Consider the following 50591-nt stretch of genomic DNA (forward strand, 5'->3'; position numbering starts at 1 on the left):
AATTTTCATTAGTAAATATAAATACTTTTGAGGGGAATCATCGAAAGCATATCAAATATGATTGAAAGTAGATTGCAGTTTATATAGTATTACATGCTCGCACATAGGAAAAAATATGTCAAGTCCAAGTCAGTATCTTTTACTAACATTACCTCTATTATCGGTACCAGTTTAATAGTTCACAAAGCATACTCAAAATTTATAGCAACATCTGTAATATCATCCAGAGCACGAAACAGTGAGGAAAGTGAAGCTATAGCAATTCTCAATGGCCTTATTTGGGTAGAAGAACATAACCACAGGAGGATTATCATAGAAAGTGATAACATCAACCTCATCCAACACCTAAAAAATCGATGTCATCAAATCCATTTGCAATCGTTGATTCATGTTAGCAAGACAAATGCAATCTGGATAGCGTCATATTCAACCACACAAAGATAACCCTCAATTCGCAAGCTGACAAGTTAGCAAAATGGATTCGAACGGAGAATATATCTTAATCTTGGTGTAATGTTCCTTATTTCTTAGTTCATATGTATTGTAATGGTACCTTGGTTCTGTAATGATAAGTATTGTTCATCAAAAAAAACAAAAGGAAAAAAATAGACATGGGCGGGGATGATTTGTTTGAGAGGTTCAAACTTTTGTTGGGGCCCACTCGTTTGACGTCAGCTAGGGTTTTTCCCTCTCTCCTTTTCATCTCTTCCCCAACCATACCAGCGGCGCATTTACTGTTCACAGTCTTCCTCCATTAACCAGTTGGGAAGTTAATCATTTCGGCTGTCTAATCATTCTCTCGGGAAGCAGCAGAGTCTCTCGGCCTTGGCAAAATCCTTGTCTCGGTAACCCTTGGGATAGTGGTGAGACGAACAGTCGGGAAGGGATCCTTCCCAAAGATCTCGTCGCTCCTCTTTCCCGAGAGCTGACTCACTAGGGATTGGCCTCCTTTCTCCTCGAAGTGCAGACAGATCAGCAGCCATCATCGCCTGGGATACTCAACCGTCTAATCCATCTACTCTTCACACCAGGTACGTAATCTTTTCTCCTTCTTTACTCCACTTAATTCCTCTCTGCTTCTCTCTCTTCTCCCTCTTCTCTTTTGTGTCTCCCTCTCCTCCTCCTCTATTTCTCTCTCTAGAATGCGGTCAGTCATCACCGGCGCCCGAGAGTAGTCTGCGCTGGTGGTGACCTCCCCCCAATCCCCGTGCATGCAACTTCATCATGAAACTTTGGTGGTTTCCGGTTATCCTTCTTATTGGCTTGTCCTGTTTCTTCTTCTTCCCCCTATTAAAACCCCACCGTTCTAATCTCCAGCCATCTCCTGTACCCATAACTCCCCTCTCTGTCTACTGTTTTCAGTCCTCTTTCATGGCCTTACAATCTACCCTCTCCTCCCGTGGTCGATTGTCGATCAGGTTCGACAAGCCCTCTACCAAACCTGAGTTACAGCCAATTAAACAGGGGTTTGTCGCTCGCTGGTGCCATCCCTATGAATCTTCACTCAACTTCATCAAGAACCTGTTATTTCCTCAGTCTCGTTTCTTTCGGGATTGCGACTATGCCCTTACCCATGGTCCCATTAATACCTTCCTGATTAAGCCCAAAAGCTTATTCGTTCTAAATGCTCTCAATTTTGGAAGGCCCTGGATCCTTAGGGGCATGTTACTAGTGATGAAGCAAGTCGATTTTCCTCTGTCCGTAGCCACTGATGATCTGTTCTATGAGCCTTTCTGGTGTACCCTGTATCGGATCCCTCAATCGATACAGAATAAGGGTGATCTAGAGGCGATTTTCGAATGCATGGGTAAGATCATCAAGATTCGCCCACGTAACCTTGGGTGTGTTAATAATCCTATCATAAGAATTCAGTTCCTTTATGATGTTAGATCTCCTTTGCTCGCGGTTATTAACCCAATCTTCAACGATACGGTGTCGGAAATCAAGATCAGCTACAAAAAATTTCCGGGTGCAATTTGTCAACATTGTCGGATTATCGAGCATCCTTTAAACCGCTGTCCCCATCCCCTTCAATACTACTTCTCGGGTGAAGATGAGGAGACAGACTCCGATCCATCGGAAGATCCTATGGATGTTACTATTCGGGACCCCCTTGAACCAGTTGAGCCTATGTTGATTGCCCCTCCACCCTCACCTGTTCATCAACCCACCCCACCCCATCTCTTATTCAATCCTTCGGGTAAACGCAACCGTGATCAGGTCAGCCATCAATCTATCAGTTCTTCGGAGTATTCTGTTGAAGAGAACCAGTTCCAGTCAATGTTTTCGGATAACCAGGAAACCCAGACCCTGCTTGATGAATCCCTGATTTTATCCCAGAGTCTCAATATATTGGTGCACGGGGAGGAAGGGGATGGTGTAAATCCATCAGCCCTTTCTAACTAGCTCGGAGTTGGTGTTTTCAGTCTAGTTTGTTGGTAGTTTGTTGCTGTTTTTTCTTTTTAGTTATTTCTTTCTAGTTACTTTTTGTTATTGTTGCTTTTCTCTGTTAGCCTCTCTGGCCGGTACTTGCAGCCATAGAACTGGTCTGTGTTCGGTTTATCAGGTCAGTGGTGGAGCTTCCAACTTGAGTTGTCTCTGACTCACGTCTTGGATCTCCTTTTTTGGGTTCCCTGGCAGCAAGTACCAGCTAGTAGAGGCCTTTTTGGGGGTTTGTAGTTGGCCCTTGTTTGTTATGTTTTGTTACTTCTTGTCTTAGTCTTTTATTATTATTGTAGTATCTTATTATCTTGTTGTCCTCTTTTAGTTTTTTCTGTTTTCCGGTCGGCTTTTGCTTAGCCTGATGCATCAACCGAACCCAGACCTCTCGGTCTTAGCCTGGAACATCCGTGGGTGCGGGCAGTACCTCAATAGAAAACACCTCTTTCGGCTTATTAAGAATCACAAACCCGACTTCATCTTCCTCTCTGAGACCAAGACCTCGACCAACCATCTTAACCAAATACTTAAACTCAATGCTAACTATAACCTTGTGGTGGTGGACCCTAAGAATAAAGCTGGTGGCCTGGCTTTATTTTGGACTAATGACTACGAGACTACCACTATTAAGTTAGATGACAATATGATTCATGTGGAATGTAAGCACAATGGACTTGGTAATAGTTTTGTCCTAACGGGCTTCTATGGTAGCCCTTATAGGAAGAATCGTATGTCTCCCTGGATCTCCCTTAGCCAACTACAGGTTGCACCCTCGGTTCCTTGGGTGGTTATTGGTGATCTCAATACCATTCTACACCCCTCGGAGAAAGAGGGTGGCCGTCAGGAAACCACTACCCATGTTACTAATATTAACCGGATGATTGCTACCCTCGGTCTCAGAGATGCGGGTTTTCGAGGCTCTACTTTTACCTGGACCAACAGACAATTCAATGGTAATCTCATAAGAGAAAGATTAGACCGTGCCCTCACTAACCATGCCTGGCTCATGGACTACCCTTCTTCTCTTGTCACTCACCTTGCTGGTATTAGTTCGGACCACATCCCTATCCTTCTGACTACCTCTGTTAATGCTAACCTCGGCAAACGTCCGTTCAAATTCATCCGTACCTGGATGTCCCATCCGGGGTGCGGTAATTTCATCAAAGAGCACTGGCCTCCCACGCTTCACTCCATTCAACCCAAACTCAACACCTTAGCTATTAACCTGGCAAGGTGGAATAAGGAGGTGTTTGGTAATCTTGATACCAAAATTCGTCTCCTTACAGAGGACATCCAACTGGCTACCAACAGTCAGGAGCTCCACGATTTGAATCTGCAGCTGGAAGAAGCGTACACTCAACTCGAGAGCCTGTGGAAGGAGAAGTCCAGAAATGACAACATCAAGTTGGGGGACCAAAATACCAAGTACTTTCATGCCAAAGCTATTAACCGTAATCGTAAGAACCGTATCACCGCTATCAAAGATCCTCATGGTAACTGGATTCAAGAGGACCTGGAAATTGCTAATATCTTTTCCATGAACCTCCGTGGTATCTCCACCTCCTCGGACCCGACCGTCTCCCAAGAATTACTGGACCTTTTCCCTTCTCAAATTTCTGACCTTGCCAATCTTGGTCTTATCAAGGTCCCCTCGGAACAGGAAATCAGGGCTTCGGTTAAATCTCTTAAAGCTGATTCGGCTCCCGGGCCGGATGGCTTCCCGCCCCTCTTCTATCAGGCCAACTGGGACACGGTGAATAAGGATATCATCAATCTTGTCTCGCACTTCTTTTCTCAGAATACCCTCCCGGAACAAGTCAACCACACGCATATCTGTCTCATCCCCAAAACCAAAACCCCTCAGACCACTTCGGACTACCGACCAATCAGCCTAATGAATTCCACCTACAAAATCATTACCAAAATCATGGCCGATCGTCTCAAACTTGTCCTCCCGGATATCATTTCTCCATTTCAAGCTGCCTACGTTCCCGGGAGGCAGATCACGGATAATGTTATCATCAGCCAGGAAATTGTTCACTCCTTCAAAGTCATTAAGGGATCGAAAAGCTACTTCGCGCTTAAGCTAGATATGTCTAAAGCCTTTGATCGTATCGAGTGGAGTTTCCTAGAGGAAATTATGCGTCGTATGGGTTTTCACTCTACGTGGATAAGCTTAGTGCATACTTGCATCTCGACCTCTACCATGGCTGTTCTGATTAACGGTCGTCCGGGTCCCTCCTTCAATGTCAGCCGGGGGATTCGGCAAGGCGATCCTCTTTCCCCCTTCCTTTTTGCCCTTGCCATGGAAGGTCTTAGCCGCCTTCTGGAGACAGATAGAGCTTCGGAACCGTTTCAAGGCTTCCCCATCCCCAAAACCAACTTCAACATCAAGCACCTTCTTTTTGCGGATGACTGCATTATTTTCGGTCGAAACTCTCTCGTGAACATTAATTCTCTGAAGCATATTCTGGATACCTTCTGTTCGGCCTCTGGGCAAATGATCAACTTCACCAAGTCTACCATCTTCTTCTCGAAAAATACCCATCCCAAGTTCAAACGTCTAATCATTCGTAACTTTAAAGTTCATCAGTCCTCTAATATGGACAAATATCTTGGCACTCACTTGTTTATAGGGGCTAACAAAAGAAAGCTGTTCTCGTCCCTCACCACTCAAATTCAACTCAAACTTTCCAAGTGGCAAGCTTCTCTGCTCTCTCCTGCTGGCCGCTCTATTGTTATCCAAACAATAGCAGCGGCTGTTCCCCGATACCAGATGCAATGCTTTGCTCTCCCAAAGAGCACAAGCGACCGCATTGAAGTTCTTCAGAGAACTTTCTGGTGGGGAAAATCTAAGGCTATTCATACCATTAATTGGTCGGCCATATGCCTTCCAAAGAAGTTGGGGGGTCTTGGATTTCGTTCTCCGATTCTCGACAACCATGCATTTCTCAGTAAGTTAGTTTGGCGCCTGCTAAAGGATCAGGGCTCCCCTTGGGCGAACATTATTAAAGCTAAGTACTTCACCAAGGACCAGACGCCTCAAAAGGCGAAGAATCACCACTCGTGGCTCTGGAAATCACTCTCGAAGCACGTGGATAAGGTAACCAACTTAATGTTTTGGGATGTTAACAAAGGAACTAATATCAACATATGGTCTGACTACTGGATTCCTAATCATCCCCCGCCTATCAGTAATATTAATCATAGTCCCCTTACTAAGGTATCCCAACTACTTACTAATAACCATTGGAATACTAATATATTAACCCAATGCTTTACCACTGATATATGTCTTTCAATTTTGAGTATAAACCTGCAGAAACATCTAGATGACACGGCACGATGGACGCTTACCAAATCAGGTAAATTTACTATTAAATCCATGTACTATCACTTACGCACTGAGCATCATAACTATGAGACAAAGGATTGGAACTTTATTTGGTATCTTTCTATTCAACCGAGAATCAAACTATTCCTCTGGAAATGTTGTACAAACAGTTTGCCGGTTCGAGGTAAAATTGGGCAGTTTATTGGCCAACAATTTGAATGCGGGTACTGCGGTGCTTATGAATCTTTAACTCATGCTCTTTTACACTGTGATATGGCTTCAGCTGTATGGCTTCACTTTTGTATACTTCCCGACCACATTACTAACATAGCTGACTGGATTGTTTCGTGGAAAAATATTGATGAGCAGATTAGTGGTCTTTTTGCTAATATTCTTTGGCAGATTTGGAAAGCTCGCTGTGAAAAATGCTTCTCTCATGTGACCATTCATCCGATGCTAGTGATTGACCGAGTAAAGAGCTCCCCGAACCTCTGCAAGAATCAGTCGCCCTCCTTTTCGAAGGCAAGAAACATCCTCTGGTCCCCCCCCCCAACATCCGTTCGTCAAAATCAACGTTGATGCCTCTTTTCTGGAAGGACCTATTATGGCGGGAATCGGATGTATCATGTACGATCACCAGGCCAACTTCCTAGCAGCGTCAGCTAGTAATTTTAGAGGTCAAAATGCTGAAGAGTGTGAATGTTGGGCGCTCGTATACGCCCTCCAGCGGGCGGCAACACAAAAAATCGAGTATCTTCATATCGAGAGTGACAACTTAAACATCGTGCAAACACTAAATGGAGCAAAGGCGGACCTTTGTTGGCAAGCTGCTAAATACATCGAAAGAATCCGCGATCTCGATGGAAAATTCTCCAAAGTCCTATACACTCACATCAACAGGGAAGGAAATGAGAAAGCGGACATCTTAGCAAAATGGAGTCGCATGCACCCGGGTACCTGGTTATGGCGAACTCTGTCGGACCTTCCAGATTCCCTTCGAGAGGCTCTGTCTTAATTTTATGTCGCTTTTTTCTTTGTTTTGCTTTTCTCAACAAAAAAAAAAAAAAAAAAAAAAAAAGACTAGGTTGAAATACTTTACTACGAGAAAATCATATAAGCGCCTACATAAATGTGGCCCCAAAATTTAGTAGGTCAAAGGGATATTTTGTTTGCTTTGGGTCAGGCAGTACTTGCGCCTGAACAATAAAAAGAAGTTACACAGTATTATTGGGTGAGTATGCCGTCTTTAAACTTAGTGAAAACTATTCACATTAATTCACCTAACTTAGGTGTTGTTTGTTTTTTTTTTCTTGCGTCTGAATCAGAAATGGCTGAATCAGAAATGGCTGAACTGAATAGGTTGAATCTGAATTGGTTAAATAGTTTAACAAGTTAGCATGTTTGTTTTTCAGTCTGAAATATTAGGGCTGAAATTGCTTTTTTGACACTTACACCTTTATTCAACTTTTTAAGGAGTGAAATTGGCTAATTTAAAGAGATAGACGCCCAAACCAACAACTCGGACAGGGATCGCCAGAATACTTCGTGGGAAAATAATTCTGTCATGAGAATGGGTGCAAGTAGAAAGAGGAATAACACAACTTTTGGATGGATAGTTGCTTATTTGATTGTATTTGCACTACTAGCAAAAGAGTGTTCATCGCAAGTCCTTTTTGAACTCGCCCATGTATACATTTTGAACGACATGAAGTATGCAGACTTAACTATTCACTGCCAATCTAGGGACGATGATTTTGGAGAAAAACAACTCCATTATGGGGTATATACTGAGTGGTGGTTTCACAATAAACTTTTTGGCGGAACGCTCTATTTGTGTTCTATGTATTGGTATATAACAAAACGAACAAGCAGGTTACAGCTTCATTTGAAGTGTACAATCAAAACACCTACTACGATATTTGTGACGATTGTCAATGGTATATCCGTAAAGACGGCATTTATCGATTCAATCCCGTTAAGAGTTTATTTATCCTTGGGGTAAGAAATAGTGAGGCCCTTATTAGTCCGATACCTTAATTTCTTTGGAGAATAAATTTTTTTAGTAAGTTTTATTTTCTTTATGTCCAGCCAGTACATTAAACCGGATAGGAAATTTTGGTTCTCGAGTGCTTGTTTACTTTCTAAATAAGGTGCCTATAGAACTAGTTTCAACTTTTGTTAAGTAAAATAAAATAAAATATTCTAATATCACTTTCTTGGGAGAACAAATTTTTTTAGTAAGCTTTATTTTCTTTATGTCCAGCCATTACATTAAACCGGATAGGAAATTTTGCCTACGCGTTCTCGAATGCTTGTTTACTTTCTGAATAAGGTGCCTTTAAATCTACTTTTAACTTTTGTTATAGTGAAACAATTCTTTAGACAGCATGAAGTTGGGAAATTCTGTAAACCCCCTTTACTGCTTCTGAAGGCACAACTTTCTCCGCCAATTTGGCAATTTCCCAAAAAAATGACAAGTGCCTAAATTGAAAGGCAAGTGTTAAAAGACATTGCGAGTTTCACTCGAGGGCGACATCACGACTAGGGGATATTCCTCTAACCTCCGTAAAAAAAAATGTTGTGCCCCTAAGACTTCCCAAATTGCAAATAGAAATATGGGCGCCTATTGAACTCTAAAAAGCAACATACATCTTTTGGATGTTTTCAGATGGTGAAAGCCCATTTCAGACTTGTTTTAAAATCCGAAATTATTAGGTCCTTATTCAGCCAATTCAGACATATAGTTATTCTGCCCAAGTTTCAGATTTTGTTAAAATAAAAAAACAAACATCTGAAATTTGAATTGTGGTTTAATTCAAATTTCAGTTGTGAAAATTTGAAAATACAAACGCACCTTAGTTAACACGGAATTCATAAACTTAAAACATAATCACCCAGGCTTTTTAATTACGAGTATTGTGCAAGTTTAAGTGAGTATGTTCTATGAATACGAATAGGTTTATTATTTTAAGTTTGAAAAGATTTCTAAAGCTTTCGGCCAATGATAAATCTAGTGTTATTTGTAGGTGAATAAAAAAATGATAGTGTGAGAACAACAAAAGCCTAAAGACATTCATGTTTGGGGCATGTCATGATCTTTTACTAATGCACCATAAGTCTTTGGACTGTAAAGTTAGTCAAAACAAGTTGCATTCCCGAAACTCATACAAATTAAGAACATTTACCTGTCCTTACCTCATCACTATTATTTATGTTTGCTATATCGTAAGATAGCTATTTATTTTTAGAAAACTAGTGCTAGAGGCGCCATAGTTAAAAGAAACTTCAGTACATAATAAGTTCAAAAAAATTTGTGTTTGGACATTTCTCTTTTTAAAGAATTTCCCGGATATATCGTAAATCTAACAAATATCTAACAAAACGCAATGTTTTGTGCTGACTGGGACAAGTCGAAAGACAAATCTGACCGTTTATTGTGTTTTCGGTAGCATCCTCGCCTTTCGATCTATTACCCACCCTAAAAAAATAAAATTTACTCACCTACTTAATTCAAGAGAGTAAATAACAACTTTAATCTGGACCGTCAGATATGGGAAGCCTTTGCGCGTTATTTCCTTCCTCCCTCTCCCGTCGCGCGTTACAGTATCTTCGTCTCGTACTCTCTTCGCGCGTTAGGATTTCTTCACAGATTCAGGCGTTACAAACTTCAGATCTCTTCCTTCAATATCATAACAACAATCTTCATTACCTCTTTACATCTCTTTATGTCTCTGAGTTTATTCTTCCCCAAACATTCATGGCAGGAGAAATTTCAAAGGTCATCACCCAAGAAACCTTCATGGACAAAAATTTCAAAACCAAGTTACGGTTTTGAGGAGGTTTGTTATTTGGACATCTAATTTCATTTTCAATTGGGTTAATTCAAATAATGTCCACTGAAGTTAAGATTAAAAGTATCAGATGTTGCCCTAGCATCAGGAATTCTACATGACCAACAGTTCTAACCCTATCTCCCTCATAACATTTGCTTAATATCTCCCATTATTTTCGGACTTGATCAGAATTGATTATAACCGTCTTTTCTGATTTGATTAATTTATCAATTTGTTGTTTGGAAAATAGGAATGTTGAAAAGGGGGCTTTTAAATCAAATTTGGGTTTGGGCCCAATATAAAAGTGTGGGATTGAGTAAATGGTTTTACCAAGAAGGGGTAAAAAAGTAAAAGTTTCATGAAATTAATTAAAAGGGTGTAGAGAGTTCTTTTCTTTGACTTGTTCAAGAACAATCTAGTGAGAGAAAGTAAAAGGAGAATAATATACAAGAAACTTGACGAAGACATAGATCTAGTATGAATATTGTGTTTAAGGTAAGAACTAACTTCAATATCTAGTTTAATATTGTGACAAAACTTTGTGTCTCTTGTTTATGAGATTGTGTAGATCTAAAGAAACTTTATTGGAGTATATGAAAGTATGTTGACGTGAATCTTTTGAGTTTATGTGAGTGTATTGAAGTATCTATACCTCTAATCTCCAACAATTGGTATCAGAGCCATATTAGTTTATAAATTCAAGCTTTTTCAACATTTTTGAGATCTAGGGTTTGTGAAATTTTTGGGGATCTTGTAAGAAAATGTCAAATATGATACAACCTCAAATACCTAGGTTAACTAAAGAGAACTATGAACATTGGTGTATTCAAATGAGTGTATTATTGGGATCTCAAGATTTGTGGGATATTGTTCAAAATGGTTATGTAGAACCAACTCAAGAAGAGGAGAGTTTTATGAATGATGTACAAAAGTGTGTTCTTAAAGACTCAAGAAAAATGGATAGAAAAGTCTTATTTCTTATCTATCAAGGAATTGATGGTCCTACATTTCAAAAAGTGTCCGAAGCAAAATCATCGAAAGAGGCTTGGAATATTCTCAAGAATTCATTTAAAGGAGTTGATAAAGTAGTAAAGGTTCGTCCCTAAATTTTGCGTGGTGAATTTGAAAGGTTGAGTACGAATAAAGGAGAACTTGTCTCCGATTATGTTTGAAGAGTATTGTCTAATGTAAATGAAATGAAAAGGTGTGGTGAAAAATGTGATGATGTTCGGGTGATGGAGAAGCTTTTACGGTCTTTGACACCTAAATTTGATAATATGTGGTTATTGTCGTTGAAGAATCAAAAGATTTGGAATCCATGACGGTAGATGAATTGATGGTAACATTGCGAATCCATGAACAAAGGGCGAATAGAAATTTCGCAACCTCTTCAAATTGTTCGGTTGATCAAGTACTTCAAGCAAAACTCACTTTAGAAGAAAAACAAAATACACCCCAAAAAAGAAAGAGGCTATGAGAGTTATGGTAGAGGTTATGATAATCGTAGAAGAGGCTTTGGAAGCCAAATAGGAAGAAATTTTTTTGATAGAGGAAGAACAAATGAACCATTAGGAAGAGGTAGAGGAAACTTTACTAGACCTTATAATAGCCAAGGTAGAGACACAAGGGATATTGAATGCTATAATTGTCACAAGCTTGGGCATTATAGTAATGAATGTTGGTATAAAAATGAAGTTAAGGAAGAATCAAACCTTGTTGAAGATGAAGTAGAAATTAATGTTGATCCTACATTGTTATTTCCTTGTGAAGGTCTTGATGAAATACAAACAAACACTTGGTATTTCGACACCGGTGTAAGTAATCATATTTGTGGAAAAAGATAATTGTTTGTTGAAGTGAATGAAAGTGTGAAAGGGTGTGTAAAGTTCGATGACTCCTCAAAGATACCGGTGCTAGGGAAAGGTAATATCCTCATTCAACTAAAAATGGAAAACATAACTATATTTCCGATGTTTATTATGTTCACGCAATGAAAAATAATATTTTGAGTTTGGGACAACTTTTAGAAAAAGGTTATGATATAAGATTGAAGGATCTTCATCTCACATTAAGAGATAGAAGTGGAACTCTAATTGCTAAGGTAAAGATGGCAAATAATAGATTCTTTCCCTTGAACATTCAACATGGTGATGAAAAATGCTTAAACTCTATTGTGAAAGATGAATCTTGGTTGTGGCACTTGAGACTTGGATATCTAAACTTTGATGGGATGAAGACCTTGGCAAGCAAGAATATGGTAAGGGGTTTACTATAACGCCCCAAATCCAGATTTCCACGTCGGCCGCCATGAAAACCTAAACTTAAGGCATTTCTCCGCAGAACAGTAAACATATACGATATACACATCAAGGAGACAAATAGTATTGAACATGAATCTCAAAAAGTAACAATAAATCATCTAATAAAACTATACTAAGTTTCTCAAGCCTCACATGATGTCTCTAAATCATCGACACATATGTCGGACAAGATCAAACAAAAGAAACACCAAGTATTTAGGAGATACAACTCCAAATAACTACCTAAAGAAAGAAAGAAAAACCACTAAAGAAATTGCTCCAAGGCTAACTATGACTCAAGCAGCTGGCACTTCCCGATTTCCTTGTCCTGAAAAATAAAAGGTTGGGTCAGACCCCAACAAGTAGATTTCGAAACCTATAAAGCCTCAATAGACAGTTTCAAGAGCTACCAAAACAAATAGACAACCACATATCATGTAGAGATGTCCAAGTGTAGTATCCGAGTTGTGACCATTAGAAATAAAGTGTACCACATATGTAACAAACAACAATAAGCGACATGACGAGTTGGTGTCCACCTTATGTAAGAGTGTGGTCCACAACGTCAGCCATTGTGTTAGAGCCGAACCCATACGCTCCATACCTATATCACATCCGGTAGAGAGGGTCGAACCAACCACAAAACTCTTACAACCCTTCACCAACTACATCACGTCACACATACATAATATCACAACATTTGTAATAAACAACCAAAAGCAATATGATAAGTTAGTATCCACGTTGTATGAGAGCGTGGTCCACAAGGCCATCCATTGTGTTAGCGCCGACCCCATACGCTCCATACTATATATCACATCTGGTAGAGAGGGTCGAACCAACCACAAGACTCTCACAACCCTCCTGACCCAACCATAATGTGTCACAAATGCAGTCTTAGGAATGTCTTCTTCTCGGGCCCGTAACTGATGATACACTGATCTCAAGTTAATCTTCGAAAACCACTTGGATTCTCTCAATTGATCGAATAAGTCATCGATCCTCGGTAAAGGGTACTTATTCCTCACAGTAACCTTATTCAACTCCCTATAATCAATACACAACCTCATCGACCCGTCTTTCTTTTTAACAAAAAGAACAGGGGCACCCCACGGGGAGCTACTCTGGCGTATGAAACTCAAGTCAAGTAACTGTTGAATCTGGTCCTTGAGCTCACGTAGTTCAACTAGAGCCATTCAGTAATGAGTTCTAGCTATCGGTGCAGTACTCGGTTCCAACTCTATGCAGAAGTCAACCTCTCTGCGTGGTGGCAACCCTGGTATATCGCTGAACACCACATGGTACTCACATACCACATCAATCATCTCTAGTGTCTTACCCATCACCGGATGCTCTATCAGTTCCACGTTACCCAAGTGCATCTCCCTCATTTGTCTCGTAAGTCCAGACACAACCAACACCTCTTCACTCGGAAGAGAAAATGTGACCGTCTTGGCAAAACAGTCCACAAGTGCATGATATGAAGCGAGCCAATCCATGCCTAGGATGACATCATAGTAAACTAACTGAAGTACAAAGAGGTCCGAAGCAAACTCTCGTTCACCTAACTTAATAATGCACCCCCGCCAAATGTGGTCTATCACTATAGACCCACCCCAAGGTGACGATACAACAAAAGGGCTCACACATCGATCTAACACAATAGGCAAAGTGAACGGATACACCAGGACAATAAAAAAACGATAAAACATGAATGGTGCCCAATCTAACCCATGAAAACGTAATGAGTCGGGTGGCAGCGCGCATCTTGGGCTTCTGGCCAATTCATTTTGCTATCGTCAGATCCATGCATTCTGGACCAAGTAGCGGTCTCTTGAGCTTGATTCTCATGCACCCCCGATAAAATAAAGGTCAATGTTTTTGGAAACAAAGATATTTTCCGGGGTACAAACTTTTGGGTGTAAACAAATGAAATTTTGTAACATTTTGTTTCCTCAAAATGTCGCCCACCCTTAATGTCTCATCAGTTTCTTCTTCCTCCATGTTCCCCTCCCATACCATCAACTCCGGCGATCTCCGCCATCAACTCCGGTAACCTCCACCACCTACTTCAATCGTCATCGTTGTTCTCCTCTTCCTCTCTCTCTTTTTTCTTTCTTTCTCTGCCTCTATTTTTTCTCTTTCTCTTTCAGTCTCTTTTCTACGTTTTGGCGAAGGCGATGGATGGGAGAGAGAGACAGAAGAGAGAGACAGAAGAGAGAGAATGAGATATAGATCGTCGGCAACATGAAAAAGGGTGTGTCTGGATTTTTTTTTGTTTGTTTGTTGATGTCAAAATTTATCCTTCTGGTATCAGTCAAAATAATGAGACCGTGATACTGTCACTTGTTGTGAATGATGAGATTGTTGTGATTATTCCTGCATCTAGTCATCTTGATCTAGGGAATACCTTTCCTTTCTTTTTCACTTTTTCACTTTTTCTTTTATTTTTTGCACTCATATCCAAACACTAAAATAAAAATACAACTAGTATTCTCAGCAAATCACCTTTACTTTCACATTTTGCTTTCACATTCTTTCTTCTTTACTTCTCATGCCTTCATTCTCAGGAATAGTATGATGAATGAGTGGGTGAAATGTCTGTTTCCCTAAAGTTGACACCATTATTGGGTTTCATGGACTACAAGAGTGAGGTTTATTCGCTATCCTGATGTCACTCCTAGTGGCTAAGAAAGTTAAGCTCATGAGATCGTCTAAGCTCTTTTGAAAGTTGCGAAGTTGAGTAGCTCTTCATTCTACTCGGAGTTAGCACGGAAGAGTACACTCAAAAGCAATAGAAAGGCTCAGATATCTCACATGCGTTTAAGTCTCCACTAATGACTATTTTAGGTCACTTAGAAGTGTTCCTTCTTCCTTAAGATGATTCACATGATAAGACACCAACACCAAAGGACTTAACATTCATGAAAAGACTAAGAGCATGCATAAGATTTATCAAGAAAGAACCACATGCATCAACATACTCAAGAATACCACTAGAGTCATACCAAATCTACCCAAAAATTTTCAAATTTGGTCAATTTGTTGAGCCCTCTTGTCTTTTGAAATCTAAGGTCATGATGTCATGCGACCAAAAAGGTCGTATCCCCATCCCCAAACTTAAAACTAACATTGTCCTCAATGTTCTAAGCATATACTCACCAAAATATAAGAGGTACAATAAGTTAAAGAGAATAGTGGAAGGATATTACCATAGTCGAAGGAGATAAAAAGTGATACTACCAAGACTTATGTATTCGAGGTCCAAGTTGATGATAAGCCCATCGCCATCCCCAAACTTGGAATGAACCACGTCCCAGAAGTATACAAAGTGAGAAACGCTCTTAACATATCAATAAATAACATAAGAATGAAGCATAAGCGTGACCAAATAAAAATGACCACTCACGCGGGATCACTCGATTGCATCGAACCATGCAATTAGTCATTGATTCTCTTGCTTTCACAAGAGCACGAGTTAGGTCTCGTGGTGGGTTTCCAGAGATGATACCCACAAACATCAAACCCATCTCAATAGACCAACCAATCATATAACAAAAGACGAAAGATATGGGGGTCTGCCCAAAGAAAAGATGTAACCGGTAAGAACCGTCTCACAACAATGTAATGGCATTGGTACATAAGTGAGACGGTAAAAAATAAGAGGTAATCCCCAAACTTGGATGATGACAATGCAACAAAGTTTGATATAATAATAACAGGGAAAACATGCATTTCACTTAAAGGATCTACATATGTATGAGATATTGGTTGAGATGTCGAACTAAAACCTAAGGGTTTGCCCATAAGGCTCAAGACTAAGTCAAAAGTTTCCTTAAGTGAGGGTTCAACCAATCCTTTAAACATTATACTTGTCTCGATATCATATGTGTCCTTAGGGAAATCTATAGCCCCGCTCAAGAGGGCATCCACATCTAGTCCATCTTTACTAGCTACAAAGGTCTCAGGTAAAAAACTAGTCATGTCGTTATGATTCTCCTGAGCACTAGTAGTACTGTCCCTCTTAACTATCAATGCAAGCATATTCATATCACGAGTAGGTAACAATTGTTTATGAAAAGCGGAATGAGGTTCATCAACTAGTTCAGACTCTGATTTCGACTTTAAAATCTCGTTATGTCCATCTCCTCCCTCAGAATTACACACCCAAGCGGAGGTATCAAGTATTAACCGGTAAAACCGGAGTCGATCCAAGGATAGGAAGGCGGTTCGGATAACGAAGGGTCTTATCCCCCGGTCTATGTATCAAATGCTAACTTAGACTAAATAGGAAAGGAAACAAAGATAAATGGGGGTTTTAGATTGAATAAGTAATAAGAGAAGAAATAAACTAATTAAACGATAAAAGTAAACGGGCGAGAGAGATTCGAGAGAAGAGTCGGAGGAACAAGAGTCGGGAGACGGTAAGACTCGATTCGGGCAACAAATAAGTGAGAGAGGTGTCGAAGTCCGGGAATCCATAATGATAAACCTACGACTATGTGTAGTCCGATTTAATGTGTCGAAGTACAATCGATGTTCGACTCCTAAAGTAGATGTCTCTAAGTACTACGTATATCCGGAGATCATACTTAGTCAAACAAACGTCTAAATCGGTTAACCCCGAGTCATCGAAAGTGTCGTCTAGTCGCCTAACTATGTGAAGTGCATGACAAGACACATGAAATTATGACTTAGACTACGATCGATATCGAATACTTCGTTTCGTCTATTAACTATGCGAAGTGCTTGACAAGACACATGAAAATACGATCAAAACGATAATCGAATCAAATGAACATCAATTGATAATCAAAACATCAAATCATATTAAACATAATCACAAATTCATCACATTTCATCTCATATAATCGACACACTTGATTTAGCTAACATGGTGAATAAGTAATAAATGAAAAGAAATGATAAGAGAAATCCCCCTTTTTCGATGTGGCTCGAGGCTAGGTTCGTCGAGAAAAATGAGTCTCTAAGTGTAGTCGATCTCCCCGTAACAAAATTCTGGATTTCCCTTTTATAGTGCACTTTGGGTGTCCCCGAGTAAAAATCAGATTTCCCCATAGCGACCACCATCATCTTCTCCATTTTTCACCCAAACTCCATTAAAGCTTCATCAAGCTTTCTCTCTCTAAAGATTTCTTACCCAAAATCAAAATCAAACACATAGGAAGCAAGCTCATGATGTGGGAAACAAAAGCCCTATGGTTTCGAATCAAGAAAGTGGCCGGAACCCTATAAATAATCCGGCCAAAAACCTTCAAAATCCGGCCAAGAGAACATAGATCCGGCCAAAATAGCTCCTGCCCGAGCCAAGAGCTTGAAGCATTTATCCGTTCGGTCTGAAGGAGATGTCCTTCCGAAGGAGTGTCCTTCGACCAAGGTGGCAATGCGATCAATTTGTCAGTTAGGATAACGATGACCACACGTAAAGATCATCCAGTCCGGTCCAATTAGGGGTCGTAATGCTTTGCTAGAAGCCAACTACGATCAGCGGATCAAGGAGTTGATTCGCGGCTAACATAGACCGGATCCTACAACGGGTTACACATAAGAGTGGTAACTTGATCGGAGAGATTTGACTAGACGGGAACTGGCTAAAGTTGGATGGGATTCAGCTGGAAAGGCCGAAAGGGTCTGAATGGAGATTCGGGACAAGATAGAAGGAAGGCTCTTTGGGTCGGCCATGAGATGGCCGACCAGAGTAAGTGGGCCGGCCACATAAGGCCCATGGTGGGCTGCCCTGGCCGGCCACACTTAAGGGGATTATCAAAATACCCCAAAAAGGGTATTTTGGTAATTATCTTTTCTGTGACCCAGAAAATAAAAAACCTAATCTGAATGAGATTCTAATTAGGGTTGGTCTATATATTGGGTCAGTTGAGAACAGAAAAGGTGTGGATTTTTCTCTAAGGAAAAATATACAGCTCTCTCTCTCTCTGAATATACAGCTATTGGAGAGAGAGGAATATAGAGAAAAAGTTCCCATTCTATCAATCTAGTCAAGAAGAAGAGTTCTTCTCAACCTTCTAGTAAGTCCTAGCAGTCTGAAAGGAAGGGAGATCAAGTCTATTCACTCGGTGTCTCAAGTAGAGGAGCTACAGTTGGAGCTCTCGATCTTTGCATGCAATTGGAATGGTTCGAGGGAAAAACGCGTTAAGGTATTTATCCCTCTCTAGTTCATTGATTAGTTTATGCATGACGATCCTGGGCAATCTAGTGTTAAACATGAGATGTTTGAGATTCCGCTTATAACACTAGTTAGTGTATAGGATACACAAAACCCTACAGTGGCATCACGAGCCGGTTGCATGAAACTATCTCTGACTAGTCGAATTAGATTCGAGCTTGATTGATTAGATGATTTTATGTTTAAATAGGGATTTAGACATGAAATTGATTAGTTTAAATTAGATTTAGACTTAATCGGATAGAAAATTGAAAGAGTTTCAATGGGAAGACTTTAAAATTTGATGTTTTTGAAAAGAGTTTTCAAAATAAAATTTTAAAGATGATGGTTTTTTGAAAAGAGTTTTCAAATTGCTGAGTTTTGGATGAAGAATCATCAAAACAGCAGCAAAAAGTTGGAATTTTTCGAAAATTGGGAGAAAACAGGGTGCTGTCCAGGAGACCGGACTGACCAGGACGCGTCTGGCCAGTCGCGGACGCTCTGGACGCGTCCCAGTCCTTCCCGGACTGGGAATCCGAGAGCGTCTCGGATTAGGACGCGTCCGAGCTATTCTCGGACGGAAGACGCGTCCGAGAGCGTCTCGGACAGGGATCCCGAAGGATCCGCGTCCAGCACCTGAGGTCGCGTCTTCCAGACGCGACCACAGAGACAAGTCCGGACGCGACCAGGACTAGACCTTCCAGAACGCGTCTGGGACGCGTCTGGTGAGACCAGGAGCTGTCTCGGACTGGGAGTCCGAGAAGCATAGACTTGGGCAGAGCGTCTAGGACGCGTCTGCGGGGCTGGGAAGCGTCTGGCCTAGGGCCAGGACGCGACCACCCGAGGGACTTGGCACGGTCTGGAACGTGCCAATCCGGGTCCAACCTTAGTTCGGACCTTGACCGAGACTTGACTAGGTCTAGTCAAAGGGTCCCTTGACCAAGTTTGACTTAAGTCTTTGGAGTTAGACTCGGGTCTTTTGGGCCTTGACTTAAGTGGGAGGTTTCGGTTTTCTTCTTCCGACTTTGACCATATTTTTTCCGAAAGCGACCCGGGCTAACCAAAGCCCGAATCGGAGTTTTTCCAAAACGATTTCAAAATCTTTTAGGATAAAACTAGAATGAGCCATTAGTCAGAATTATGAGATAATTAGACTTAAGGCACGTTAGACATAGAGATGTCGGTAGTATCTCCCGAATAGCTATCTAGAACATAGCAAACCTAGATTCGACCTGAGTAAGCGAATCTCATACATACTTGGGTGTTTTATGAGTGTCATATTATTATGTATGTATGGATGTGAATGCGGGTTCTAGTATGGCCATAGAATTGTTCTATCTTGTTTTTAAGCACGGATGGGTGCCCGATGTAATTAATTTAATTTCAAGTTTTATACGATCTGCGAATCGTTGAGTCTTGTAATTAGAGTTAAGGGTACAATTGAGTCCATTGAAGAGCCAAAGGATGAGATCGTGGTTCGAGTGGGAGAATTCAATGGATGTTCGAGGATGGAGATCCAGGCGAACGGAGGCTAAACAAGCAAATAACCTAAGAAGATTAGAACTTTTAGGTTAGAGGCCATACTGGGATCATATCTGCTTGATTTATTTTCTCGCGCGCATTTACTTATTTACGTTTTGTGTGGTGTATGATTATGTTAGAGTTCACAGTAATGCATGCAAACAAAAACGTAAGAGTCCCCAAAAAGAATTTTGAGTAATGCCTACCCAGATTAAGACACCTGTTGCGCCCTTGTTCATCGATGGTGGGTCATGCCAAAGCAGGGTGCCATCTTTTACCTTGGGACAATACGGGTAGACCTATGAAGAGGTCTACATGTCTAAATGGTTATTCTCAAACGAGTCAGCAAAAGAGTTTTGGATTTCGAGGTAAAAGGATGAATTGAACACATAAGTGTTATTCATCAACCAAGAGTCATATGAGATATGATCAGTAAGGAGTTACTCACCCAGGAGGGTGAAGTTAAGGGCAGTGCCAAAGTACGCTTAGCTTCACAGGAATGGGATCTTGGAATCGTATTATTCATAGGGGGACGTTTTTCATTGAATAATATGGCAAAAAGTGTTTTTGCGTAAACATTGAATGTAGTACTTAGCAAAATCCTTATTTTGTTTCTGTAGAGTAGAGATGGCAAATAGGATTAGTTCACGTTTAGATAGAGATCTATACGACTTTCTAGATTGGGAAGAAGATCAGAGAAGAGTTCTCGATGCTTCAAAGAAAGAAAGCGTAATAGAGCTACCAGAAAGGGAAGTGGAAGTCGGTGCCTATGTTATAGAGGTCAATTTGGCAGATATGGCTGACTCTCCCTCATGGGTATATGATACCGGATGTGGAGCACATATAATTTTAGAATTAGATGAGCTCAAGGAGGTCAGGTATCTGACAAAGAGCGAGATGGTTCTACGAGTCGCAAACAAGGCAAGAGTTGCTGCTGTGGCTGTAGGAACTTTCGAGCTCAGTTTAGAGACTGGGTTGATATTAGTGCTACGTAATTGCTATTATGTACCGACTATATCAAGGAACATCATCTCTGCGTCGGTGTTAGACAAAGAGGGATATCACGCTATAATAAAGGACAAGAGTTGTTCTTTATACAAGGGTGAGATGTTCTATACCAGTGCTAAGCTGCGTAATGGTCTTTATGTTGTGAACATAGAAGACGAAATCCTGAACATAGACACGAAACGGCTTCGTACTCATGATTCTAACCAAAGTTATCTCTGGCATTGTCGTTTGGGTCACATTAACATGAAACGCATACAGAAGCTTCATGCAGATGGACTTCTGGGATCGTGTGATTTGGAATCATACGATACATGTGAGCCATGCTTAGTGGGCAAGATGACAAGATCGTCCTTCAAGGGGAAAGGAGATCGGGTGAGTGAACCCTTTGGACTGATACATACGGATGTATGCGGACCTATGAGTACACTTGCGAGAGGTAACTATGGCTACTTCATAACGTTCACTGATGACTTCACTAGATATGGTTACGTGTATCTAATGAGGCATAAGTCGGAATCGTTTGAAGTGTTCAAACAATTCCAGAATGAAGTAGAGAATCAGCTTGGCAAGAAAATAAAAGCCATTCGATCGGATCGAGGTGGTGAGTATTTGAGTCAAGAGTTTGAGGATCATCTTCGGAGTTGTGGAATAGTTTCACAACTCACTCCTCCAGGAACACCTCAGATGAACGGTGTGTCCGAGAGGAGGAATCGAACATTGATGGACATGGTTCGATCGATGATGAACTTAGCCGATCTTCCTAACACTTTCTGGGGGTATGCTCTAGAAACTGGCTGCTTTCACACTTAACCGAGCTCCGTCAAAAGCTGTAGAAAAGACGCCATATGAGATATGGACTGGAAAGGTTCCAAAGTTGTCTTTTCTCAAAGTCTGGGGTTGCGATGTTTATGTAAAGCGTTTACAAGGAGATAAACTAGCACCAAGATCAGACAAGTGTCTCTTCGTCGGTTATCCGAAAGAGACAAAGGGGTATTACTTCTACAACCCGTCAGAGAACAAAGTGTTTATTGCTCGTGATGGTGTCTTCCTTGAAAAGGAGTTCCTTTCCAAGAAGACAAGTGGGAGAAATATAGAGATCGAAGAGGTTCGATCTGAGCAACAAACTGACACCGTTACACCGATGTCAGAAGTCGCGATTCCTAACTATTATGAGCCGATAGAAGAGGAAAGAGGGGATGAGATGGTAGATCTCGGAGATCCTCCCGCGCAGAGTGAATGTGATTCGCACGAGAACCCTCAAGGAGTTGAGAGTGTCTCACATGTTGTTCAAGCCCCGCGTAGGTCCGCAAGGCTGATTGAGTTGTCTCAACGACAAGAGTTGTTGTTGGTAGAGGATAACGAACCCAGCACCTACGAAGAAGCTATGACGAGCCCAGACTCCGAAAAATGGCTGGGAGCCATGAAATCCGAAATGGAATCCATGTCTGAGAATCAAGTTTGGAACTTGGTTGATTTGCCCGATGGGGTAAAACCCATAGGATGCAAATGGATTTTCAAGATGAAAACAGACAAGGATGGAAACGTGAGCGTTTTCAAAGCTAGACTGGTGGCAAAAGGTTACAGACAAGTCCAGGGTATAGACTACGAAGAAACCTTTTCCCCTGTCGCGATGCTTAAGTCCATTAGGATTATTCTAGCAATTGCAGCTCATTATGATTATGAGATTTGGCAAATGGATGTCAAAACCGCCTCCTGAACGGTAAACTGGAAGAGGATGTGTACATGACACAGCCTGAGGGTTTTGAGGATTCCGGGAATGCTGGAAAGGTTTGCAAGCTTCAAAGGTCCATCTACGGGTTGAAGCAAGCAAGTCGGAGCTGGAATCTTCGATTCCACGAGAAAATCAAAGAGTTTGGTTTTCTGAAGAATGAAGAGGAATCTTATGTATACAAGAAGGTTAGTGGGAGCAACCTAGTTTTCTTGGTCCTGTATGTGGATGACATACTGATCGTTGGAAATGACATTCCTATGCTTGACTCCGTGAAAGAGTGGCTTAGGAAGTGTTTTTCAATGAAAGACCTAGGAGATGCAGAATACATATTGGGCATCAAGATCTATAGAGATAAATCGAGGAGGATGATTGGACTTAGTCAAGAGACTTATATAGATAAGGTTCTTGGGAGGTTCAAGATGGAAGACTCTAAGAGAGGATTCCTACCCATGACACATGGTACGACACTTAGCAAGACTCAGTGTCCCCGAGATCCTGATGAGCTAGCACACATAAAGAAGGTGCCTTATGCTTCGGCAATAGGATCTATCATGTACGCCATGGTCTGCACTCGCCCAGACGTCTCATATGCTTTGAGTATGTGTAGTCGTTACCAATCTAATCCAGGTGAGAAACACTGGACCGCAGCCAAAAATATCCTGAAGTACATGAGAAGGACTAAGGATCACTTCTTGGTGTATGGCGGGAAAGACGAACTAATCGCGGAAGGCCATGTGGATGCGAGCTTCCAAACGGACAGAGATGATTTCCGATCGCAGTCGGGTTATGTCTTTTGTCTAAACGGAGGAGCAGTAAGCTGGAAGAGCTCAAAGCAGACTACTGTAGCAGACTCTACCACAGAAGCAGAATACCTTGCCGCTTCGGAAGCAGCTAAGGAAGGAGTTTGGATAAAGAAGTTTATCTCCGAACTTGGTGTAGTTCCTAGCATAGAAAATGGGGTTACTCTATATTGTGACAACAATGGAGCTATCGCCCAGGCTAAGGAACCAAGGGCACACCAGAAATCCAAACATATCCTAAGGAAGTACCACGTGATTAGGGAAATCACAGAGCGAAAGGATGTGGTCATTTGCAAAGTCGATACGGACGACAACGTTGCCGATCCGTTAACTAAACCACTGCCTCAGCCCAAGTATGAGAGTCATAGAAGGGGCATAGGTATAAAGCGCATCGATGAATGGCTTTAGGTTGTAATTGGATTAATGAAAAGAGGTTTTCATGTAATCAATTAGCTACATTCAATAAAAAGAAATAAAGGAGTTTATTTCTGTCGTTAAATAATGGTTTAGTGTTTAATGACGGTCCAAAATAATGAGGAATTCCAGGTAGGTTTATCAGATACGTGATCTGGTAAATGGAACCCTACTAAGTGAACGTGGAATAGATTCATTATAGAGTCCCTAGTCCAGGTCATTGCATGGACAACAATGACTTAAGAAGACTAGCATGGGAATTGACTGATAGCGCAGTTCCATGGGCTATAGGAATATGGTATTTAAGTCAATTACATGGATGTAGATTGGGGAATCTACATCGGATTAACCCAAAGATGAGAGTTTTTTCAAGGAGTTGAAAAAGGCGTCACAAACTCTCATAGGCAAGATTGGAGAGATTCCGTAAACATGAGTGCTCCACTCATCTTATGTAAGGAATGTCGAACTTTGGTACTGTCAAATGCCGCGCCGTAAAAGGAGGTTATAAAGGCAGCATACTGGGGGAGACAGGATAGACATGGAGTTAAGTGGGAGTACAAGACTGGATGATGTCCTCCTATTAAGTTAGGAATAAGTATCTCCGAGCCACTTGAGGAGAAGCAACTGTGAAATGTGTGGCCGCACTCAAATGGATTAAAAGTTAATCATTTGAATTGACAGTTGTTCTCTGGATCAAGAAAGTCTGAACGGTGTGACGTATCAGATGAGATACTAAGCGACATGGGAATCGAGCATTGCACTTGTTCTAAGTACAAGTGGGAGACTGAAGGATTTATCCGTTCGGTCTGAAGGAGATGTCCTTCCGAAGGAGTGTCCTTCGACCAAGGTGGCAATGCGATCAATTTGTCAGTTAGGATAACGATGACCACACGTAAAGATCATCCAGTCCGGTCCAATTAGGGGTCGTGATGCTTTGCTAGAAGCCAACTACGATCAGCGGATCAAGGAGTTGATTCGCGGCTAACATAGACCGGATCCTACAACGGGTTACACATAAGAGTGGTAACTTGATCGGAGAGATTTGACTAGACGGGAACTGGCTAAAGTTGGATGGGATTCAGTTGGAAAGGCCGAAAGGGTCCGAATGGAGATTCGGGACAAGATAGAAGGAAGGCTCTTTGGGTCGGCCATGAGATGGCCGACCAGAGTAAGTGGGCCGGCCACATAAGGCCCATGGTGGGCTGCCCTGGCCGGCCACACTTAAGGGGATTATCAAAATACCCCAAAAAGGGTATTTTGGTAATTATCTTTTCTGTGACCCAGAAAATAGAAAACCTAATCTGAATGAGATTCTAATTAGGGTTGGTCTATATATTGGGTCAGTTGAGAACAGAAAAGGTGTGGATTTTTCTCTAAGGAAAAATATACAGCTCTCTCTCTCTCTGAATATACAGCTATTGGAGAGAGAGGAATATAGAGAAAAAGTTCCCATTCTATCAATCTAGTCAAGAAGAAGAGTTCTTCTCAACCTTCTAGTAAGTCCTAGCAGTCTGAAAGGAAGGGAGATCAAGTCTATTCACTCGGTGTCTCAAGTAGAGGAGCTACAGTTGGAGCTCTCGATCTTTGCATGCGATTGGAATGGTTCGAGGGAAAACGCGTTAAGGTATTTATCCCTCTCTAGTTCATTGATTAGTTTATGCATGACGATCCTGAGCAATCTAGTGTTAAACATGAGATGTTTGAGATTCCGCTTACAACACTAGTTAGTGTATAGGATACACAAAACCCTACAGAGCTATTGTCCCGTGCAAGTGTGCGCGTCCCTAGCAAGCAGCCGCAACCTCCATAGCTGCTGCCGAGCATGAGAAGCACCCCGAGCAGCAGCTCTTGTGAACTCGAGCTGCTGCAGACAGCAGCCTTGCTGCTTGTGCGTCTTGCTGTTCCGGCCGTCCCAGAGTTGCTGGCCCGAGCTGCAGATGCGTCCCGGAGTTGGAGCGTGCTGGGTTGCTGCTGCCGTGCTGCTCATCCCGTGCTCCGATAGCTGCTCGAGCAGCAGCCCGAGCTGCTGCTCGGCCGGCCTAGTGTGCTGGCCGGCCTATGCTTGGGCCGGCTCCTCCTTCCTCTTGCTCTCTTTTTCCCTCTTTCTTCAAGCTCTTCTTTTGGTGATGAAGAACCCTAGCCTCTAGCCTCCTCTTTTCTCTCTCTTACTTCCAAGTTGTGTGTTGAATGATGAAGAAGATGAATAGTGTCTTGACCCTCTCTTTTTACTCAAACCCTAGACTTAGTCAAGACTTGACTTTGACTCAAACTTGAGTCCATCAAGAGGGTGCCTCTAAAATCTCTTCCTTCTTTCATCTTCTCTGGGCTTGGGTTTTGTTCCTTCATATCTAGGCTCTTGGGGTTTTAGACTTGGGCTTTAATCTTCACTTGGAAATCAAGGGGGGTGCCTTCATAGAATCTTTGTTTTAAGACCGAACCTCGACTTCTTTCTTCCACAACTTCCCCATCCGAACTCGGAATTGACTTCCGTTTTCATCGTTAGACTCGTCTTTGACTCCTCTTGTCATATGATTTGCTTGAAATCTTTTTCTCTCGTTTTTGGCACATGAAATGATAGTGACAATTCGTTCCCTTTATTCCGGTTTACACGCTTAACTCCAAAATAAGTACCTAACATGAAAAACGCATAAAATATTATTGATAACACTCGAAAATGACTAATTAGTCTAAGTTAGGCTCTCCAAATGTGACATTTTCGTGTCACATCACCTCCCTCAGAATTTGTAAGATCCTCGGGTATGTCTTCCTTCATAAGAGTATCCAAGCTAACCATTTCATCACTTCTAAGAATGAAGTTAGACTTAACATTAGCACTAGGTGTATTACCCTCACCTGTACCCTTGAGATTTGTTGGAGTTTGGGGTTGTGAAACCCTTTTCTCGATGTCTTTCAATTTTTCCTCTATCTTTTTAAGGGCGTGCAAGGTGTTTTGGCTAATCTGAGTTTCTGCCTCATAAAATGATTTCGAAATATCTTCAAGAGTCTTATCATGATGAGACGCATAAGAACCAACTAAGGGCTCTTGAAGATTCTTATAATCATTGGTAAAGACATCACTCCTCGAACCTACGGGCTTCATATGAGTGTTTACGACATTTGTGCATCCTAGCGAGACAAAGAGAAATATTAGGGCATTTACTCGCTAGGTGTTCTCGACTTGCACAAATGCTACAGACACTATCAATCGCGAAATCACCATCATGCATATCTATAAATTCTTTCCGAGCCGTGTAGGCAATTTTATCTTCTACTTCCCCGTTCTCCTTTAAAAAGCATATGCCTCCTTTTGAGTAATGGTTTCCTTCAGCTATATCTCCGTCACTCTTAACGGGTGTGTCCCAATCTTGGGCCTTCTCCGCTAAGAGGTCGAGATACTCCCAAGCCTCATTAGGACTTTTACTCATAAACTCTCCGTTGCACATCACTTCCACGAAGTGTTTCATTTTGGAGGTCAAGCCATCGTAAAAGAACCCGATGACCCTCCATATTTCATAGTTATGATATAGACATGCGAGAAGGAGGTCTTTAAATCTCTCCCAACAGCCAAAGAAGGTCTCCTCTTTGTGTTGCTCAAAATTCATAATTTCTCTTCTTAAGGTGTTGGTTCGATGGATTGGGAAAAACTTTTTCAAAAACGCCCTAGTCATCTCATTCCAACTTCTTATAGTCCTAGGCCTTAGAGAATGAAACCATATCTTCGACTTTTCTTTCAATGATAATGGAAATAGTTTGAGCTTAGCGACCTTCTCAAGTACTCCATTGATTGGGAGTATCGAGCAAATCTCATCGAACTATCTCAAATAAAAATATGGATCTTCATTCTCTAGGCCTCGAAATATAGGAAGTAATGGAATAATCTCAAGGTCTATGTCTAAATTACACTCATAACTCGGAAATATGATTCAAGGTAGTCTCCAAGACTTCTAAGTGGTCGATGAACCTTTCCCCATCATTCCAACTATCATTCCCATAAACATCCATTGAAGCACAATTAAAGCAATGCAAGCAACCACAAGTGTTCAATTCAACTACTACTATCAATAATAGACAAGATGCAAATGCACTTAAGCCGCTCAAATAGGTAAAGCTTAGGGAATGATACTAGAGGTGGCGTTCGTTACCACAATTTGATCATCTTCCCTTTTCTTGTCTCTCCCTTTATATCCCAAGCTTGTTAGCTTTCGTCCTTTAAAGCTACTTGGATGAGTACCTCAAAAAAAACAAGAATTAAAAAGAAGCTTAAAAAAAAAACAAAGAAAATAAACGTCCAAGTAAGCAAATAACACTAATCTAATGAACAAAACACGTAGACGATATCTAAACTACTAACCCTATCCCCGGCAGCGGTGCCAAAAACTTGATGCACCCGAAAGGTTGCACACCCAAATGGAGGTATCAAGTAGTAACCCGGCAAAGCCGGGGTCGATCCAAGGATAGGTTGGTAACTCAGACATCGAAGGGTCTTATCCACCGATTTATATATCAAAGGCTAACTTAGACAAAAAAAAAACAGAAACAAATAAAGTACAGAGGGGGGGTTTTAATTAGGCATTGACCAAAAAGAAATAGAAGAGAAATAAGTAAACTTGAACTATTAACTAAAGATTCTTGGGAGGCAAGGGTTTTATTCTAAATATGAGAGAGGTTAAGGATTCCGGAATCCATCGAGATATATTTGCGTAGATGCTTGTTTGGGTCGATTCTCAAGTTTGAGTCTTCTCGATTCTAAATTAGATGCTCTAAGTGCTAGATATACCCAACGGTCATAACTAGTAAAAGGGTCATCATATTCCATTAACATCGAGTCTAGATCGGAAAGATCGATTAACAAGTAACTATATGACATATGCTTGACTTAAGACATGAAACAAGTTTAACCGATTAACCTAACATGATAGAGATATCAAACATACTAATCTAATCAAACAAACACATGCATAAACATATCAAGATTTCATCATAATCCTCAACAAGAGGTTTAGCTAGACATGGTGAGATTCTTGAATTCAAGCACAAATGAGAGTGTGATTAACATTATAAACACCATAAAATCCATAATCATACTCACTTTATTTTAATTTCTCTCTCTCTAGGGTGTATGTACCAAGAACAACTAGTAATCAAGCTTTAGAAGGATTATTTATAAACTTTGAATCAAGAATGAGAGTAGTTATTCATAAAGATAATCAAATCAAAGCATAATAACATGAATCACTCATATTAAGTACTTTATCTCTCTAAAATTCATCACAAGCAAGTTCAAATAACTCAATACAACCTTTAGAATAGCTTAAAAAAACTTAGAAATCAAAAGAAGAAGAAGATACAAACAAAGGAACTCAAGGGAAGCAAAAGGGGTGTTTGGAAGACCAAACCCTATGCAAAACAAGCTTTCCCACGCAATTAATGGGCTGAAAATGCTGCTGGCCGAGCTGGGTAGCCATGGCCAAGAGCACCAAAGCATAGCCAACCCATTCTTCACCTTCTCCACCTTCTTTGTTTCACTTCCTTTTGATTTCTTCTTGTTTTTCCTCTCTAGATTTTTAAATCTCCATGAACCCTAGCCTCCATTATCATTTTCTCTCTCTAAAGTTCAGCACATAAGCAAGAAGATGCAGTCTAAAGACCAAGTTAGGGCATTAATATCTATTTCCTACCCAAAAGACTACTTTGCCCTTTTTTAGTAGTTATAGCCACTCCTTTGTCAAGCTTGACTTCTTCAAGTTATTTTGACTTATTCAATGACTCCATTTAATTCTAACTTGAATAATGGGCTCTCTAACTTGACCAAAGGGTGCAAATGACAATTTTGCCCTTGTCTCCTAACTTGCTCATTTCTTATGCTTTTCATCTCTAGTCTTCACCAAAGTGACAATCATGTTCCCAAGACTTCATAGACTTTCTTAAACTATATTTTGACCCTCTTAGGTTCAAATGACCATAATACCCTTGGTGAGTCCTTATCTCCTTACTTGCTCCCTTTTGCTCCTAGACTTTAAGGACCTCTTCTTAGATTCTTTTAAGTGCTCTTGACTCTTCTAGGGTCTCCTTAGCTCATTTCTTTGCATAGTTCTTTTATGTCTTGTCATGAATATAAACATATATTATTAGAAATGAAGCGTAAAAGGAACTAATTCATCTAAGTTAAGTGACCTAAATGTGATGTTTTCACATCACATCAGTTAGCGCCGACCCCATACGCTCCATACCTATACCACATTCGGTAGAGAGGTTCGAACCAACCACAAGACTCTCACAACCCTCCACCAACTCCATCACATCACACACATATAATAGCATCACACCACAACATACATAAATCAAAATCATATTCGTTAGTATATTACGACATACGAGTTTCATATTTATAATGTTTTGCAAGTAATGAATTGATGTATAACAATAGCCTAAGATTTCCATATCATGTTGACTACTAACACATGTTCATGTATCTACATTAAGAATATTGTCCAATAGTGAGAGGCATCTAATTATAAGAGTTATATACTAAAATCATGGCAAATAAAGAGGTCTAGCCCTAAATATCATTGTAATACATGAATGTAGCATGAAAATGTTAATAGAGATTGTATGGTTCATCATTTATGTCATTATGGCAAAATATCCTACGAAACCTAACACACGTAGATGGGATTTCAAAGTGACCTAGAAAAGAGTTTGTAGAAATGAAGGATCTACTACTTCTAGTATATACATTTGTGTCAAGAACCCTAAACTATGTTCAAGTAATACTAAAATCTAGGATTTGTAGTGTTATCTAATTTGTCTAGGTTTTCTATAAAAATGGTTATTCAAGCACTAGAGAGATAGAAATCTACCTTAGATCCAAAGCAAACCAAGCTCCACACCAAGAACAACAAAGAAAAAAAATCACCAAGCTTGATCCCTTCTTCTCCTTCCTTTCCCCTAGCTTTCTCTCTCTAGAACCAAAATCTCTCTCTCTAGCACTATTTGGCTCCTACCCTCAAGAAGGAAAAGAAGAAATAACAAATACTCATGGGCACTACATTTACCATGTATTGATCACCCATACAAAGTGTGTGAAGGGTGTATCTTTGGCAAGCATCATCGCACAAGTTTTTCTAAAAAAGGAAGGTAGAGAGAATCTAATATATTGGAGCTTGTGCATACCGATGTTTGTGTTCCATTGAAGCCAATGACAAATGGAGGTAACAATTACTTTCTCACTTTTATTGATGATTTTAGTAGAAAAACATGGGTTTATTTCTTATAAAATAAATCCGAAGTATTTGAGATATTCAAAGAGTGAAAAACATGGTTGAGAAACAAAGTGGTTTTATGATAAAGAAACGAAGGTCCGATAGAGGTGAAGAATATACCTCAAGAGCATTTGATATGTTTTGTAGAGAACATGGGATTGTTCATGAATTAACTCCATCATTCACACCACAACTAAATGGAGTTGCCGAAAGGAAAAACCGCACCATATTAGACATGGCAAGAAGCATGTTAAAAGAAAAAAGTTTGCCTAGAGAATTTTGGGGTGAAGCCGTTGCATGTGTTGTATACTTGTTAAATAGATGTCCCACTAAAAGTGTCTATATGAAGACCCCGCAAGAGGCATGGGGCTACTACAAGCCTAGAGTATCTCATTTAAAGATATTTGGATGTATTGCTTATGCAAAGGTACCAGAAGCAAGAAGAACAAAACTTGATGACAAAGGTGAGAAATGTATCTTTCTTGGGTATAATGAGCAAACGAAATGTTACAAGTTGTTTAATCCAATTGTCAATAAAGTTTTATCTAGTAGGGATGTGGTATTTGAAGAAGATTTGGCATGGGAATGGAAAGGAAAAGAAATTGTTCAAGTTGAACTTAGACTTGAAGGAGAAGAAGAAGAAGATGCACCACCAAGAGAATTTCAAAGAGACCCACAAACACCATCGTCCTCATCTCCATTATCCTCATCATCGGGGGGAAGTTCTAATGAAGGGCCAATGAAAACAAGAAGTTTGATAGAGATATATGAAGTTGTGGATAATGAAGAAGAATTAAACTTGTGTTGTTTTCTCATGGATTGTGATCCTATTAGTTATGAAGAAGTCATCCAAGAAGAAAAATGGGAAATTGCCATGAATGAAGAAATTAATGCAATGGAAAAAAATGATACTTGGGAGTTGACAAATTTGCCAAAAGGATACAAACCTATTGGTGTGAAGTGGGTGTATAAGACAAAGAAGAATGCAAGTGGAGAAGTCCAAAGATACAAAGCAAGACTTGTAGCTAAAGGTTACAAGCAAAGAGTCGGCATTGATTATAGTGAGGTATTTGCTCCCGTTGCTCGTATGGAAACAATTAGATTGTTAATTTCTATAGCGGCTCAATATTCATGGAAAATTTATCAATTTGATGTCAAGTCGGCATTCTTGAATGGTATCCTTGAGGAGGAGATATATGTTGAACAACCTTTGGGGTATGTTAGAAAGGGCAAAGAAGATAAAGTTTATAAGTTGAAGAAGGCCCTTTATGGGTTAAAGCAAGCTCCACGTTCACGGAATGCAAGAATTGATAAGTATTTTCAAGAAAATGGATTTGAAAAGTGTCCTCATGAGCACACTTTATATATGAAAGTGAAAGAAGATGGAGGTATGTTATCTTAAATGTACAAGACCGGATATTCTTTATGGAGTTGGTCTAGTGAATAGGTACATGGAGACACCAGATGAATCTCATCTTAATGTTGCAAAGAGGCTCCTTCGATATATTAAAGGTACGCTCAATGATGGTTTATTTTTCTCTTGTGAACAAGATTTTAAGCTTATCGGTTATTCCGATAGTGATTGGGGTAGAGACTTAGATGAAAGAAAGAGTACATCGGGGTTTGTATTTTTTATGGGTTACATGGCATTTACTTGGTCTTCTAAAAAACAACCCATTGTGACTTTATCTACTTGTGAGGCCAAATATGTAGCCGCTAGCTCTATGGTTTGTCATGCAATTTGGTTAAGAAATATGTTGAAGCATCTTCAAGGGTTAATTCCGTTTTGGCCCCCGATTTGTGACCAACTGGCCGTTTTAGCCCCCATAAGTGTCCGGCAGTTCGTTTTGGCCCCAAGGGTCAAATTTTTGACGAAATTATCCTCGGGGGCCAAAACAGAATTATTTCTGAAAAAGGATAAAAACAAAAAAAAGCCACATCACCCCTTTCTTTATCATCCACTTCACCTTATCTCTCCTCCATCTCACCACCTCCTCTCCACCTCACCCTTCTTCTCCGGCGAAAGGTTGCCGGCCGGAAAAAAAATTCTGGCCGGCCACCTTTAAAAAAAAAAAATTTCTCTTTCTCTCTCTTCTTCTTCTTTCTCTCTCTTACTCTTCTTCTTCTTCTTCTTTCTCTCTCTTTTCTTCTTCTTCTTCTTCTTCTTCTTCTTCTTCTTCTTTCTCTCTCTCTTCCTCTTCTTTACTCTCTCCCTCTCTCTTTACAAGTCCGGCGAAGGGGAGGACCCCCTTCGCCGGACGTCTGGAAACCAGACTTTGAAGGCCTGGAAACCAGGCCGTGAAGGTCTGGTTTCCAAACCTTCGTCTGGATCTGGAACTCAAAATCCAGACGAATCTGGAGTTCCCTTTCCAGATTCGTCTGGATCTGGAACTCCAGATTCGTCTGGATCTGGAACTCCAGATCCAGACGAAGGTCTGGAAACCAGACCTTCACGGCCTGGTTTCCAGGCCTTCAAAGTCTGGTTTCCAGACCGTGAAGGTCTGGAAACCAGACGTCCGGCGAAGGGGGTCCTCCCCTTCGCCGGACTTGTAAAGAGAGAGGGAGGGAGTAAAGAAGAGGAAGAGAGAGAGAAAGAAGAAGAAGAAGAAGAAGAAGAGAGAGAGAAAGAAGAAGAGTAAGAGAGAGAGAAGAAGAAGAGTAAGAGAGAGAAAGAAAGAGAAATTTTTTTTTTTTAAAGGTGGCCGGCCGGAATTTTTATTCCGGCCGGCCACCTTTCGCCGGAGAAGAAGGGTGAGGTGGACAGAGGTGAGGTGGACAGAGGTGATGTAATTATTGTTATATGAGGTGGACAAAGAAAAAGAAAAAAAATAAATTACAGAAATGCCATGGGGGTAGAATTGGGAGGTTGGAAAAAATTTGGGGCCAATTAGGAAATTTTTGGGGCCAAAACGAACTGCCGGACACTTATGGGGGCTAAAACGGCCAGTTGGTCACAAATCGGGGGCCAAAACGGAATTAACCCCATCTTCAATGCCCTCAAGTTGGTCCAACCGAAGTGTTCCTTGATAACAAATCGGCTATTGCTTTAGCCAAGAATCCCGTTTGTCATGAAAGAAGCAAGCACATTGATACACGCTACCATTTTATCCGTGAACATGTTAAGGAAGGTGATATTGAAGTGATGTGTTGCAAGTCTCAAGATCAAATAGAGGATATATTTACGAAACCCTTGAAGCATGATGTCTTTGAGAAATTGAAGTGGATGTTAGGTATGAAAAGTTATGGAAATTTGGTTTAAGGGGGGATGTTGAAAATGGGGCTTTTGAACCAAATTTGGGTTTGGGCCCAATATAAAAGTGTCGGATTGAGTAAATGGTTTTACCAAACTAGAAGGGGTAAAAAAGTAAAAGCCTCATGAAATTAATTAAAAGGGTGTAGAGAGTTCTTTTCTTTGACTTGTTCAAGAACAATCTAGAGAGAGAAAGTAAAAGGAGAATAGTATACAAGAAACTTAAAGAAGAAGACATAGATCTAGTATGAATATTGTGTTTAAGGTAAGAACGAACTTCAATATCTAGTTTAATATTGTGACAAAACTTTGTGTCTCTTGTTTATGAGATTGTGTAGATCTAAAAAAACTTTATTATATGAAAGTATGTTGATGTGAATCTTTTGAGTTTATTTGAGTGTATTGAAGTAGCTATACCTCTGATCTCCAACAATGTTGTGGGATTTAAGGATTTCAGGTTGCTGATGAATTTGCTTATCATCTGTCATTTCATTAGGTTAGAAAACAAAATCATAGTTTTTTGCAATTTTTTTGATCATATTTAAATTAATGAATTGTGAACTCCAGTTGTTCAATTAAAACTCTTCAAAGTTAGTTTCTTTGATCGGTAGTATATTTATTTTTTTCTCAACAAAGTTGTTCGGTTGTTCTCCAATTTTGATCTTCTAAATTCTATTTGTGAATTTGATACGTTTTGATCTTCTAGTTGGTTGATCTGCAGTTTTCAATTATTTCAAGTATTCTTCTCGACGAAAAACTCTTGCATCGGCATCTAACTTAGTAAGCAGGGACGGATCCAGGATTTTCACTTAGGGAGTGCGGATTTATATACCTAAATAAAAAATTTTTTTGCAAACACAATAATTAATAAAATACTTATATTCATTAATTATATTGATACATCAACGATTACAAACACAATTGACCTCTACGAGAGTTCATATTTTGAAATGTTCGCGTAATCGACTCATTGTCAATTTCACTAAAAATTTCTTTTTCAATAAAGACTACTAAACTATCATTTAGCCACGCATCACTCATCCTGTTTCTTAAGCGTGTTTTAACTAGCTTCATAGCTGAGAAAGCTCTTTCAACAAAGGCAGTCGCAACCGGCAAATCAGTGCTAAAGTGATAAGCAAATAAACTAGATGATATGCTTTATCCCTCTTAGTCTCCACCAATGTTCTGGCAAGAGCTCCAATTCCATCTAAATTTGAGAAACCATCATTGTGCCTCATATCGTAAATGTAATTATCAAGCTGAGAACTTAGTAGCATAGTGTCAAGACTACTGAAATCTGACGGATAAAATTCAGCAAGACGCATCAACTTACTTTTGTCAAAAAGAGCAAAATCTCTAGATGGACTCAAACATGCCATACAACGGAGCAACTCCGTATTCTTCTCAGTGAAACGAGCATTTAATTCTTGAAGTTGCATATCAATAACGGTATTGAAAATCTCCACTTGATAGTGATACAAGTTTGTAATTTGTTGTGCATTCCTTCTGCTTCTGCCTTGAACTATGTACGAACCATTAAGATCAACAACTTCAATATTATGTTTTTCACAAAAAGTACAAACATTCCATACCAACGATGACCACTCATGGTCTCGTACATATTGGATTCTAGATTTTGATGACTCAACAAAATGCATTGCAGTCACAATATCTTGGTCTTTTCTTTGTAGTACTTGTGACAATTCATTTGTTATTCCCAACAAAAGCTTCATCAAATGTAAACAAAATACGAACTCAAAAGTTTGCATCTTGGATAACAAATCTATTGCTTCCCTTTTTTTATCCGCTCCAACAGAATGTGTAGCAATAACTTCAAGGACGTCCATCACAGAACTGAACATGAAAGGTTCTAACAAAGATGTCAAACTGTTATAGTGGGAACCCCCACGAGTAGCTCCAGATTGCCTAAGACTTGTTTCTTGATTTAAACCTTGTCCAATTATAAGGTCTCCGAGTTCATTTGCTTCTATTTTTTTTGTTTTTGTATAATGTTAAGCATACTTTGTCGCTTGCACGATCCTCCAATAGCATTAATCATTTGCCCGACTAAATGGAAAAGTAAGTTCATACTCACATGATTATCCGCTAGTGATACCAAACAAAGTTGCAGCTGATGAGCAAAGCAGTGGACATAATAAGCACATGGATTTTGCTCTAAATAAGGGCTTTTAGACCATTATACTCTCCTTGCATGTTACTAGCTCCGTCATATCCTTGGCCTCGCAAGCGAGAAATACATAAATCATATCTGCACAAAAATGAATCTAATGCCAATTTTAAACTTTTAGCGCAAGTATCTGTCACATGCTCAACCCCTAAAAACCTCTCAATAACACGCCCTTCGATGTTCATAATTTGAATTCATAATTTGAAATTGGTAATCTAAGCCCCGGATCAATTGGTAAAGATGATAAATTAAATTCGAGAGGACTTACCAATGTCGGAGTTGGTTCCGGTGTTGGAGTCGGCCCCGGTGTTGGAATAGAAAATAACGTTGGAGTCGAGTCCGGAACTTCCGGTGTTGAACTTGATGAACCCGAAGAAAAATTTCTTTTAAAATACCTTTCCATAATTACTAGTTGAACTTGAATACTTGATTAGATGAATAATAAGAAGAAGTAGTAGTAGAGGAGAAGTGATTTTGGTGTGGTTTGAGATGAAGAAATGAGAGAGATATATAGAGGTAGAAAATTGTGTAGTTGGATAGTTGGATAGATGAATTGAAGTTTATAGAGGTTTAGGGTAGATGAATTGAATTTTATAGGATTTATGATAGATGATTTGAAGTTTATAGGATTTAGGTTTTAGGGTAGATGAGTTGAAGTTTGTAGGATTTATGGTTAGAGTTAAAGTTTGTAGGGATTTAGGGTAGATGAATTGAAGTTTATAGAGTTTAAGGGTAGATGAATTGAAGTTTGTAGGAGTTTAGGGTAGATGAATTGAAGTTTCTAGGGGTTTATGGTAGATGAATTGAAGTTTTAGAGTTTAGGGTAGATATATTGAAGTTTGTAGAGTGTAGGGTAGATGAGTTGAAGTTTGTAGGGTTTTAAGATTTTTGAATTGATTTTATATAGGTTAGTAGTTAAATTGATTATATTTAAAAAAAATAAAACTGAATTGGGGGGCACCTAGGTTCGAACCCATGTCACACTGGTTCCTAACGCTAAGGGGCTTGCCATCTTTACCATCAGGCCATTCTCCAACTCTATTACAACAATGCACGGTCATTTACATATACTTAAAAGCACAGGCACTTCAGAAATAAAACTTAAAATGTTTGTAGGTACTAGGTTTCAAACTCATGACCTTCACGTTAAGGGCACTTCAAACCCATACTTTAACCATTACGCCAGAGTCTTTTTTATGTCATCTAAACACATCGTTATATACATATGCACATATACCTACATCTATATAAAAAAAATTACTACTACTACTACTATTTTTTTTCGGGAGGATCCAGGGGGTGCGGCCGCACCCCCTCGCACCCCCATGGATCCGCCCCTGTTAGTAAGTAATGAGTTTCTACGCAGGATGTCCATCTCTTTTGGACAGATTCATCTCCATAAAATCTGCGGACTTACTTACCATTGGCATTACGATCTTCATCATAATCGCTTAACATCCTTAACTGGTAAATTATCTTTACTATCGTCCAATCTCAGTTTGATTTAAATGATTTTATGATCTCTGAGACCAAAATCTATATCCAAATCGTGCATATTTGTTAACAATTTTTTTAGTTAATTTACTAGCGGAAATCAGACTTCATCTCTTTCTTTTGGCGGGTAATTTTGATGTTATATTGTTCTTCATTTCGTTAATATCTTAATATATTGTACTAATCTTAATTGAGTTGTAAATATGGGGAATATTGTATTTAAAGAAATTATCTACGTGGAGAGTGTTCTAGGTGAAAAAGGAACTTCTTTTTTAGTATATTAAACTCAAGAAATGATAGTGTGCCCGAAAGTGGGTTAAACTCCTGCTGAAATCCTAGGTGGACGGTTGATTTTCGCTTGTTTCTCTTTTGATTGGTTGAGCGGAATCCGACAACCCACCGCGGATTTCACCCCACTTTTTCTAACCATTTTCACTAATGTATTAAACTTCTCAAAGTGTGGTTGAGGTCTTATCAACTAAAAATGTGTGGTTGAGGTGCCTAGACATTTTTATTTTATTTATTTTTTGTCTGGTGATAGTGACAACTATTTAGCTAAAATTTGATTTGGTAATGTTTTTATTTCTTTGAGCCTTATTGCTACCCAATTTGTTTGGAATTAATTATTACTTGATTTCTATTTTTTTCTTGCTTGTGTTTGTTGTAGATTATGCAAAAAAATCAATCAATTTCAAGTGTAAACAGTCGAGTTATAGCTACATTTGAGATGCAGGTTCATATACTGATAATCTTCATTGTGTTTCTGATTTCGCAGATTATACATATGAGTTACTTATAGAGACTCGAAGTGCTTTCTTTTGTTCCCTCTTCCATGCTTTACTTATGGAGATATTGTATTTCACTATTTTGTTTATATTTCTTATACTTTTTGCGTTGGTAATTGACTCATCGTTTTCGAACTTATTTTATCTTTTCTATTTTCCTTTATTCCCACTTCCATGCTTTAGCTCCTACAGTGCAGTCCAGATAACGCCAGTGGTGCTGAGGAATCTACTTCGAAGAGCTCCACACTAAATCCACATACTTCAAATAACGCAGGTATTGGTGAAAAAGTGCAACTATTACTACTTCTTTAGCAAGTGATTGGAAACACATGAGAGACAACACATTCGGTGTTTGTCTTACATCCACTCTGAAAAAAATTATAAGTTGTAGAACCTGCTTTGGATTGTCTTCATGTATGTTCATGGTTTGTCTTACATCCACTTTGACTTGCATCGAGGACAAATAATCTAAGGACTCACTAGAAACCATTAGCATTAAATTTTTTTTTAAATAAAATTATTCTCAACTCTTCACATCTTATCATGGTTTGTGATTATGTTGATAATTCATAATCTGACTTCGTCTTTTCCTATTTGTTTCAAAAGGTTCCTATCTCCTAAACTACACTAACATTTTGCGGAGTGCTTTTACATTACCATTTTGCAAGTTTTGAAGATGTTGCCTATTGTGGCATCAAACAAGTTTTATTTTTGAAATATGCATCAAACAAGTTCTTTAAAGGTATGATGACTGATTGTGAACTTTTTATCTATCTAAACATAACATGGTTAATCATGAATATATTCATGACCACCTCTTAGTAAGTATATAAATAGACTTAACTCTTCGTGCAGTTGTCTCGAGAATCTCAACTATAAATCTTTAGATCTGTAAGGGACATTGACTTCTCTCTGTACATTTTTACTAAGCCCTAGGTAAGGCGTGTTGGAATCGGAGCCATTTTTGGCTCGACCCGACTCGTCAAACTCAGAAACCGAACGCGCCATTACGCTCGGCTCGTCGAGCTCTTCAATTTAGAGCAAAGAATTACTCGAATCCGATTCCGGATGACTGAGAAATTCGAGTTTGAAGTTTGGAGGAAAAAAACGGTTAAGTTAGGGTCTAAACGTCAAACGGGACAAGTTAGATCAGTGGTCGTTTGAGCGAACCACGCGCATCCAAATCTGGACGGCACGCGTTCGATGCGCGGGATTTGACGCGATCCAACGGACGCGCGCGAAGCCTCTCGGGATCGCGTTGGGACACGTCTAGGAGCGTTGGATCCGCAAGATCCAACGCTGGGCGTTAACCCCGTGTCGGGATAAGGGTGGGATATCACCAGATCTAAATCCAACGGTCATCTGGTTGACGAAGTGGGTACATTTCGGTACAGATCTGAAGCCATCCAACGACAGGCGTTCAACCCGAGATTTTGAGCCAAATCTAACGTCCCTGGTTATAACCGACTATAATATTCAGTTATACTTCTCCTTTGGTCCCTAGTTCCGAACAGATATGTCTCTTTAACCCAACAGACACATGAACCCATTCAATTCCTATATAAACAACCCAAAACCATTCCAATTCTCATCAATTCATTCTCTTCTCTTCTTCTCTTCCCTTCTAACAATTAGAAGTTCTGGTTTGCCTAGAATATCTAATTAGGAAGTATTTCTAGAAGTTCTGGTTAGACTCGAATATCTAGAAAAGGAAGAAAGAAGTTTTGAGTGAAGTGATAATCATAGGTCGTCTAGAACATCAATTCAATTCTCTTTCTTCTTCTCTTCCCTTCTAACAATTAGAAGTTCTGGTTTGCCTAGAATATCTAATTACGAAGTATCTCTAGAAGTTCTGGTTAGACTAGAATATCTAGAAAAAGGAAGGAAGAGGTTTCAAGTGATATTTGAATTTCCGAAGCATATAGAAGATCATCCGCATTAGTCCAAGAGCTCATAATACTTACAAAGGTTCGTCCGCTTTCAGAATAAAGAAGTACCATCTTAAAACTCTGAAAGGAAAGTCGTTGTATCCCGAAGGCATACACCCTAACGTTTGGTACTGTTACGGGGGTGTAAAATGTCTTAACGAAAGAGAATTTATTCTTGCCTCGACTAAACTAACACCTATCTCGGTTAGTCCGAAAGAAGGAATATTGATATATCATTATTCCTTAATAGTTTATCTCTCTATGAGTTAGAGAAAGGAAACTCTGTCTGAATCAAGCCAAGACAGAGAGAAATCGACTTATCGATTGATAACCAGAGGAACAACAATCTTAAGACATTTTATATAACGATTATTTCTCTGGTTATAAGATTTTGATCTGGGTTATTTTCTGTGTGTTTCAGAAAAAATGGCAAGAACAAGAACAACCCTACAGGTTCTTCAGCCTAACACCACATACGTGGATAACCCAGAGATGTTCAAGGGAACTGACTTCGCTCTGAAGCGGAAGCGTCCATCTCAAAACAGAGGCAAGTCGAGGAAAAGGCAAAGGCCTGTCGAATGCTACAAATGTAGAAAGCGAGGCCACCTAGCCAAAGATTGTCGCTCCACATATGACAGTCAAGGGGAAAAAGCCGATAACCAAGCTTCATTAGCAAAAGACACCGAAAATCGGAATCACCGTCTAATGATTACTGAATTCGAAAAGGCGTTTGATATACTTCATAAGATGAACCTCTATGCAGAGGCACATGAAGATAACTTGGTTAACAACCAGAGATGGTGGGTCGATTCTAAGACAAATCATCACGTTTGTAGTGACAAAAGCCTATTCTCTTCCTATACAGAGGTAGCCGAAGGAGAGACCTTATTCAAGGAAAACGGCTCGACCACCCAAGTCAAAGGAAGGGGAAAGATCGTGTTAAAATTCACTTCCGAAATAGAGGTGACTTTGATCGATGTAATCCATGCTCCAGACAATCAAAAGAACTTGATTTCTGGTTCCCTTTTAAGTAAGAACGGGTTCAGATTAATCTTTCTGTCAGATATCGTTATCATATTTAAGAAAATGATGTATATTGGAAAAGGCCACTTATGTGGGGGGTTATTTCAATTAAATATTACCCATGTAATGCCGAAGGCACCTATTATTAATAAAATTAATAATTATGCGTATATTGTTGAGTCCTCCAATAATTGTCACGAAAGATTAGGACATATGAATAATAAGTCATTAAAAAAATTAATGGGCTTGGAGTTAAATTCCGAAACTCGAAATTTACTCAAGACGTACATGTCAAACATGTGTATAGTCAAAAATGACTAAAACATTGTTCAAGTCTTTAGACTTAATCCACAATGAACTCTGTAACCTAAAAACGGTTCAAACATGAGGTGGAAAAAGGTAATTCATTACCTTTATCGATGACTCCACTTGTTTCTGTTATATTACTTACTAAAGTGTAAGGATGAAGCAATCGAAAAGTTCGAGCTTTATAAAATCAAAGTAGAAACTCAACTTTGTAAAAAGATTGAGGCTTTGAGAAACGACTGAGATGGAGAGTATGAATCTTCTTTCGCTGAGATATACGCCAAGAATGGCATAGTTCATCAAACGGCGACTCTTTTTGGTATAATGAAAGCATAAAACATTAGAAGGGATAAAACTCGATCAGTGGAGATTAAAATCGATGATCAATCTAATCTCGATGGATTTTGTGAAGTATTTCACTAAAATCTATTACTAACAATGAACAGAAATAAGGTTCAACCCATGGTGACCATAAATGTTGACTTAGTTGATGACTCTTAAAATATCTTCTCGATAACAAAGACATCGAAAAACTAAGCGACACCTTGACCACCAAGTATCGACATAAATATTGGGTGTGAAACCGTATATCGAGAATACAGAGAGCGATCAATGATGAATACATGATCCTAAAGGTTCAATTGGATGACGAATCGAAGATGACAACCGCATAAGTTAGCGGAGAAGTATGTCAAGACAAATGTCAAAACCTAAACGGTTAGACAAGGTCAACGATAGAATATTACAAATAGTTACGAGACGATAAACTGTTCGAAAGAACTCATCGGTTTGAGATAATGAAAATTCCGTGAAACATTCTCGAATACAAAGTTGGCGGAGAATGCAAAAAATCCTGGAATTAAACTTGTCTTCGAGAAAGTAAGTTATTTCGCATAACATATTCAGACGGTAAATCAATATAATTCCATAGAAGGTCCTTAGACTTGTCGAAGAATTACAAGAGAATCCTCAGATATGTTAAACGGAAGGACCTTGGCTGAAAGATCTCGAAATCAGGAGTTATTATAAATAAGTCCTTAAGTCTTTGTAAGGAGGTCCCTAGTTCTGTATCATTACAGAATAGTCCTTATAAATCCTCATGGCAACCTAATCTTCTTGGATAGACAAGAGAATTAAGGTTGATAAGACGTAAAGTTGAATATCACATCATTCGGTCTAGACGTGACTCGGATAATAAATTCAAGGGTCTTGGTAAGATTTTCGATTCAAGAGTATGAACGAAATCTAGAAACGATAAAGGACAAAATAGGAAATGATAACTTTGATGATCATGCGATAGTTTAAATCTATCAAGGGAGTATATATGATTAAGACATATAACTTAAGAAAGAGTTAAAAGAGAAACTCACCTTGTATTATATCTCAAGGTTCTAATGATCATAAATCATCATGTTATAGAACAACACTAAACACACTACACTAAAGAAATTGTGTACGAAAATAGTTTTGTCAAAGAGGAGAATCCAATGGTTACCCTAGAACTGTGGGGGCAGATATTATTACAGATCTGAACGGTACCCTATATGGAATAGTATAAGATTCCACCCAAGTTGACGAATAAGAGAAAATACTCTTGAAATGTGGGGGGACCCGAGAAGGAACCGAAAAACCAATTAATAAAGAAATAAAATGGCATATAGACCTCCAAACTCTCCTGAAGATATAACGTCATAATGACGTGAGAAGAGGGAAATTATGGAGTACCTCAGAAATCAGATTTAACCAAAAAGAATGTTTGGTCGATAAGGTTTCATTGAGCTAAGAACTACAGTTATATTCACTAAGTTGTGACAAGAGTGAGAAATCAAGTTTGTGAATATAAGTGATGACGTGAATGTCAAATTCACTCAACAAATCTGGAAAAATACAAATGGAAAGAACTTCTCTTCCTAATCCTAAACTAAGTAACGAGATTCAACCGCGAATCATCTGTTCAAAAGAACAAACAATACTAGTTAGGAATAAGAAAGTGTTTAAGAAGATATGATTCGATGCTTTTCCAGATTGAATCGTTACTCATGATTGATAATCTAAAGTGCATGGTTAGACAGAGAATGGTATAATAACCACTCAAAAACCACGATAAGCATAAATACTTGAATTTGAACTAATTCAAAAATGAGTTATCAGAGTAACAAATAGTTCTTAGGTATCTGAGCAGACTCATATTAATTGGTTGTACATATCATAAAGGAAAATGAAGATATGTAGACAACACTCGAATCTCAGATACAAAACAGTGGATATGACAAACCACTAAGGGCTACGATATCACAAAATCCTCAGAGGCAGACGTGCATAGCTGGATCAACAATGTTATCCTAAAGGCCTTGATGGATATATTGCTTTGGAGAAAGCAAAGGAAGTAGGTGAACTTCCTGGAGGATATTTGTTTGTGATTGAAGCCAGTGCACGCAATAAACCTAAGTAGTTGTTGCGTAGGCACTAATACGGTAAGTCTAGAGAATTCAAAATAAATAGACTAGCACCGTAAAGCAATTGCTCTCAAGGAATGCATAAATTAAAATCATGCTCAATCCTAAGTTACCTGGCGGATCCGTAAAGAACAAGGGTGAACAAGAGAGTTGAAATTGCATCATCAAGGGGAATGTGGCAAAAACGCCTAAAGTAAATGAGTAAAGGCATGGTGAAACCCTACCTAGATGACTGGAGATCCCACGATCTAGGTTCAAAGGGCAACTGAAGCTACATCCTGACTCGACAGTAACACTGTAAGAGACTTCTATCTCTTACCCATTCCTAGGATGAAAACAGTGTTGCCTGCATTGAGAGGCTAAGCATTAAGCTTTTAATGAATCCGAAAACTTAGAACTTGATTCTAACGTGAGGTATAGCAGGATACCTTATTACGGATAACCTATATGTGTGTGAATTGATGCCGGTTCCGTGGGAAGGTCGTCTAGGCCGACTTCTCTAAAGCACACATGAATTCGGGATTGTTCAGGGCCGAAATGAACACAACCGAGAACCTAAGTAGGTAAGGGATTAGCTGTGTGATAGCTATTAAGGTTTACAATTTCCAGGACTCAGTTCAAGACAATAAGTTCACTGCCGTCCTTGTAAACCTTGTAGTTATTCACTAGGAAAGGTTCAAAGTCGAAAGACTACCTTCTTCCGATGCAGCGAAGTTCCGCATATGAGCTCTTTTAGTGTCAGAATGTCAGTATAGTATGTTTGTATATAGTAAACCTCGAATTTTCATTCATGTGGGGGATTGTTGGAATCGGAGCCATTTTTGGCTTGACCCGACTCGTCAAACTCAGAAACCGAATGCGCCATTGCGCTCGGCTCGTCGAGCTCTTCAATTTAGAGCAAAGAATTACTCAAATCCGATTCCGGATGACTGAGAAATTCGAGTTTGAAGTTTGGAGGAAAAAAACGGCTAAGTTAGGGTCTGAAACGTCAAACGGGACAAGTTAGATCAGGGGTCGTTTGAGCGAACCACGCGCATCCAAATCTGGACGGCACGCGTTCGATGCGCGGGATTTGACGCGATCCAAGGGACGCGCGCAAAGCCTCTCGGGATCGCGTTGGGACACGTCTAGGAGCGTTGGATCCGCAAGATCCAACGCTGGGCGTTAACCCCGTGTCGGGATAAGGGTGGGATATCACCAGATCTAAATCCAACGGTCATCTGGTTGACGAAGTGGGTACATTTCGGTACAGATCTGAAGCCATCCAACGACAGGCGTTCAACCCGAGATTTTGAGCCAAATCTAACGTCCCTGGTTATAACCGACTATAATATTCAGTTATACTTCTCCTTTGGTCCCTAGTTCCGAACATATATGTCTCTTTAACCCAACAGACACATGAACCCATTCAATTCCTATATAAACAACCCAAAACCATTCCAATTCTCATCAATTCATACTCTTCTCTTCTTCTTTTCCCTTCTAACAATTAGAAGTTCTGGTTTGCCTAGAATATCTAATTAGGAAGTATTTCTAGAAGTTCTGGTTAGACTAGAATATCTAGAAAAGGAAGAAAGAAGTTTTGAGTGAAGTGATAATCATAGGTCGTCCAGAACATCAATTCAATTCTCTTTCTTCTTCTCTTCCCTTCTAACAATTAGAAGTTCTGGTTTGCCTAGAATATCTAATTAGGAAGTATCTCTAGAAGTTCTGGTTAGACTAGAATATCTAGAAAAAGGAAGGAAGAGGTTTCAAGTGATATTTGAATTTTCGAAGCATATAGAAGATCATCCGCATTAGTCCAAGAGCTCATAATACTTACAAAGGTTCGTCCGCTTTCAGAATAAAGAAGTACCATCTTAAAACTCTGAAAGGAAAGTCGTTGTATCCCGAAGGCATACACCCTAACGTTTGGTACTGTTACGGGGGTGTAAAATGTCTTAAGGAAAGAGAATTTATTCTTGCCTCGACTACACTAACACCTATCTCGGCTAGTCCGAAAGAAGGAATATTGATATATCATTATTCCTTAATAGTTTATCTCTCTATGAGTTAGAGAAAGGAAACTTTGTCTGAATCAAGCCAAGACAGAGAGAAATCGACTTATCGATTGATAACCAGAGGAACAACAAGGCGATAATCTGGTCCCTTCGCCTAAAATTGGCAGCTATCTTTCGACTTATGAACTATGCCATTATTCTTACAGAACGTCTTAAAAGAGATTTTTTATACACATTATTTAAGAGCCTTATGAGGACCAGTTGAAACGTGCTATTTTCAATTTTTTACCTTTGCTATAGGACCATAGGTGAGCTTCAGTTTGGCATAGTTATAGCTTAGCTAGGATTTTAGAAACCTAATAAATCAATTAGGCTTTTTTGTTCTTTGCCCATCATCTCCTTCACTTCATTGCTAGATTGTTTTTATTTACTTATTTTCTTGTACCAACCTAATATTTGAAGGGTTTATTTTCTTATAGTGTAGGCCATTGTTTACTGTTTTGCAGATTTATGGCAAGATATGTGTAATGTACATTGTTTGGCTTCCTTTCAAGGTTAGTTTAAATTTGACTATACGTGGTAATGTGATTTTAGTAAGTATTTTAGTTGAAATTTTATGTATTATGGATATTTTGTTGTTGACCTACACTTCCATTTTGCCGCAATTATCTAAAAACAGGTTTCTGATTTGATTCATGACTTAGTTATTGCCTCTAATGTTGTTTATAAGTTCCATTTGATTCCCTTCAATCTGATTTTTTGTTAAATAACTGATATCACTTCACATGTAGTAAAGCTTGAAGAGATACCTAAATGGACTGCTCATGTTTTTTTATTGTTCAACTGCTCAAGCAGTTACTTTGAGATCTGCTCAGAATTCAAATAAGAGTTGAACTCATTCAAAAATTAATTTAGTGTGTTTTCGTTTAGAAAATGATGGATTTGTAGGGATACCACATTCAGATTTCAGATTTCTTCGGTGTTAAAGGAGACCATCTCATCGTAATTTTTCTCTTCACTTTTTCATTTTCCTTTAGGCTTTACACTTCAAAAGCTTTCTGGTTTAATTCATTTCATATAGCTTATTTCTTATACCTAAAAGAATGATGACAAAAGGTATTTTTTCTATAATGAAGTTACTAATGATAATACGCAAGTTGGTTTCCCTTTACTAATTTAAACTAACTTATTTTCATCATGTTGGGGTTTGGCTGCCTCTATGATTTTTCATTTTAGTTGTTATAGTCAATTATGCATACAGAGAGGTTTTCTTTAAAGGCAAGCTTACACTTTTATACCAGTTGGATCCTATACTGTTACAACATACTTCATGTTATTTCTAAGCAAGTGAACTTCATTTTTTTCATGCGCATTTGTAATCAAGTAAACGGCCCGTGCCCTATGGGCACGGGTTATCCCTAGTACAATATAAAAAGGGATTTTGGGCTTACTCCCTCAAAACTAATTGGCAATTGAGTTTACCTTCTTTTGTAATTGGTAATTGAGCTTACCCCCTTGAATTTAGATTTTTTTTGTCGAAACTACTAAACACAGTTTTGGCATGTGATAATGAAATCATAAATTAAATAATATATACACAAAATCAATCTTTACTAATTATATTTCGACCAAATCAAAAATAAAGTAAGGGGGAATCTCTGCTAGGAATCATATTGAAGAATAATTTCTCTTGGTAGTCACAATTATTTCACGTAGGCCAAACACAACTTATTTATTTTTGCCAATAACAGTAAATCGAAGGGGTTAAATTCAATAACCCATCACTGAAGGGGGTCAACTCAGTTACCAATTTGTTTTGAGGGGGTAAGCTCCAAAACCCCTATAAAAAAGGAAGCACATTTTCTATCCGAATTAGATAAAACATAATCAACTACGATGGTGTTCAATCGGTGATCCATCTAAGAAGTACAGTCCAGACCGTTTCTCTTTTTGTCTACTTTATATAAGTTATAAGAGACATACTCGTATCTATAAACAAGTCTATAGGGTGACAACTGCTTAAATTCTATGATAGTAACAATATTTTAAGAAAATATTCTTAGGAAGATAGCTTACTAATTTTTCTAAATATACACCATCAAACAAATTTCATTTTCCATCTACTTTTGAGGAGATATTAAAGAGCCCTGATTCAATGAGCTCGAGCTCATGTGGGGAAATATGAGCTCGAGCTCGTTGGCCGTCGATCTTCTGAGATCAAGCAAGGGATAAATAATACAGCTGTACCCGTCAAAAGTAGGCAAAAACAATATATTATAAGTCCCATTTTGTCTATTTAATTACAAGATTACCATCTTGTTTTCTATTCATCTCTCGGTTGTTCCATTCGCCATCTCTACTTAGATCAAACAAGGGCTAATAGTACAGGTTTTTTAATCGAGTTCACAAAACTCTTTCATATTCCATCAGTTAATCTACATTTAAAGAAACCCTAAAATGCCTAAAACCTGAAATGTGTGAAACATACTACCGTTGTAGGTTAACTGATGGAAATGGAATATGAAAGACTGGAGCACCAACACCAACTCGTTAAGCATACTTGCCGGCTTTGAGAAATCTTCGGATTCTTCCTACCGGAAATTGAAGACCGGCTTTGCAACTACTAGATGATCCTTTGTTCACGGCACCTGAATCCTTTCCCCTTCTGGCCATTTTCTAAGGTTAAAGATATAAAAAATAGAGAGAGAGAAACTAGAGAGGTAGAGAGAGATTTGGCTAAATAGTACAGATGTATTCATTATTACTAGTAAAAGCAATATTTTACAAGTCACAATTCGTCTATTTAATATCAAGTGAAGGTATAATCGCTATCAAAATCTTCATCTCTGCTTTTCTCCTCTTCCATTCCGATTTCTGATAGAGATGTTCTTGTGGATGAGCATAATTTAATTTTGAGGCAAATCTGCTGGTACTAATAATTGATGGTATTATTTCCATAACAGAGAGAAATGGTTCATTTCTTGCAAACAAGAGAGAGAGAGAGAAATGCGTTTTTGCAGGGATGGAGAACGGAACGGTGGAGAAGAGAAAGGGTAACAAGATGGCAGTTTTGTAATTAAACAAACAAAATGTGACTTATAATTTATTGTTCTTACCTAATCTTAAGGACTACAGCTGTACTATTTATCCCTTGCTTGATCTCAGAAGATCGACGGCCAACGAGCTCGAGCTCATATTTCCCCACATGAGCTCGAGCTCATTGAATCAGGGCTCATATCAAAAACCTCCTCATATATAATTTTGAGGGGCGATTGGATGACTCGAGCTCATACTCAGAGGTATGAGCTCGCGACATCAACGGTGAGATTTTCATGAGATTCCCGTGAGATCAGTCCATTACCTTAAGAGGACAGCTCACATCTCTAAAATTTCTCCCACTTTTATGCCTATTAAACATAACCCATTCAAACTGTGTTATTCACAGTAGTGCCATCACTAAAAAGTCGGCTTCCCTTGACAAGTCACTTTATTCTTTAACTAGGGTATATCCCGTGCCCTAGGGCACGGACAACTGTATCAATCAAATGTTACGAAATTTATTGTTATATTTAATTGAGAGAGAGAGATTTTTATTAGTTATTATTTTTTTTTATTACTTTGTTGTTTCTTTTCTCTTAAATTAGTTATTATTCTATTGAGAGAGAGAGAGAGAGAGAGAGAGAGGGAGAGATTTTAATTTCTTTTTTTAACTCTTGAAATTTATATTGTTTCTTTTTTTTTTTTAATTAGAATTTTTATTTCTAAGAATGAAAAGAATAATGTTTTTTAAAAAGGTAACATTATTTCTACGACAGACTATATTTTAAATTTTGAGAAGTGCACGGAGATCAATCAAATGTTACGAAATTTATTGTTATATTTTATTGAGAGGGAGAGATTTTTATTAGTTATTATTTTTTGCATTATTTTTTTTGTTTATTTTCTCTTAAATTAGTTATTATTTTATTGAAAGGGAGAGCGATATTTTTATTTCATTTTTTAACCCTTGAAGTTTATTTTGTTTCTTTTTTTTTCTTAAATTAACTAATTTAATTCTAAGAAGGAAACGATTATTGTTTTTTAAATAGGTAACTTTATTTCTACGAATGACTGTATTCTAAATTTTGAGAAGGACTTCTAGACAATATCCTTTGTTATTATTTTATTGAAAGAGATAGAGAGATTTTAATTTCTTTTTTTAACCCTTGAAGTTTATTTTTTTTTCTTTTTTTTCTTAAATTAGTTATTTTATTTCTAAGAAGGATACGGTTATTATTTTTTAAATAGGTAACTTTATCTCTACGAAGGACTATATTTTAAATTTTGAGAAGGGC

General features: G+C 39.0%; 1 protein-coding gene across 1 annotated transcript; it reads right to left on the minus strand.

Moving 5' to 3' along the window:
- Positions 1-14317: 14317 nt before the first annotated feature.
- LOC147531893 (uncharacterized) lies at positions 14318-29202 on the minus strand. The gene is made up of 2 exons (XM_086650907.1): positions 26296-29202; positions 14318-16054 (listed from the first exon to the last, which is right to left on the minus strand). The coding sequence occupies exons 1-2, from the start codon at positions 26663-26665 to the stop codon at positions 15438-15440; spliced, it is 987 nt and encodes a 328-aa protein (XP_086507033.1). The 5' UTR covers positions 26666-29202; the 3' UTR covers positions 14318-15437.
- Between the last annotated feature and the right edge of the window lie 21389 nt (positions 29203-50591).

Source organism: Eschscholzia californica, unplaced genomic scaffold (genome assembly GCF_041429995.1).
Source record: "Eschscholzia californica isolate CP2 unplaced genomic scaffold, dmEscCali1.0.p SCAF_6, whole genome shotgun sequence".
Lineage (NCBI taxonomy): Eukaryota > Viridiplantae > Streptophyta > Magnoliopsida > Ranunculales > Papaveraceae > Eschscholzia > Eschscholzia californica.

Excerpts from the sequence above, each read along its gene's own strand:
- LOC147531893 (XM_086650907.1), bottom strand. The coding sequence starts at position 26,665 with ATGAAGCCCGTAGGTTCGAGGAGTGATGTCTTTACCAATGATTATAAG. Across the intron at positions 16,055-26,295 it reads TCTTACAAATTCTGAGGGAG|GAGATGGACATAACGAGATT; the intron begins GTGATGTGACAC and ends ATTCTGAGGGAG.